At 37.4% G+C, this 72,089-nt stretch overlaps 1 protein-coding gene across 1 annotated transcript; it reads left to right on the plus strand.

Moving 5' to 3' along the window:
• The first annotated feature begins 22,952 nt into the window (after positions 1-22,952).
• Positions 22,953-53,884, plus strand: LOC147826787 (uncharacterized). The gene has a single exon (XM_087217255.1). The coding sequence runs from the start codon at positions 22,953-22,955 to the stop codon at positions 23,841-23,843; it is 891 nt and encodes a 296-aa protein (XP_087073381.1). The 3' UTR covers positions 23,844-53,884.
• Positions 53,885-72,089: the final 18,205 nt, after the last annotated feature.

The raw sequence follows: 72,089 nt of genomic DNA on the forward strand, positions 1-72,089 counted from the left end.
CTCAGGGTACAACTCAGTGTGACATTTCTTATGTTCTAAGCTTAGAGTATGAAAGGCTGGGCTATTCAAAAAACCAAAAGTAAGTAGGTCACAATTCTTTATAATACCAAGTGTCATTAAAAAAAACTTTGTCTTTTCAATGTCCAGATGTTATTTGCACATTTTTTAATGGTAGGAAACTTTGCAAAATACATGTACACATAATAGGTTGCCTGAGTAAACTAGGGCATTAAATTTGGGGAATGTGTAAGTCAATTTCAGCATGGAAGAATTAAGTGGCAAAATTAGGCAGATAATATTTTTTGAGTGTTTCCCCATCTGCTAGGTGCTTGTCTAATTGCTTTATTTGTATTAATGTATTTAATCATTATAATAATCCTGTGATACAGGTATAATTATAATGGTTTCTGTTTATTAGAGGAGAAATCTGCGGCCCAAGGAGTAGGTCATGAACCAAAGTCACACACCTGGAAACTGGTGATGTGCGGATATGAACTCAGATAACGTGGATCCAGAGTTTGTGCTCTGGACCAATACACCATATAAACCTCTTTAATAGTTATGCAGAATAACATTATTCTACGTTAAGATAAACTTCCCTTATCTAAAATACTGACTGCACTGAACTATTTAAGATTTGTCCATTTCTAATTGAGAATTCATAATTATTTGAAAAACTTAAGCTGTTAAAACTATCCGTCACTTGCCTTGTAAGCACAAGGTCCCAAGTTTGATTCCCAGTGCCAAAAAAAAAAAAACTATATTAGAGGACTATTTTGTAACTCTACTTTAAGCAGAAAATACTTTTTCTGTTTCATATATCCTCTTAAACCAAAATACTTTCTGTAGTGATATTATTTTTACTATAGCTAAATCTGTCTTAGGGTTTGTTGTCTCAGACCAGCGTTGGTGTGTTCTCCCTCTTGACTTAGGAGTTCACAGTGCATTTGAACTCTTATGTTCTGGACAGTTTCAGGATTGGATCAGTAATTATCCATAAGATACAAACTGTAAAGAAGAAAAGAACAGGATTGCAATTAGAGAAATGATGTTTTAAGAACTTGTTTTAAATTAAATATTTTTATATGGCTGCTTAGGCATTTTGATGATAAATTTTATTTTGATAGGAAAAGCATTACTCAATGAAAAAGCATAACATGATTTTCAGGAAACCAATATGAGGTGGAAGTCTAGCAACTGATACCACAAAAGGTACTTAACATCTTAGCATCTTAGCATCTAGGAGGGGAATAAGTCCCTTCTGGAATATGAGTTTATAAACCTCAAAATCAAGTTAGTGCCAAATTTTGCTTTAATATATCAAAGTCTTTACATAAAATAGATTGCTGGGGGTGAAGTCTTTAAATTTTTTAGTAAACAAATTGTTTTCAAATACCCTTATGCTGGAGAAAAAGCAGCTGCTTACCTACAAAAAGTTGGTTTACTAGTTTTAGGTGATTCTTTTCTAGTCATTAACCAACTCTTATAAGAACATTATTATGATAATTCTTTGGTAGTTTAAATTGTCCAGGGATTTGCAATGGTTTTAAAGATTGCATTTTTCTGAAAATATCCTATAACGTGGCATTTCCATTCTTTTGCTGTTCTTTCCTTGTTTATATCAGGAGATTCTCTGAAGTACTGTTTAATTTACAGGGCTCGTATTTTCTACTCCTATCTGTAATTCTGTGAAAATAAAGCAATTATTCTTTGGGTCATAATATAAATACAAAAATATGTCCCCACTGAAGCATTAACATAATTTAACGTGCATTCAATGAAATTAAATCAAACACTAAGGAGTATAATTTGTATTTACATTTTGAAATGATGGTAACAAAAGGCTTTGTTACCTGTGTAATAAATGCAAGGTCTACATTGAAACTCTTCTAAAATTCTAAGGATTATATAAGTGACTCAATTTTAAGTTCTCATTGCTGAATTCAAGCTCTCATTGCTGAATTTAATCTTCTTTGGTTAAGTGGAGAATAGAAATAAATACCATAAAGAAGGAAATGTAATAATCTCATTTCTTCTGAACAGTCTATAACATGGCAAGGCCATTAATCAATATCAATATATGGCAGAGATATGTATAATGTGTAAGATGTGCATATATCAAGTAAAGAATATAGTAATTTTTATTTTAAATTCAATATATCAATTAAGACTTTCAGTTTTATTATATTCTATTTGTTACTACCACTATGATTCTGCTTATTTTTCCAAAGTTTTTTAAAACATATTTCTCCCTTGAAGAAATGTTGAGAACTGATACTGAGTTAGAGCTTAAATTGTGAGAAATACGCAATTATGGTAAAAGAAATACTTAGAGCTAATACATATTTGCCTTAAATTTTATTAGAATTGTGTGTGAAACTAAGCTAAGTTGTCCACAAAAGAGCTGATGGGTTATGAATTAAATTTTGGGTTGTACTCATCATTTCTTAGAAATCAAATTAAGGCATCTGTTTCTAACAGCATTTTTACATATAACTAAAACACAGCAATATATAATGTTCGGTATAATAAAGATACATGGTTTCTAGTCTCTTGAGACGTGTGTTCTTAAAGAATGAAGAAGTTCCATTTCTACGTGCAAATATGAATAAATGTCATAATAATGACCAGCTATCATTTGTTATATAGTAAACGTATAATTCTTTGACTTTCTTTTGGGATCTGTACAACTACAGATGACGTTTATGAGAAATGAAGTATAGTGAGTTTTCCTTAGAAAGTAGAAGACTCGGTATCTCCATTAACTTGACAAAGTTCATCATTTCAAACTTTCTCTAGACCACCCAGGGATCTTTACTTTCTCTGAACTGTCATGATCTAGGACAGTGATCTGGCAATTCATTGTGAAATGGGTTAATCCATCACCTGTGCATGTTTTAATAGAGAGGTGTTGCTATCCTGGATCCCTGAGAAACATTTTCCATGGCTCTCAGGTTATATGAAGACAGTTTATTGGGGAATGCTTTGGGGAACAATGTGAAGAAAGAAAGAAAGAGCCAGTGCAGAAGGTGAACTATGATGTAGAAATTCAACAGAATCCCTGCCTGTTCCCAAGGGATTGAGCCTGAACTTGGGTGTGGTAGCTCTCTCTTGAGGGCATTTCCCAAGGAAGGACCAAACTCAGGGGTTCAGGTGGAGCTTTGCACCATACACTGCAGGAGGTGCAAGGAGAATTAATAACATAGCCTCACAGGCCAAGAAGCTGGTTGGAAACTTGCTTTGGCTAAGTACTGCTTATGTAACCTTGGTCATGCTTCGTAGCCTTTCTGTTTCTATGCAGACGGGATAAGAATACTGCTCATAGTCTTACTGGGTTATTATGAAAAATGGATGGGTTAACACATGCAAAGTACTGTATACAGCAGTTCTCAGAATGTGGTGAGTATTCTGTTAATTGTCAGCCCTTTTAGTGTTTTCTCTAAAACATCTAATGAAGCTCTTTTGAAAACTAACCTACCTATATGAATACTTTTTCTGTATAATTTATAAAAGGCTGTAACAAATATCTCTCAAATCTCATGTTGCTTAAAGCAACAAGGAATCATTTCTTGGGCATGCTACATACATAGAATGCATTGACTGATGTTTTACTCATTCTAGAGTGCAAGCTGACAGAGCCATCCCTAGTTGGATCATGCTACTGTTGTGGCAGGTGAAAAATGTAGCAATTGAAATCCATGCTGATTCTTAAAAACTTCTACTTTGAAGTGATACATGCCATTTCCATTCCTTTTTTACTGTTCAAAATAAATCATAAGGGTATACTTACCCTACGAGATGGAGAGGGGAAGTAAGTCTCACTCTCTGCTTGGAAATAAAGCCAGAAATACCTCATAAATAGGATTATTTATTAGTATAGTTTAATTTTTAAAAAATTATGTGGGAGGATATATGCTCAATTATGAAAGCTAACTTTTCTCGAGCACTTACCTATGTGCCAAGAAACACATAAAGAACAATATTGTGAAGGCGTACTAATGTTTTAATATTTTACACTTAAAAATCCCTGAGGCTTAGAGAAAATTAACATTATAGATCCAGGTTGTGGTAAACATTGACTCTAATTCAGACTTACCTAGTTGCAAAGCTCAAACTCATTTAATGGAATACTCATTACAATGGAAATGGTATGGTTAGAGTTTCTTTCATTGCTATGTGAGATTTTGTAATCTCCTCTTTAGCATTAATACAGCATGACACAGAGGGAAGTCTGGTAATAAGCAGGAAACAAGGCTGGAGTCTGACCCAGAGGAGGGTTCCATATGCCCCTGGGCCAGTACTGGATATTTCAAGGGCCCATCAGACCACCAGATAAATTTCAAGGTCTATTAAGAGAGCAGTCCTTCCAAACTTATGTTCCAGGTTTTCCCTTGTAAACTATACCTTCACAGGATTTGGAGTGGGGTAGTGTATTTCTGAAATGGAAGGGAATTTTGAAAGCTGTTGGAATTAAATTGGAGACTTAGCCTTCATTATCTCTTTAGAAGCTTCCTCTTTTAGGTTGAGCTGGAGCTGTTGTATTGCCTACTCCTATGATTTATCAGATGGTAAATGACATCTTAAGGTTGGGTTTTGTATCATATCATGATTCAAGTGGGTCTTTTGAACTGGAAGCATGAGGGGTCTGATCTGGTGACATTTTTATTGTAAAATGTTTTAAATGCTTTCACAGGTATGCTGTCTTGATTTTGTCAACTAGAGAGGGTCAGCATCTATGTTCTTACTGTGCTTTATATTTCTAACCTATTCCAGGGCTTTTATTTTTGTTACATGGAACATGTATTCACAATGGCTCTAAATGTTAATAAGGAAAATACTGGCATCACCACTTAGTAGAAGAAAATCCAAGTTGACCAAGCCTATATGGCTTTCCCAGTGTCACATAATTGGCAATAACATGTTCAATTTTAAAGGAAGTTTCCCTGATTTATTTTTCATTGTTCTTTCCACTTAACTATATTACTTATCTCGTTCTTTTGAACATACTTTAGTTGCAAATATTTATATTTTAAGGATAAATTCTAGTCTTAGAAATATCTAGAATAGTTCAATATTAAAGATGTAAAGTTGGTGTCCATGTTAGATGACACTATTTTGGATCTACAAACTAACACTTTTTTGAGGCTCCTAAATGAGCACATAATACATGTTCCTAAAATATTTGTTAGTTTGACTTGAGGAAAATGCACAAATTTTAAAAAATGTGTATCTTGACTATGTAGTCATGTGACTTTTACCTATGTTAAAATCGGAACCAATTTCAAGGAAATTGAAAACAGAAATTAGCTAAAAGCAAAATGTGCAGAGTTTAAACCATGGGCATGTTTAAAAACTGAACTTTTGTTATCAGTGATTTTTTTTTAATGAAGTCTAGTATGCGGAGCTCAATTTGTGATTTGGCCTTTGAGAGGGATTATTTATAAAGGTGAAAGGGAAATGGCAGTTATTCATATCCACTTTGTGTTATGTGATTTATTTCATTTACTTCTCATAACTATCTATGGAACAGACAATATTTCTATTTTTAAAATGAGGGAAAGACTCATGATTTTCAACAATGGATCAAAGGTCACATAGCCAGAGTCACACAGCCACATTAGGAGGCCTAGCTAGAATTAGAATTCAAGTCTGTTTCAAAGCCAAGGTCTTTCTTCTAAAGGACACTGCTTCTTTTCAAAGGGATAAGATAGGATGGAGTTGGAGGTGAAGTAGGTTGAGTGGTGGTTTCATTCATGAATGTTTATTCTGAGGATTCTAGTCATTACATCAAGGTAAAAATAAAAATCATAAAGATTACAAAGAAGGAGTAAAACTGTTCCCTTTCACAGATTCTTCACAGTGGAAATACACAAGATCTCCAAAACAACTTTGAGAACTAATAAGCAAATTTAGCAAGGGCACAGCAAATGAGGTTAATATTTAAAAAGGTCAACTTTTTATTTATATTAAAGCAGCAAACATTGGAAAGTGAATTTTAAAAAAGATTCCATTTATAAGAACACCAAAAATATAAAACGTCTATGAATAAAATTAACAAATTGGGCCCCAAACTAACTATAAAAGCAGCAGAGAGAAAACTAAAGGAGACCTAAGTAAATGTTCAAGGATTAGGAGATCTAATATTGTTAGGATGGCAATATCCTCCAGGTTGGTGGTTGAAGTCAATATGATCCTATCAAAAATTTGAGCAGACATTTTTAAGGAAATGGACATGCTGATTTTAAAATTTATGTGGAACTACATAATTAAATAAATTTTTAAAAGAATGGAATTGAGAGATTTATGTTACCTGATTTCAATATTTACAACAAAACAAAATAAACAAGACAGTGTGGTTTTGGTAAATGATACATGTATAGACTACAGCAGAATAATCCAGGTGTATTTTGTCAGCTGATATTTTATAAAGGTGCTAGGCAAAACAATGGGAAAAATTAGAAGCTTTCAAAAAATTATCTTAGACCAACTAAATATTTGTGAATAGCTACTTTAACCTCATAATACATGCAAAATTAAATTAAAATGGATCATAAACTTAAATGGAATATCTACAACTATAAATCTTCTAGAAGAAAATACAGTATAGGAGAATTTCTTTGCAAACTTGGAATAGGGAAAGTTTTTTTTTTTTTAGAACAACAGATGCATTGAACATAAAAGCAACTGACAAACTGGATTTCATCAAAATTTTAAAAATTGCTTTTTAAAAAAGACATCATTAATAAAATGTGAGATATTATTCACAATATATTTATCAAGAAAATGACAACACATTATATCTAGGCTATGTAAGAAACACTCATGGCTCAATAATTAGACAAATAACTAAATAAGAAAATAGCTAAAACATGTAAATAGACACTTCACCAGAGTGAAGACATGGGTGGCAAATAAGCACTGTAAGAATCATTGAGGGAATACCACTTATAACCACAATGAAATGCTACTATTTAACTATGTATCTAAGTGCCTAGGTACATAAAAAATGACCATGCTAAATGTTGGTGAGGATGTAGAGGTAACTGAACTTTTATACTATTAGTAAGAAGGTGAAATTTTACAACCACATTGGAAAATAGTTCAGCACTTTCTTAAAAGTTTCCCACCTACCATATGACCCAGCCATTTTACTTGTGGGTATTTACTCAAGGGAAGCAGAGACAGTCCTCAAATGTTTATGGAATTTTATGTCTAATATCCTCAAGCTGGAAAAGACCCAAATGTCCATCAACAGATATACAAAATAACCTGTGACATATCCATACAATGGAATACTGTACTACTCAGCAATAAAAAGAATGAACTCCTGGTGCATGAAGCAACAGGTATGAATTTCATAATAATTTTGCTGATTAAGGAAGTAAGAGAAAACCAGGATATATACTGTATTGTTCCATTTTAATATTGTAAAAAATGTAGACTAATATATAGTGACAAAAAGAGCAGTGGTTGCATGGGGGAAGGAATGAAAGAATAAATGATATATGTAGGCACAAAGAAACTTTTAGAGGTGATGAAAATGTTTGCTACTTTTATCACAGTGATGTGTGTGTTTATGTCAAACTGTTACTTTTAAATGTTCAGTTTTGATTACTTCAACCATCCCTCCATAAAGTAGTGTCAGGTCCATAGCTAATTTCCATTCTTAAGAAATCCTAAATTAAACTGCAGATGACTGTGGCATAAATCTGAATTTATTTATACCCAATACCCAAGCAAATCTACATAAAATAGTTTTTTAAAAATTTTAAATCCACAAGAATGAGGAAATGACAATGATAACATTTTGAAAACTAGAAATCAGATGAGCAAGTAGTAGATTACCTGAAAAAAATTTAAGCTGGCTCAGAGTAAACTTAAGAACCAACTCTAATGTAAAAGACTTGGGAATTTTAAATACCAAGAACTTTCAAGAACTGTTTAAAACTGTTTTAGAAGAAAGTTGGATGCCTGGTTTCCTCTCATTGGCGCCTTGATCCTATGTGACTGCTTCTACCCAGACACGACTGAAGTTTCATCCATAGAGAGGGTAAGACAGAGGGTCTTCGGACTGAGGGTATCTGACATAATTGAGAATAGAGGCACATTTGAGAATTGGAAATAGGGTCTCAAGGCCTCTATGCACAATGAAGGCTGAGGCTGCTGGGCTATTTCCCTTAAGGGCTCAAGAGACAATGGTAGTCAGTCCTTTATCTTCCAGAATCAAAACAGGAAGAATCTTCTCCATGAAATCTGATCAACCCAAGAGTAAAAGATCTAAAAAGACTGATACTGATGGTTTGGAATAAACAGCCCATTCAGTTCTCTCAGTTGTGAAACTCTTGGTATAAAAGTTCTGCCCTTTGGCATGCAGGTTCTATCACTTTTTTAGCTCCTTATCCTATATATGAGTAGACAACTAAGCATTACCAGATAACTGGGGACAGTTTTTAAATAAAAGATAATAAAGAGAAAAATGCAATTTGGTGAAAAAGACATTAAAAAATTATTAATATCTCCAGAAAGAAAACTGTTTAGCGATATATAATGACGAGAATGCTTTGAAATGAATATTCACAAACAGAAATTTTAAAAAGAAACAGTAAAAAATAAGATTTGATAAAATTAAAGACATTCTTTCCTATAAATACTGTAAAACAAAAACTCAAACAAATAACCAACCAACCAAACAAACAAAACCAGAAATGGACCAAAAGAGGAAAAAATAAAAAAGAAATCAGAAGATCAATCCAAAATCAAGGAATTTTAGAGAGAGATACCAGAGAAGTGCAGGAGAGGAATAATTCAAGGGTTGCCTTTAAACTGCTTAAAACAGAAGGATTTTTCTAGAATGAAAGAATGCTACAAAGTCACTGAAAATTTATCCACATCAAGGCCCATTATAATATTTCAGAACATTGGGGATAAAGAGAAGATCCTATAAGCTTCCAGAGTGGATAAACTAAGTTACATAAAAAAGGAAAAGCCATTAGAATGGTTTCAGATTTCATAAAAGCAATACTAAAAACCATACAAAAATACAGTAGCATCATCTACATTCTAACAGAAAATAATTTCCAACCTAGAAATCTATATACAAATTTTCAATGAAGTATAACAATAGTTCAAAATATTTATTCTCTCAATGCAAATGAAAACAATGCTGAGATTCCACCTCACTCCAGAAAGAATGGCTGCTATCATGAAATCAACCAATAACAAATGCTGGCGGGGCTGTGGGGAAAGAGGAACCCTGCTCCACTGCTAGTGGGAGTGTCCACTGGTGCAACCACTATGGAAATCAGTATGGAGATACCTCAAAGAACTAGGACTGGAAGTCCTATTTGACCTAGCTATTCCCCTGCTGAGTATCTTCCCCAAAGAATTAAAAGAATCATACCACAGCGATATATGTGCACCTATGTTCATAGCAGCACAATTTGTAATAGTTAAAACTTGGAAACAGCCCAAATGCTCATCAACTGGAGACTGGATAAAGAAAATGTGTTTTTTTTATATAAAATGGAGTACTACTCAGCCATAAAAAATGAGAAATTAGAGGCATTTATAGCTAAGTGGATGCACATTGAGGTGATACTCTTAAGTGAAATAAATAGGACACACATGTGTAAATACCAAATAGTTTCTCTAGCGTGAGAAACCAAAAGTGTAAATAAGGACTAAAAGGCATAATAGATAATGTGAAATAGGAAGAAAAGGTGCAAAGGGGAACGGAAAGTGGGAGGGACAGGGGAAAGGAAAGAAAGGAAAGGAAAAATAATGAGAAATGGAAAAAATGGAAACAAAGTCTTTGTAAATAGGGAAGGGTGGAGGGCGTGAAGGGAGGGCTGGGAATGGGGAAAAATTAAGAACCAAGATATATTATGTAAAGGTCCAAGTTCCCAGTGAGAAATGTGAATGTATTGTATACCTAAAAGGTACCAAGGAAAGAATTAAAAAAAATATTTACTCTCTCATATCCTTTCTTGGGAAGCTACTGGATATTAAAGGATTGTAAAAACAGTATTAAACTCCTTATAATAAGATTGTAAACCAAGACAAAGGGAGATACTGCATGTAGGAAATATGAATTCTACTTGAGGAGATGAGTAAGCTCCCCTGTTTGACAGCGAAAGGAAATCTCAATGAGAAAGATTAGGTAGAAAAGATTTTCACTGGAGATTAAAGCAGTTCACAATTTTACAGAGAGATGACTTCAAGATGAAGTTGATAGAAGAGCTAGCTAAGGTAGGGAGATTTATTGAGAAGCTACTTAACCAAGTAGGGAAGGATTTGAAGTTGATTTAGGGATAGGTACATAGAAAGTTAAAGAAATTTTAAAAAACAAAGCAACTATTAGGTCCAGTATAAGTAAAATATTGGAAAAGGAATTTTAATCATAGTTTATTGTGTGTGTCTCATTTTTGAATTACATTCTGAATTATGATAATATAAAAGTGGAATAATCTAAATTTTGGTTCATCTCTCCTGGGAAGGAATGGGGCATGAAGTATTGTATATACATATATTTTGGGGTTCAGAAGGAGAAAAGAGCTAATCTGTACCTTCCCTAGTTAAAAGATAATGCCAAGGGCAGGGATTTAGCTCAGTGGTTCCACTACCTGCCTCGCAAGTGCAAGGACCCGAGTTTGATCTCCGGTACCACACACACACAAAAAAAGATAATGCCTAGAACAATAACAACAAAAATCTAGTAACAGCAATGCAAACATAGGAAGTGTGATAAAAAATAAAGAGAATATTTTTTTAAACTTTAAAAAAATTATTACAGTTAAACACATATTGCCATTAAACTCCCTCAAAGTATTTCCTCTTGCTTTGAACTCATCCCATTTTCTTGCCTCTTTATAAAGCAATACTGAAAGTCCTCTTTTGTAGTTGTGCTGTCATTAGAGGTTCCTCAATATCCTGAATCAATTAAAAACATTTATCTTCTATGATCATTTTGACTTTGGAAAAGAGCCAGAAGTTGCACAGTGCTACATAGAGTGAATACCATGGACAAGGAAACACCATAATGTCTTACAAGCCTGTGTTTCTGTTGGATGACTCTCAACAGTAGCATTCACTGCATTTTTTAAAATCATATCTCATAAAGAAGTGACTGGGTCATGAGGGCAGAGTATGATTAGTGCCTGCTTTAATCTGTTTTTCTATTGCTTAACAAAGCAACTTTATAAAGATTTATTTAGCTCACAGTTCTGGAGGTTAAAGAGCATGGTGCTGGCATCTCTTCAGCTCTGAAAAAGACCTGCCAGCTAAATCACAATGTAGCATGCAGCATTATAAGGTTGGGAGCATATGCAAGAGAGAGAGATCACATAACCAGATAGCAAACAAGAGAGTTTTAAGGGTCAGGTCACTCTCTTTTAATAACACCCTGCTCTCATAGGAACTAACTCGCGTCCCATGAGAACTACATTAATCTCTTCCCAAAGGGATCTAATTATCTCCCACTAAGCCCCACCTGTTAGAAGTCTCAACACCTATCAACATTGCTACACTGGGGACCAAGCTTTCAGCATGTGAACATTTAGGGGACATATACTATATCCAGATTACAGCAGTGCTCTTATGGAACCTGTTTTCCCTGCTTTGTCATATGAGCATACAGGGAAGGTGCTACCTATGAAGCAGAGAGCCCTCACCAGGTGCCGTATTTGCTGGTGTCTCGATCTTGAAGTTCTCAGTTTCTGGAATTGTGCGAAATAAATTTCTGTTGTTTATAAATTACCCAGTGTATGGCATTTTGTTATAGTACCCTGAATGTGCTAATACAGTGGTGATAGTAAAGATGTTAAAAACAGATATGTGCAGAGCAGCTCCATTTATCAGATCAAGAAGGAAAGTGAAAAATCTTATTCTTTGTTTTGACTATAAATGAATTTCAAGGGAAAGTTTTAATTTTATATAAAATGGTAAGTTCTGAGGCACTTATGGCAATACTATTAATTTGAAAGAGTTGAACTTTATAAGGAGATTTTTCTTCTTTGGTCTGTTATCTGAAAAGAACTGAGGATATCTCTAACTCCATATTTCTTGTTCATTGTTTGAAATTCTGGACACAATTTCTTGTAGAAACATTTACAGGTGGTTGGATCTACAATATCAACCCTCTAATGAATTTTACCTCTGGTTGTTACAACAGTACAAGGAAAAATAAACAGTATTTCCACAGAAAAATTTAAATATGTATTCATGTTGAGCAGCCAGAAATACTCGCAACAACATATATGTAATGAACAACAAAATAGAGTGATAAGAATGTGAAATCAGGACTAGAGATACTCATTTAAGAGCAGAAGAGTATCACTGTTGGGAAATAACACATAATAGCAATTACCTCTTCTTTTAATACTGCAATGCAGAAAAAATTAAAATATTTAGAACGCATCCTAGATCTGATTTGATCTAGTTCCTAGGTTAGAAGAAAATAATGATGAAGTTAAGAGAATTTCTAGGGAGTCTAAAGAAACAGAGATGGTGGACTTCAAAGAAGGAAGTATGAAGAAATAAGAGTTTTTGGTCTCATGATATGAGGCTCAGGAAACTACTGTGTGTGCATGTGTGTGCGTGCATGTGTGTGCACACATGTGGGATGTGTGGAGGTTGTATAAATAAGAAACTGCTTGTATATCATTTTTATATCTGTCAATCTAATAAAAACTATCATCAGTGAATGTCTTAAAATTTTACAATTAATTATAAAATAACAAACTTTAAAGGGTAAAAATATAAACTCTAAATTAAAAATTTTAATAATTAAGAACTTTTGCCTTGGGGCAAATGAGGAGACAAAGGAATTGTATATGAATTTAATTTAATTTCATGAAGAGAAAAATAACTATTTTCTAAAATTCTAGAACTAGTAGCGCACGTAATTGATTGATCATAATAACATAGCAAAGGACACTCAGTCTATCAAACCCAATTTTAATCATTTGTGCATTGCAACTGCATTTTTAATATCAAAATAAAATAATCCTCTGATACTTTCCCAAATATTTGTTATTGGTAGATCAAATTTTTTCATGAAAAAGTGAGATGCATAGACATTTTCATTTTTGTTTTGTTTTGTTTTTTTGATTGTCATATAATAGTTATGCATATCTATGATTATAATGTGATGTTTTCATTCATGTGCACATTGTGTAAAGATAAAATACACGATTAACATATCTGTTACCTTAAATGTTTATCATTTTTTTGTGGTAAGAATATTCAACTTGTCTCTTCTAGCTACTTTGAAATATACGATGCTGACTGTTAACTACAAAGTCATCCTGTACAATGTAATGCCAGAACTTATTTCTTTTATCTAACATGCAACTTTGTACCTAATGAACATCCTCACAGTATTAGTCACTTTCCCATCACTGGAACACAATATCTGATACCTAAAGGAAGAGAAATTTATTTTGGCTCATGTTTTCAGAGGGTTTAGTCCATGGATGGCTGGTAGCAAGGCAAATAGAGCATGGTAGAAGGGCAGGAAAGAGGAAAGCTTCTCAACCCATGGACTCAAGCCAGAAAGTAGAGGAAGGAGTAATCAGAGATAAGAGTATATTCTTCCAGGTCATGCCTCCTAATGAGTGACCCAGATTTTCTACCTGAGCCTCATCTCCTAGCAGCACATTCAGTTATGCACTCATCAGTGGATCAGTCAATTGATTCACAATGCTCCATGATCCAGTCACCTTCAGAAAACTCCACCTCTGAATACATGAGACTTTGCAGGGACATTTTAGAGATGAACAATAACACTCCATCCTTCACCCTACTCTCCAAAGCCTCTGGAACCAATATTCTGTTCTCAATTTCTATGAGCGCAAGTCTTCTAGGTTCCATGTAAGAGTAAAATCATAAGATATTTGTCTTTCTGTGTCTGGTTTAATTAACTTAACACATGCCTTCCAGTCTCAAACATGTAAATAACAGGATTTTATCCTTTTTGTGGCTGAAATAGTCTTCCACTATACTATGTACCACATTTTCTTTTGTACTCATCATCTGTTGATTGACATTTAGGTTGATTCCATGTCTTGGCTATTGTGAATAGCTAGTAAACAAGGGAGTACAGATATCTCTGACAATTATCAAAAAGACAAAAAGAAAAAAAAGAACAAAAAGCAGCAAATGCTGTTGAGGATTTAAGAAAGGGAAACTCTTATGCATTTTAGTGGGAGGAGTAAGAACCATCATTTTGGAAAACATTATGAAGCATCCTCAAAAAATTAAAACTAGAATTACTATACAATCCAACAGTCTTGTTCTTGGGTCCAGACATTTTTAATTCTACTTGCCAGAATGACTTTTTGGTTCATTTTCATAGGTTTTGCTGACTTTTGTAAAGGATTGCCCTCCTCCTCTTTTACTTTATAGAATATTTCAAATAGTTTCCCTTTGGTTTTAAGATATTACTCAAATTCTATGTCTAACACAAAGAAGCAGTTAGGTGATTTGTGAGCTTACTAATATGTGGCAAGGTTCATCTGGGTAGGTTAATTACTTGCACTCTCTCCAGAGGGGAATATAGGACACAGAAGAGGCAAGGATGCTTAGAAGTAATGAGCTGCTTGCTTACTGGGGAAAACTGTGGCACTTTTCCTTTCCATTCAAGTAACAGAATGAGGCTTCCTCATTTAAGCCAAGTGAAGGAGCTGTGAGTAAATTATAAAAAGGCAGCAAGGGTACTTAAAAGTAAGAGGAAACTGGCATTTCTATCCTCATCTAGAGATCTGCTGAAGTATAAATATCTTTATGCCTTCCCTGGGGCTGCCAGAGGAGTAGAGAATGGTGAGAAAGACTGTGTCTGTGTGTGTGTGTGTGTGTACACAAGTGCTCCTTGATGTTTGAGAAGATGAACCTGAATATGGGGACTAGGGCTTACTTCTATGTGGAATTATGAAGGCAGCTAGAATAGCCATAATGACAGAGCAACATGAAGGAGCACCAGGGAGCAGCCTGCCTTTCCACCATGTGGCATGGAAAGGATGTTTGAGCTTTCTGTGGCTTGAGAGGATGCTGTGAAAGGTAGACACCTTCAAAGTGTCTTGTCCCTGATGTGGCTTGGTGAGGCAAGAGAACACCATGGTAACAGGTCAGGATGGAAGAAGATCTACTAGTTGGGATAGTACAAGGCTGAATTTTAAAAGATAATCCAAGAACTGAGTCACCTTTGTGTGGGTATTGTGTAGTGTGGAGTACTTACAAAACTCCCAAGGAAACTTCTTGTATATCTCAAAGTTGCAAGTATTTGAAAGTTTGATGAACAGAAATCGCTGTTGGTCAGCCATTATTAACCAGGAAAAGTTAAAATGCAGAGCAGCTGAAGCCAACAAACACTACACCTATCTTTTAATTTCCTCTTCCTATACCCTTTCTCTGGAAAGTCAGAAGAGGGAGGGGGAAAGACAGAAAGGATGTGAGAAAGGAAAAGGCAATCTCTTCTTCCCATTGAAGGCCTAAGCTGAGGTAGTAGAGGAGAAGCTTGGAAATAGATAGAAGATCAAATAGGTAGATTGAACCAGACCTGTTTAATCCCTGCAGGGAAGTCCTCATTGATGACCTGAGGTTTTCATTAATCTGAAAGAATCTGGAACAAGGTCTGTCTGAAACAAGGGCCAAGAGATGGACATGCAACAGGACGTAATTAAAAGCAGTGATTGAAGAAAAGGAAAGCAATTTCTCACTGTTTAGTAAACTGACAACCCTGAGACAGATTATGCAGTAATTACTGTGCTATTAAAGGAGGTTGGGGAAAGTTGTGCTCTGAGCATGAGGTTAGGGAGTTGGTTCGTTTCATCCTTCATGAATCAGCGTTTGCAGTTCAGCCTGTTGGGGATGACTTCTAATAAATGCTAAAATAAGTGTTTTTAAGTCTTTGATGTGATCTTCATTTGTTGCTCTGTCCCATACACTCAAAAATGTAACTCTAAGACAGTTGTTTCTGTGCTCAAAGATAAGAATCAAATTGATAATTTATGTACTATCTACTAAGTGCCAGATTCTTCTCTTAAATGCTCTATCCACTTTAATCTAATCTAATTTTTTTTTTTTTTTGGTGTTGGGGATTGAACCTGGGTCCTTGTGATTGCACAGCAGGCAGCAAAACCACTGAGCTAAATCCCCAGCCCAATCTAATCTAATTTTTTAATCCACAAAAGTAGTTACTGTTATTATTATTTTGTAGGTAAGGAAATGGAGGCAAGATGAGGCTCAGTAAGTTTCCTAAGGTTATATAGCGAGTGAGACTTGAGGCTGATTTCGAATCCAGGAAAGTTGGCTGGAGATGCAAGTCTAATTCTATACTGTCACACATGATATAAGCTATTTCCTCTAATACAGATTCTAATGTAGACTATTACTAAATCTAAAGACAGCATTAGAGAGAGAGAAGGATAAGTGTGGCCTGAGAAGGCTTCAGAATCACAGGTTCCGGTGCCACTGGCAAGCACTGGCCATAAACAGCAGTCCTATCTTTAGGACATGCAATGGAGGGACACATTCATCTCATCTCAGGGATTCAACATTTTGTAATATCCATTATGGTATCTTCTTTGGTTTTATCACCCAGAGACATACACTTTACAATCAAACAGATACCTTGATAGATTTTTTAAATTTTTTATTTGGGAAAAAACATCATAATTTCATTTAGATCTTAAGCCTTAGGAAATATTTATGTCTGTATCTAAATCATCTATATCTATGTACATTTGTATCTAATAATCTTGGTGGGTCATTGTGGAGTTGTCCTTGAACCATAGAGCAAATCTCTTCTTCTGCATTCTAGAAAAGGGTGATGCAAAAGCCTTTAACTCTTTAGTGCCCTAATTTGGACCTAGGAAAGATCAAGGCTATGGGAATGTGACACGCCCAGTGAACAGGAACAACAAGAAATCTGTTGCTTGTGTTTTGGGAACAGTGAAAAGTTGGAGCGAAGAGTGAAAGCTAGTTTTATGGTCAACACCTCTTACCTCAGAAGGATTTTTTGTAATGGAGAAGTTAGCTGTCTATTTACTAAGAACGCCACACTTTTGAGGTGCTATGTATCCTATAACTTCCAGAAATGTTTCTTTAAATCACTGTCTACGGTAACAGCTTTTTAAATACTCTTAAGACAGGATTTTTAAATTAATCTATAGTGGCTCACTGGCAAAGCATAGAATTGGGAGAGTTGGACCCTGAATTTTAAACAGAATCAGGTCCATGGCCCTGGGAAAGGCAATCAGCATCTCCAAACTTTTTAAAAATCATTTATAAACTTAAGGATTTCAAGCTAGATATTTACGATCTTTTCCTAATCTAGTATTCCATTTGTATCTCTATAATTAAAAGCATAACCTAATGAGGGACCTTCATGACACCTTAGAGGGTGGAAAATAGTATTTATTTACATCATTTTTTTATAAGCAAACACAGTAAAGACTGATGTGAAACTTAACAGTAGGGTAGGAAAGTGACTGTTCTTGCTTTGATGTCCTTTACTACATATTGTTTTTCTTGCTCTTTGATGTCCTTTACTACATATTATTTTTCTTGCTATTGTTTTCTTACATTTCTGTGTCATCCTTGACCTAAGGAAACTTTCTTCCATACTAGAACTTTGACTGAAAATGTTAGAAGTTCACATAAAGTAATTATGATTTTTATGGAGTTATATTTTTGTTAAGGAGTTCAAAGTGTCTTATCACGTGTGGACCATACTAAGGCAGAATCTTCTATGAAACCAGAGGAAAACAAAACAAATTGGCAGTCTTTTCTTCTCATGGAAACAGAGGAGTGAGATAAGATACATTCCAATTCCACCTGAATTCTAAAAATCTTATTTGTTTTCTCTCTGTGTGACTGAAAGTGTCATTTATCCTACACTTTCAAAGAAGGATGATGTTGAAAGCTTCCACGGAAAAATAATCAGAAAATTGTCAAATTGTCAAAAATCAAGGGTCAGAATTCTACCTTGGAGACTCATGATTCACAATCTACTTTTCTTCCTTTCCTTGGACTTAACAGCAGTGTATATTACTGTAAGGGGTTAGGAAAAAAATTCCACCATAAATATGACCACTTAATTTCTGACAAGATTTTCAAAAGTTTCTCCATAGGTTTTATTTATCCCTAAGGAACATTTCTCAGAAAGTTGTAAGACTACTCAGTGGATCTTTTTGGAGCAACTAGAAAGTAAAAAGTGTTTTACCACTGAGACAGATGACTTAACCAGACAGATGACTTGACTCAGACTTAACCATAACACCCTTTCTTTATCAAATTTGTTATGTTTGTTAATAGCAACAATAAGATCCTTAAGGTTTTCCTAGAAACAAAATCCATACTCGTTACTCCTGAATATCAATGTACAATGAGATTTCCAAGTCAGTTTTTTGGTTGTTGTTGGGTATAGGGGATCAAACTCAGGACCTTGAGCTTGCGAAGCCAGCAGCAAAACCACTGAGCTAAATCTCCAGCCCTCCAAGGCAGTTTTTGAAGGGAAATGTGTTTCTTAAGTGTAATGATTTAGGATCTTAATTAACATGTTTCTGTTGGGTGGCTTATATTTTATTTACTGATAGTGCTTTACTATTGAGACATAAGCAAAAGGGAAAAAAGGATTTGTATTCAAGGAATTGATAAAAAATACTGCTTGATTTTAACAACAGGCTTTGATAATCTGTAAAACAATAATACTTTCTCTACTTCATGGTATTATGTTAGTTAATATTAATATTTATAACAACATTAATATTCATCATTTCAACATCTCCAAGAGAGTATGAAGTAAGTTATATTATCATTTGTCCCTATATTTTCTGTCTCATTATCTTACATCGTGAGGTGTAACTGCATGGTCTTAGTCTGCATCAGAGCTAGTCTTTCCAGAGACATTCTCCCACATTGCTTCTTCTGGATGGCCTCTATGGTTGTCCATGTTTGCCAAGTTTGTTGTTAAAACACTTTGTCTCAATTGTCCTGGACCTTGTCTGGTCTGAGACACCCTGTTAAGCAAGCAAGGCTTCTTGCAGAGACTGCACAGTCAGGACTCCAGGATCTGTACTGTAGTTGCCTCATGATTTATGGTGATTTATGGTGAAGGTGTGGGTTCCTGTGTGCCACTGGTCAATGATGATAAAGTAGATATCACTGCCTTTGTGGATACCTTTTGCCCCTTCAATAGCTACCATTTAGAAGCATTTAATCAGGTATAAAGTGCTGGGGATGGAAAAATCTTTTCAGCTTACTGTTGCACTGTGGAGGAAATTATAGGCTCCTCTTTGAATTTTCTAAACTAGCAAAAGGTAGTGTTTCAGATTTACCTGCATAATTTTGTCTTTCTGGTCTTTCCCTCCTTGGGCAGATTAAATATTCCCAGGAACATAACGCCAACTGCTTTGATCCCTAGATTTCCTTTTGTTTTTTTCTTTGACCACAGAGGCAAGTGCTAAGGAAGTGCTCATCTTTACTGTCAACAGGTGGTCACACTTGCTTCCTTAATTGGTTGTAATAATTTTGCTAAATAGCATTGTCCCTTAATAATCAAGAAGATACCACAGTAGTATCACCTGGGAAGTTGTTAAAAATGCAAGTTTTTGGGCCCTCACGCTAGACCTACTGAGTACGAACCTCTGGAAGGTTAGCAATCAGTTTATGTGGATACTCAAGCGATTTTGTCATATGCTAAAGTTTCAGAGCGCCTTGCTTTAATATGTTTCCAAGGATAAGCCTTTTTAAAAAATCTTTTCAAAACAGCAACATGGACAAGTTATGTCCCTTTTCTGACAGCACTTAATCATACTAACCTTTTTTTAAAGTGTAAATTAATCAGATTAGTAAATTAAAGCATAAATTAATTAGATTTCAAAGGAAAATGGGTATCATTTCTCTAGCATGATAGCCCTGCTAGATGAGGTTTCCAATATAAGAACTGAAATGAAACGTGTGCAAACAATTCTAAGTACTGAGCTGTTCCTGCCTTTGGACCAGAAAATATCCATAGGAATATCACTTACCACCACTTAGCAGAGATAGGGGAAAATGTGGCAGTAGGGCAGAGGCACTTTTAAAAGTACCTTTTCAGAGAGGAGGGTTATATTGGATCATAGATAAAATGCTTTGCAAAGTACTAAGAAGGAATGTCTATGCATTTAATGACTCTGTAAGCCAGTCCTTTAACATTTTGTTTTTATTGCCTGGAATTTCATCTCTCTGTGACAATGTTGGAGTAATTGCAGTAAGCAAATTACCATATCAGCCCATGATTAATTAGCTGACACTGAGTGCTTAGTATGTGCCCATATATGAGTTAAAATTGGAATACTGAAACATGACCCCTGCTTTCTAACAACATTACAATCTCTTTGGGCTATTGGGTCTAACACTTGTGAAATTTGAGCTCAGAAAAATAGCATAGTCAAAAGCAAAGAACCAAGATCCAGGTGGTGAAAGTGGATGGAGAACTGATCACCCAGGGGAATGATATAAAAGCAAGTTTCGAGGGGAAGGTAGATCTCAAAAGATGCTTAAGATCAGTGGTAGATTGTCTGCAGAAATGCTCTAAATTCTTCTGTTTCCTGTATCTCTGCCCTTTAACAATGCAACTTTTAAGTTCCTCATAGGAAAAGGAAGAATCTGCTCTTTCACTCCTCGAATCTAAGCGGGCCTTGGAATGGTGACAGTGGAGAGGTGCTAATTTTGAGCCTAGGTTTCAGGAAACTTTATGTGCTTTGGAGTACTCTCTTAGAACATGTTCAGCTGCTACAAACAAGCCCAGGCTCTGTGTGCTGATGGAAGAGACTAGATACATTACGAAATGAGCTGTCTCAGCTGAGGCCATTGGAGATAGTCTGCCCTCAGCAGAAGCCCCTGGCGGAGTCCAGGCCTAATTGCCAACCACCATAATCCTGGGCTAAGTGAATGGATAGTTTTAGGCCAACAGACTTGGAAGTGGCTTATCATGCAGTGAGAGATAATTGATACAAGGTCTGAAAGGTGAGGAGGAAGGGCAAAAATGTTCTAGGCTAGAGTTGCCCGGGCAAAAATAAGTCAAAACATGTGCGGTCAGGCTGCAGAGAGATAGACCAGTGGGACTGAGTATCTGAACCACTTTCAATAGGTAGGTAGGAGCCCAGGGTTTAAGAGAACTCATACTGGAGGCCGCTATATGGTGATCTTTCTTGAAGCATCCACTAGTGTGAGAGAAATAAGATTCCTTACTTGTTGGAACGGAGAGAGCATCCAGACTCTGTTCTTCCAAGCTACAGTTTGAGAGAATGAAATATTGCTTTTTAGGTAAGTATAAAATGCCAAGAACAAAAAATCTTTGTGGTTTATAATCTCCTTTTATTTTTATATACAACTATGAAAACTTATATACCATCATTTCACGGAGCAGCAACTTGTAGGATGCCAGAGTAAAGATATTAAGAAGTTAGAGTGCTTTTTAAATGTTCAATTTTTACAATGTGAAGCCATTGCCTATTGAAAAACAACTTTAACTCGGTTTTATTGGGTCATTAAATATATTTTTCACCATAAAAGAGCATAAGAAATATTTGCCTTGAAATGATAAAATGTGTCCTATCTTTCTCTTAAAGGGTACTGCTTGAAAAACAAAATGTCCTTGGGATGTGGAAATTTGTTTGAAAAGTAGCTCCTTACATTTGCAGGGCAGATGGACAGCAGGGATAAGTAGGAGTGGGGGCAAGGGGTGTGCCTGTCAGGTGGAACAATATCTAACCTACAGCTTCTTATGTCTGGGATATTTTGTTCCACTTGCCACAGAAACGCCTTTAAAAAAATCAGATTGCTGACAAAGTGCCTTAAACTTTACACAAAATGGCCTTACTGAGCAAGTATTTTACCCAAATTGTGGTTCTACCAGCAATCTCACACATGTCTCTGAATCACGGCGAGGCAGGAATGTCACCAGAAGGCAGGGGCAGGAAGATCGCAGTGTTACCCACAATGGAGTCACTGAGGCTTCACACCTGAAGTGCACGCTGCATGTGCGCTGGAAAGTCACAAAGTTATTTTAATTGCTGCTCTTGTCTCCTGTGAACATGTTGCTCCCTTTCCACTGTCAAGTAACCAGTTCACCCTAAACTTCTCTGCACCGAGGACCCGCACGTCCTGCCTCCTAGGCTCTCCCCCCGCCCGCCTCCCACCCGCGACCGGGCATCCTGCACCGGCTAACAGGTCCCTGCTCAGCGAAGCGTCACCTCTGGCTGCCCAGCCGTCTCCGCAGCCCACTCGGACTGCAGCCTATTTGCCGTCCGCCGTCCTCCCATTGCAGCAGTCCGGACCGAGAGGCAGGAGGCGCGCGGGGTAGGGGAGGCCCAGGAGGACCCACTGGCGGGCCAGGCTCCGGAAGCAGCATGGGGAAGGGAAGCGCGGGGCGAGTTCGCACCACAGGTAAACAGGCTGGCAAGGCGCAGGGCGCTGTCGCCGCCACGGCCACCGAGCGACTTCCAGGCACGCAACTCCGCCTCCAGGGCTCTCTCCGCTGCGCTCTCGCCCCGCCGCCCGCTCGCAGCCCCACCAGCCGCCGCAGCAGCATCACTTCACACAAAGGACTGTTACCCGCTGAGCAGCTCCCCCTCCTCCTCCGGTGACAGCAGCCCGGCAGCAGGGCTTGGGCGCGGCGCGGCGCGGGGGACCTGTCACTCCCAGACACCGAGGCAGCGGCAGCGGCTTTTTTTTCCCTCTTCGCTTTTGCTTTAAAATTTCCCCCCTTATACCTCTTCGCCTTTCTGTGGTTCCACCCACCTCTTCACCCCTCCTCCTCCCACAAACAACTCTTCTCCCCCCAATAAATAAATAAAAGGAGGAGGGTAAAGAAGGGGGAGGAGTGGTGCTGAGGGGAGGCAAAGGGAGCAGCGCGGCGCAGCGAGGCAGAGTCCGAACCGACAGCCCGGAGCCCGCACGCACCTCGCACCATGAGATGGCGACGCGCCCCGCGCTCCGGCCCCGCTGCCCGCTCGCCGCCGCTGCTGCTGCCGCTGCTTCTGCTGGGGACCGCGGCCCTGGCGCCGGGGGCGGCGGCCGGCAACCAGGCGGCCCCCGCGGGGGCCTCGGTGTGCTACTCGTCCCCGCCCAGCGTGGGCTCGGTGCAGGAGCTGGCTCAGCGCGCCGCGGTGGTGATCGAGGGAAAGGTGCACCCGCCGCGGCGGCAGCAGGGGGCACTCGACAGGAAGGCGGCGGCGGCGGCAGGGGCGAGGGGCGGCGAGCGGCAGCGGCCAGGAGCGGCCCCCGCCGAGCACCCGCCGCCCACCGCCAACGGGACGGCGGCCCCCTGGTCCGCGGGCCCCGCGCCCAGCGCCGGTCAGCCCGGGGAGGAGGCGCCCTATCTGGTGAAGGTGCACCAGGTGTGGGCAGTGAAAGCGGGCGGACTGAAGAAGGACTCGCTGCTCGCCGTGCGCCTGGGCTCCTGGGGCCACCCGGCGTTCCCCTCCTGCGGGAGGCTCAAGGAGGACAGCAGGTACATCTTCTTCATGGAGCCCGATGCCAACAGCAGCAGCCTCGCGCCGGCCGCCTTCCGAGCATCTTTCCCTCCCCTGGAGACGGGTCGGAACCTCAAGAAGGAGGTCAGCCGGGTGCTGTGCAAGCGGTGCGGTAAGTTCCTCGCCCCCAGGGCGGCGTGCGCCGGCGGGGCGCGGGCCAGGCGCGCGGGACACGGGTGCAACGGTGGCGGGCAGAGACCCTCCCCGGAGTCGCGAGGAGACAGGCAGGGTTCGCAGGCTCCACAGGCAGCGCCTTCTCCTCCTTCCTGTGTCCTAGGTGTACCAGTTGGCGAAGTCCAAGTTTGGTTCTCCGTTGGGCCTGCCTGAAACTTTTTAATCCTTTGCGGTTTGGTTCACCAAGTAGAATGAAAATGTGCCTGCTGCTTTCTTGAGTGGGTCCTTGAACTTGGCTTTGGTTAGAGCCATTAATTACGGATTCCCCCATGTGGGGCTTTTCCTCAGGATTTTAACACCTTCCCTTTACTTTTGAGTCCTGAGTGTGAAGATGTGGTCAGGGATTGCTAGTGTCTGTTGACAGCTGGACAAGGAAAGGACAGTGCGCTGAAATCCAACTACAGATGTGGCAGAGTTTGCGGTGGTGAAGTAATGTCCAGCTGATCGGTGCAGTCTGTACCTTGTGAATATGCGTATGGTGAGCAATGTAAAGTGACTTTTTCAGGCGAAATCATCTGAAGGGCTGTTTTCACAGTATTTTGGTTTTGAGTATGTTTTGGCACTTCACTGAATCAGAGCAGATGAACATAATTATGGATCTTCTCGCGTAGGCCCTGAAGAATAATTTCAGAAGAGAAGTTTAGCAGTCGATTTCCCAGAGCTTTCCTAGTTTTAACTCTGAAAAGTGTTCTTCCCATGTCTGCATCATATTACCAGGTTTAAGAAATTACCTAATAATCTAATTGTATTTCTGAGGTAGCTTGCGTTTATGCCATTCATAAAATAATTTCTAGGATCTAAATATCTGTATCATTTCCTGATTACCATATAATCACTAATACATAGCAGGGTTTCTTCTCAAACCATAAATTAGCATGATTACACATTACAAATTCTAACATGCATAATAGCTAGCTTTTTCTTCTTGGTCTTTATATACAATATCTGTCTAATATATGGTTGGATTAATTGAATTTTCACAAAACTCAGCATTATTCCATGCTTAGTCTGCCTGTGATGCAAAGTGTGTCAGTTCCTTTACATTTGTATCTGATGTTGGCCAATTATTTAAATTTCTGGTTCACATTTGTGGTGCTTGTGTCCTGCAGTTAATTAATACCTGGTTTAATGACAGGAAAATGCAGTGTTCACCCACCATTCCCTTATGTTAACAATGTACTTCAAGTGCCAGAGACCTGTTAAAATTGCACCACTCTGTGGATGGAAGCTGTTCAGGGTGGTGCTGGAGACAGCTGAGTGACGCTGGGATTCCCCGAGACTGGCTGATAGATGTCACTGTAAAACATGGGAAATGCTCTGCTGGGAGCTGTCTTATTAGCAAACACAAAAGCTCAATACCATGTACTGAACTTATCTTATTCAGTTATAGAATCTGAAACAAAACCTTTGAGTCATACCATGGCCCAATTTTCACATATTTTATTATGTGTAACTCTGGAAGGATTTTGACTTTACCCCAAACCATATGAATTTCAAATCATTTGCTATCTTTGTGAGAACTTAATATAAAGTAAGTGGATTGTAGTTAGTAGTGATGCCTAAGACGAGGGTACATTACTAAATTAGCAATGGTGTTAGTTACGCCTTTTGACTGGAAACAAATGTCACACTTGAGGGATAAAATTCTTACAAGTATCCAGGTGGTGTTTGGACATGGAAAAATCTGTGTTGTCTGGAGAATTAATGTTGTATTTTGTGCTTCTAAGGGGAAAAAAAACCCACTTTGCTAAAGGTAAGGTAGTCTTGCTTTTTTTGTCAGTCAAAGGAAATACACAGCTGTGAATCATGATGTTTTTTAAAAAGTGAGGTTTTTAATGAACTGGAAACCTCCCTACATATAATTGAGTAGACTAAGAAATCACAAAGTTACTGCTTTGGGCTTGTGTAATTATTGAGTTTGGTAATTTTAGTGTTATGTAATTTAAAGTAGAATATTACAAGCAACCTCAAATAATGGTTTAGCCAAGGATTAAGTGAAATCATGCTGAAAGTTTCTTTTGCATTTTTACCCACATAGTGGTCACTGCAATATTGGAGGATTAAAAAATAAATAGTATAAGTGATTGTCAGTCAATCCATAGTGGGAATATGGGCTGTAAAAATGTGTGTATGTGTGAAAGCTTGTGAATTCACCCAGTTGTATGGTCTCAGTTAACAATGTCATTCAGAATCTAGCAGGCAAAGGAACACAGACAACTAGAAAAAATATACACAGAGAGAAAAGGGCTGATTTGTTCTGGTTGAGCTGCTTCTGTGTGGTTCTGGCTAGAAGATTTCACGGAGAGAGATGGTGCAGAGGGTTCTTACCTAGGGCCATGAAGCTGCCCCCCTGGGTGTGAGGATTGTGTGTAGGCATGATACAAGGCTGGAGAAGGAATATAGCAAAGTCATTTTGTGAGATCATACCCAGGGGAACTGTTGCCAGGTCTTGTGCTCTCAGCGGCAGTTGTTGCCTATACATTTCTTACTAGTGTAGAAACTACACACGCAACAGTTTAGCCTTAGGGTTGAGCTAATAGAGAGCTTCCTGGAACCACCCCCCCAAATATACACTACTAAGTAGTGTTGGACCCTTTGAAACAAACTGTTAGTGTGTTTTACAAGACAACATGTGATTTCATAGCTTGTCTGTTATATAGTTGAAGTTTGTATAAATTACACTTGCTTACAGTTGTTTAAATTCTTCCCAGTCTTTGGTTTTTCTCTTGCTCACTGAATGACCCAAGAAATATTCCTTGGTTTTGTGTTCATCGGAATGCAAAATAATTTGTTCTTCAATTTCTGTTATTCAAATACGTCATTGTTTGTGCTATACTTTTAGTTTTGAAAGCATTGTGGTTATAGTAGGCAGAAACTGATTTACAAAAAGCAATAACAAGGATGTTGAATAACATCCATGCAAATGGGCCGTGCCAGGTTTGCACATTGATTATGTCTGCCCAGGCCAACCTATATATTCTGTATGTAACGTGATATCAGAATGAATATGTAGGCATATATTGATAAAATAATCATGTTTATTCAGTATGATAAATGGTACTCACTTTTTGTAACATCCTCAATCACTGTTTATAATAAACTTTGCTGACCTTATGGTGTTATAAAAATGAGAAAACTGCTGCAGGGATTTTCCAGTCAGCATTGAAGAAAATTATTCTTCATATTAGCTTTATATTAAGGAAGTAGCAGTAGTAACAGATATGGCTTAACTGATTATATTTCATAAATACATACACATGTAAATTTAATTTCCCAAGTGTTTGTGACTACTCTTTAAATCATATAGATCTTACTGTCAAAAATCTATACCAGATTTAACTTCTGTTGAGAGAAACTGTGTATGTACTTATTTATATTTATATTTAAAATGAAACCAAGATAAGTCATTTGGGAAAACAACTCTTTCAAGTAAAAATATTTTAAAGAGTGAATTTAAATATTTGAGTTAGAATATTTTTCTAGCACTGGGGGATCATTCTCATCAGCTGTGGGAGATCTATAAATCCTCTGGATGTAGGGAAAGTTTTGCCATATGTCTTAATGCATTAGCTAAAACTGGGAAAGCTTGAATAACTCTGAGGATCAAAACAGTGAGCTGTACTTCCCCTGGCCTGGATATTTACAGCAAATGAGAGCAAAAGACTAACTGGGCAGGTTACTGCCCTTGTCAAATATGATCTATTCATTGTTCAGGAAATCTCCTTTGCTTCAGTACTCATTTTCTTCCCTTATTATTTCTTAATTATAAAAATAACATTTAAAAATCTATTTTTACATTTCATTGACAATTTATAAACTGGCCAGATGTCCAGAGATTAAGTGCTCATCTGCCCTTAGCAATACTTGGGGTTTTATGGTTTGTTTTTAATGGGCTTAAATGATATGAACAAAATAACCTCTCTAGACAGCTCTTATGGAATGAGTATTTTGGTTAGCCTTATGTAAATAAATGATAAAAATGAAAAGAAGTATGCAATTAGAGTTTTTCTGCGTCAAGCAATTTGTTACCAATAAAAGTAACATGCCTTAGTCAAAGTTTTCATAAGAAAATGAAAAATAATTTTTATCAATTTTATTTCTAAGTGACAGGCATTGTGAATAGTTTTCAGTGCCCTAAATTTTTGCATGCTCTTTGCTCTTCTATTATCATAAAAATTTAAGTTAAAATTACAGTAGCATGAAAAAATCTATAACTTAGCTAGTTTACTCCCATAATCACTGAAATACTAATCAATTTATAATACTTGATTGATTCCTTAGTGATACATTGTGTTTAAATGTAAAGTTCAAATGAATTCCTTGTGGATGTATAGAAGATGGCTGAGTCTTTCTGAATTGAGGAATTGCTCTAGTTGAGAGGCTGTGTTTTCAATATTGCCTGAATTGTTTAGTGCTATAATGCACTTGAGGCAAACCTGTTTGTGAAGATTTGCTTCCTAGATTTCCATCCCCAAATGATCCATTCTGGTTGAGTGAGATAAAATAAGAGATTTTGCTGAAGTTGAGAGCTAAAGATGGGTTCATTTGCTGCTTGAGATAGATCCAGTTTTTAGAAAAACAATCCCCCTGTATTGACTAGCCATCCAGCAACTCTCAAGAGAAATAAGTAAGTGGTAATTTACATTATTGTTTGATCTTCTTTAAGAGAACTAGGATATTTTTCCCTATGAAAAATTGTTTCCTAAGAAACTTGTTTCCTAACCTTGATTCACCTTATTAGGATTTAGTAAAATATATACTTTATTTTTCATAATAATTGAAGAAAAAACAAAAAGAAGAAACTTTCCCTACAGTTTGGCATGTGGCAGTGTCTTTGCACTTGCTCACTCAGGCTTCTTATGTGTTTTCCCTTCATCTCTATTTCCCTTGTCATGACACCACAAAGTAAATGATGGGGCCACAAGAGGATTGAAATTGTGAGATAGGATTACTGTTCATCATCACATTGACTAGCCTTCTCCTGACATCTTGGAATTCAGTTGCCTGGGTCCAAGTACTGTATGTTAGAAAACAGAGATCTAGAACATAAGACTGAATACAAAAGGTCTTGCTGTTCCTGATAGGCTCTTTGTCCATCCCATGAGGACACAGATGGTAATCTGCATTGCATCTCTAGTTCAGAGGCTTTCCCCACATAAGGTCAAAGCTCCATATTTGGATGTCTGCCCTAGCATGCTGGGAAATGTAAGAAAGCAGCTCAAAGTGGTGTATGATTCTGGAGCCAATGGTCAGATTTAGGAGCTAACAATGAGCCAAGAGAGCCTAGAGGAGAAAATTCATTTTTGTTCCTCTGTGCCAGAATATGTGAGCAGAACAGAGTCCAGCACAAGGGAACATGCCTGGTGAGGGCACTAGAGTCTTGATTATGGGTGCATCTAGGAGCCCTGGATGTGGAGGGAGAAAACTAAGAAGACATGAAGCCTATTTGCTGTGTTCAATTTAGAAAGCCCTCCACAGTGTACTGTTGTCTTAAATGTTTGCTTCTAACTTGGAAGTTGCTATTAAGGCAAAGGAGCTAACAAATTGAGGGGTTAACTAAAACCATATGATTATAACTACTGTACCTCTCACTGAGTTATCTTTTTGCCTGTTTGATAGATATAGCTTGATTTTATATATAGATTAAATACTAATAATTAAGTGACAAGTGACTGAAGCACCTCAGCTGATTTTATAGTGGCAATCACCAATGTAGGCTCAATTTAGGAAAGGAATCCTCATTTTCTTCAGTTCACTAATGTGGTGAGATGAGTACCAGCAGGAAGTAGCATAGGGAGCCACATCCTACCAAGACATCCTTGCCTCTGTTTTCTCCTAGAGCCTCACCTTTGTATTGACCTTTGGGCTTCAGTGAAAAGTTATTAAATTTCCCCAAACTTCATCTTCTTCAATTATTTTTGGATAATATTTATTTCATATAGTTTATGCCTCAGCAGGGGGAAATTCCCCCAGTTGTAAATAACAGTACTCACAATTTTGAGTGGTTACTGAATCCTTACCACTGTTTTGAGCTGACCATTCCCATGTCATTCCAGTTCATTTTGAGCTTTTGATTTAATTATTCAGAAGTGTTATGTTCTGTCTTGCTCTCCCCTCACAGATATTTAGCCATTGCAGTCATACAAGTTGTACTTTATGTCAGAGTTCAGATCTTAAAATTGAAGATGGAAAAGCACCATTTGTATTCCTGAGAAGTAGTAAAAAAGATGATTTTTGGACAAGTTGCTTTTCTTTTTCTTTGGTACGGGGGATTGAACTTGGGACCTTGCACTTGTGAGGCAGGCAGCGGAACCACCGAGCTAAATCCCTGGCCCTGGTTTTCTTATTTTTAACATATCAGCTCTTGGTGACACTGCAGGTGGGATGCATGTGGCATTTGGGCTTGGATGAATAATGAGGTCCTTTTCCTTCAGTGTCTTGGTTGGTCCTGGAGGCATCATGGGAGATGAGGTGTTGCCGTGAAGCAGCATTTTTTTTGTGCTGCAGGAAACATCCTGGCTGCACCTCTATATAGAATATGGCACCTGTCCACTGAGAAGGAAATGGATGACTGTTTCCTTCACATGTGTCATTAAGCTTTGCCCTTGGGTGGTGATCCTGGCCTGGCCATTGGACTCCTTTGGTAACTCCCACTGTGAAGAGGGCTGGCTTAGAATGGGTGTTTTCATTTTTCTGTCATCAGCATACCATACTGCAGCAATGAGATTGCCCAAGCCTTCTCTTTCTTTGCAAGTCCAAAATACCTCTGGGATACTTCTTTCTTCCATTGTCTTCTTTGTCTCTATAAATATGACTACTCCAGGTACCTCATATGAGTGGAGTTGTACAGTATTCTTTTGTGGCTGGCTCATTTAACTGAGTATGGTCTTCACATTTAATCCATGTTTTAGTAGCCTGTGTCAGAATTTTCTTTTTAAAAGTTGAAAAGTGTGTGCATACCTGGCATTTTGTTTATCCATTCATCGATCAGCAGACACTTTGGTTACTTTCAACTTTTGGCTATTGTGAAGAATGCTACTATGAACATAGGCCTTCAAATACAATGGACCCTTGATTGAGGAACTTGATCGGTTCCCGGGGGCTGGTTGTAACTCAAGTTGCCTGTAAGTCAATGCAGCTGGATGTTTACGTGGATACACACTATAGATGACAAAAGGCAGATGAATCTTTCATTAACTCAATTAACCCAAGTTGTTTGTATGTTACAGCAGTCTAACTTGAGGGCCCACTGTACCTGCTTGAGTTCTTGCTATCACTTTTTTGGGTATATACCCAGAAGTGGAATTGCTGGTAATTCTGTTTACATTTTTGAGGAACTACCACACCATTTTCCATAGCCACTGCACCCTTTTGTGTTATCATAGGCAGTGCAAGTTTCTAATTTCTACATATCCTTTCCAACTCAGGTTATTTTCTGTTGTTTTGGTAGCAGCTGTTTTCATAGATGTGAAGTGGTGGCAATCAGTTTTTATATTGTTCTTTGAACAAAGTTAGTTTGTCTAATTACACTGTCATTAATAAGAAACAAAATTTTTCAGAAAACAGGAGTGTTCCTCTAATCAACTCAATTCACACAGCACTTAGAAGCCTAAAGCTGAAGCCATCAAATAACAAAATTACAACAGATAATAGTTTAATAAAAACAATGAAATATCTAAAGAATACATTTGACCTTGAAAAATCTAGAAAGTAGTCTTTAACACTATCACAAAATATATTTCTCTTTGTACTGCTATCTGCTTACTTCAGAAAGGTACCTTACTATATGTAGAATAGAATCAGAATCTTTTAATCTGTAACGTTTATTTACCTAATTTTTTCTCTTAATTTACTTGTCCGTATTCCTGTATGTTGCTCCAATCTCTTTATATTAAGTACAGCACTGAAGTCTATGTAATTCTAAATACTGCTGTTACTAGGCCTGTCTGCTCAGAAATGTTCAGTGGATGCTCTGTGGTTAACTATCGATCTGACACTCAGGGTTCTGCTCAGTCCATATGAGTCTTTTTCATCTGTGTTATATGAATGCTATAATCTAGTCTATGAATAGGCCATATGCTTTCCTGACTCTCCTGTTTTCACATAGGATATTTCTTCTGCCAGTATCTTCTTCGGCCTCATTTCTGCCCATGAAAATTCAGCCCTTCCTTTGAGGGACAGTTCCAATCCCACTGTTTCCATGACAGTCCAAGTAATTATTTCTGCCAGAAATACTGTAGATTTTGAGCACAGAGTGCCTCTTTACTGTATACTTTATTTATGGTACTGTACTATTTCAGATATTTCCCTTATCTCATCTGGTGGGGTTTCTTTTTGTTGTTTTGTTGTTTTGGGGGTTTATTTATTTTTTACAACTTACTGTCTTCTTTTTCTGTTGTTTTGGAGCTGGGGATCAAATCCAGGGCCTTGAGCATGCTAGGCAAGCAAGTGCTGTACCACTGAGTTATAACCTTAGCCCTACAACCTATGTATTTAAAAATTTTTCCCTGTGGCTATCTTCCTTCATCCAGCAATCCACACTATTCTTGTGGACAGATGCTTTGGCATATTCTGAAGAGAAAAGTGCCTTAACCTCATAGTGAGGAGAATCCCATCCACTTCCAGCTTTGTGACTTAGTACCTGTGTGGTTTTGGACAATTGACTTTGTCAGTTATTTGATGTCCAAAATGAGAAGGTGGAACCAAGATGCTCTTTGAGGTTTATTCAAACCATATCTAGTCCTTTTTTTCAGAAATGACCCAAAATATATGAGTCACTTCTGCTCCTGTCCTGGAACTCTTCTCCTTCTCTCCTCTCATCTCAGTGGTGTTCTGCAGACAATAATTCTGATTAAACAACTGTAGACAATCTGAGAGAGGAGAAAGAGAGCTGGAAGAGAAGAACCCTTCAAGGGGAACATGTCCGCTTTTTCCTCTAAATCCTCGTACCTCTATTGCCTTATTGTGACATTGTGCTAAGCAGTCTGAAACACTAACAGCTACTTGCATTCCCCAGAACCATCTTTTCACAAAGCCCACTATCTGCAAGCCTGTCTTTGAAATGATCAGGCATGACTAATACATTATTCCACAGCTGTAAAGTTTTAGAACTAGAAAGTCCTGTCATTTATTGCAATAAAATGAAAAAAAACCCACAAACTTTTTTAGGAAGTTGTTTGGATTCCACGAACCCAACACTGTTTTAGCTTCTAGTAAATAATACTGTTGCTGAAATGGATGAGGCCAGCACAGGGAACAGGAAAATTTTGGCGTTCAGCAGGATGGCACCAGGTTTGATAATTCCAGGGTGGGACTTCCTGCTATGATACAGAGCCTGAGTTAAGAGACCTCCTTTCTTAACTTGTGATTATTGTGTTTTGGGCAAGAAGAGGATACAGAAGTCCTTTTCATGGGTATAAAGAACAGTGCAGAAACAAGTTGGCAAGTGAGGAGTAATTTGATGTGACTTTTAAAATTACTTCCTGTGGAGGCATTGGCTACTTCAGAGCACTGGGGCAAACCAGGCAGCGCTTAGCTACTCTAGGTCTATTTTTTCCCTTCCTTCAGTGCAGTCTCCCTGAGCCCCTGGTGGGTGCATACACTGGAGAAGAGTCAGTGCTGTTTTATAAATCATAGCTCTTCAATATATATCACAAGCCCTGGCTTTTCTTTCCAGCTCTAGAGCCATATTTCTAACTACTTACCAGATAACCCGATGTCCTCCGGGTACATTATATTAAAAGTTAAGCAACATCTCATTTCCCCTGCCAGTCCATCTGCACATCTGTATACTAATAACAAAACTATCATGACTGTTATTACAACCACTACTATTACTCCCAGGGGATTCCTTGATCAACATTTATTCTGTGCCAGATAGAGTAGTAGATGCTGATATAAATTCATTTAACTCTTACTATTAGATCGTATTAATGTTTCCATTATTACTCGAAACCAGAAAGCTGTCCTTCTGCCCATCCATGTCAGTTTGGTGACCAGATCCCATTGATGCTATTTCCTTAACAAATGTCAGATTCTTCCCTTTAATTCCAGCGTCTCTATAAAAATTCTCAGTCTTATTGGAACAATAACAGGTTTCTTTTTGCTGTTGGATCCTCCTGCTCTTAGGATGCTCTCTCCACTTTTGTAAAACAGAAAAAAAAATCATAGTACCTCCTTAGTTGAAGTGCTTGAGTTGCCATCAGGATATAGTCCAGACTCCTTCCAGTGGGACACAGAGCCTTTCGTCTTTTGTCCCATGTGTTCATAAAAAGAAATAAGCTACAGATTCATATAGAAAAATGTTAACAGGGACAGGGATTTAGCTCAGTGGTTCTGCCGCCTGCCTTGCAAGTGCAAGATCCTGAGTTTGATGTCCAGTACCAAAAAAAAAAAAAAAAAAGTCAACAGTGTTTATCTCTGAGTTATTGGGATTATTGATATTCATTTTATTTAATTGTATTTTCTGAAGTTTCTATAAGAAATATACATTACTTTTTAACAAGAGAAAGCAGCAAATGGTATTTAGTGGCAAGGACTGTATCTTCATTCCTTTAAAATATTTTCTTTCTCATAATATCAAGGTAGGGTGAGCTAACTGCTGAATCAAATAGGATTTGCTCAGATATGATAGATTTTTTCTGCCCAGTGAATGGACAGAATGCAAGATGTTCTACTTCCTTCTTTCCTCTAAGAATTGTGCTAACATCTGGACCATTGCTGAACCTCACCTTAGACCCAATTGCTTGAAAAAGGCAGGATTCCAATTTATGACAGTCATTTTATTTTTAATGGCATAGCTAGCTTCTGAAAAGTAGACAAATCTTTACTCTGCTGCCTCATTGTAATGGGAGAGCCTGATATGTACACAACAGATCGTTAAAGGTATCTATATTTTCTGTAGATAAATAGCATATTAACTACATGGTCTTCTTTATGCTCAACTTAGCATTTTATGGTTGAGTTTGTAATAAATCTTTGAGGTTTACTGCTCTCTCTGTCTGGTTTTGTTTGATATTGTTGAAAATGCAGAGGGTCAGGCCACATTTACTGTTTCTTTGACTGGCATGTTAGGGTGCCTTTTACTACTCCATGTTTAATAAATCATTTTGATATAGGGACTGTGAAGAAATACTCTCAGGCTTTATCACTTCTGACTTAATTGAGTTTCATGATGCACATTTTTTCTTAGTGGGATAAATTAAAAATGGCCGATAAAGCTGCCTGTAAAACCAAAATAGGTTAAACCTGCCTAGCATATTAAATGTATTGATAAGTAATCTGTCCACTGTTTTTAATCATGTTTATTAACTCTCTGGTAGTTTTATTTCCAGTAACTTGCTAAATAACTGTCATTATGTACTCTGTAATATTTCTCTTTAAAATATTATTGAAAGTCCATGAAAATAATTAAAGTGTCAATATCATCCACCTACTTCCTGTTAGCAAGAATTGCTGGTGATTTTATGATTAGCTGGGTATATGGTTGTGCTTACTTTGTGGAACTCAGGAGGAAAGGAAACCAATTCATAACAGGTGAATAGAGACAACGAATGGTTTTGAAGCTGTGTAAAATAATTAGACTTTGTACATTTACATCATACATGCTATTGATATAAATGCCTTTAAACATTCTATTGTTGAGAAGATAAAGGACATATATATATGTGTGAATATATGCATTATGTTATGTAAATGGTATAAACAATAGTAATATATTTGTTGTGCTCTTCAGTCCTGTCTTTGTCACAGGGTATTTGGCTTTGTAAAATTCTTGAATTCTATTGACTAGAAAACAGCTAATGAAAGTCTTCCTGAAAGTAAGTGACATATCTATACATCAAAATGGAATAAAAATTGTCATTCATTTACCCCTTATCTTTTTATAATCAGTTTGATGGGACCCCAGATCCTGTTTCTCTGCTCTGAGATTTAGGCAATCCCACATTAGAGAGAAATTATGTGTGTCATTTATGAGAATGTTTCCTAAATAAATTATGAGAATCATGAGATTGCTAAGCAAATATAGGTAACTAATACAAAAAGAAGCAGGGGATATATTTTATTAATTTACATATTCAAATATTGATTTCTGGGATGACAATGATAAAGAAATTAGATATGGCTTTTTATGATCTAATTGAAAAGAAAGATGAAATAGTCACCCAAACATGATATAGGTACAAATGTGCTGCACTTTATAAGGGAAAAACACAAGGTCCTGTCAGAACATACACAGAAAAATCTATCTTGGCATTAAAGATACAAGAAAGTTTCCTTGAGAAACCAGGAGGGAATAAGAGTAGTCATCTCAGCCTTGAGGCAGGGGTGAGGAGCAGCAGAGAGAAGAGTCAGTGCAGAGGAGGCCAGAATGAGGTCTTGGAAAGGAAAGGAAGGAGGTAAGAAAAATATCAGAGCATTCTAAACTTTTGAGGATTCTGGACATTGTCCTTAAAACATGGGAAACCATGGAAGCGTTTTTAAGCACCAGATTACAAGGTTTCCGTTTTCCAGACATCACAACTGGTTGCGTGGACAGTGGACTGGAAGGGACTTAGAACGAACACAGGAACTTCAGGTAAGGCTCACGGTAAGGCTGTGCTGAGCTCAGACTAGAGTGGGAGCTGGAGAGAGGAAGAGAATCTAAGGATTTGAGATTATTTCAGAACCATCGTTTAGTCTTGGCTCTGAGAAAGGAATGCTTTCAGAGGGAGGTGGGAAGGATTGATTTCAGGGTTCTGGCATGGACAAATTATGTGCCTGGTGGGGAAGAGGAGGAGTTACGTTAGTGTAATTTTGATATATTTAAATGGAAATATGAAGTAAACCCTTGAATGTGCAGAGCTAGAGATGGAAGAGAAATCAAGGTTGGGTTATAAGTGCATCAGTTTTGGCAAAAGGATGTTATATTTTCATCTCCATGGAGTAGTTAAGATTGTATGGGGAAGGAGGGTCAAGAGTGAGCAACAGGGAGGAGAGAATGAAGTGTGAGGAACAGCAACCTTTAAACACATTCACGGTGGAGTCACAATTAGTGTGTTTCACTGCCAGGTGGTTTGAACCACTGGTAGCACATGCACAGCTGTCCTATCCGGCAGCTTTTTATTAATTTTATTAGTAAAATGACTGATACAAGTGATTAGATTCTTTGGTACCACCAGTGGTACAAGCCAGCAGAGGGAGCTATCATGCATGTACCACACAGGTGATTCAAACTGGCAGGAACAGGCAAAAGCTGGGACAAGAGAAGAGGACAGGGTGACAAGAAAGGAGCATCAGAGAAGAGAGATGAAGATACAGAAGGATTCAGGAGGGAAGGAGCTGTCAGCTTACCTTGAGTTCTTATGACACTGCTAATGGAGGATGGGGAAGGAAGAGCTCAACCGAGCATTTTTGGTGTGGTAACTACTGTCAGCGCTGTGAATTGAAAAGTACACCTTGTAGTTAGCGACAGGGAGAACTTACAAATCTGTTTTGGCCCAGCACCAGGGCTGAAGCCCAGACAGGAATGGGTTGAAGACTTAAACCAACCTCTGGATTATTAAAATTGAGTTTTAGTGATATTTTTATTTATTTGAACATAAGTAGTGGGAAGCCATTTTAAGTATTATGAAGCTTTTCTGGGGCGAGATGGAGTTGAAAAGAATGACTGTAATTGAGAGGTCTAATAAATAGTTTGTATAAAGATGGGATTTTTAAAAAAATCTTCAAAATTAAGTTATATATGGTATTACTATGGTATTGCTGAAGCTCACCCTTTTACTTGTATATTTATTTCCCTGTAGCTAAGAATTCTTTCTTAGGTACCATGTAAGCCCATTCATGAAAAATTATTTTTCAAATTTTTCTTGACACAGTGACTTGGAAACTAACTACTGTCTCTAGAGTTGGAACTCAGGTTGTAGGAAAATATAATGCAGTGTCACATAAGTACTTGGGAAGTGACACCTATCAATCTAATTTAAAAGAATATTTGAATCAAAAAGTCTTTGAACCATGTGTTAGGTTGACAAAGGAACTACCTTTATCTGAAGCTATGACTGAGCATTGTAATGAGCAGCAGTCAAAAAATTCAAAGTTATTATTTTGACAGTAACTGAATGCATTTTTCTTGCCTGTCTAGATGCAGCCTTTTATTGCCAAGTAAGCTGCTGAACTGGTGGATTCATAGCTATTATTTGCATAAGAAGTTTGAACCACCATGGGAAAAATGATTTTGAATTTCTTGCTTCCATTTGTTTACTTTCTGCACAATATTAGTGTTTTCATGGGAGGAATTTTTGTTGCATTGGGTTTTCCTAATTTTAATACAGTGTAAATAAACTAGGAAATATATTTTGGACAACTGTACACATAAGTCAAAGGAGATAAATATGGAAGAGGATGGAAAGAAAGTCTCAAAATAGGAAGAAAAGCTCTGAAACCTCTGACCTTATCTCCAGTTGAACCTAGAGAACCATAGATGGGATATTGGGCAAGATAGTCTGATCTTGGGCAGAGCACTGGTTTGCAAAATGGTTTGCATGTTACAATATGCAAATTCGTGGACCTGACTTTTGGATATAACAATCCACTTAGTCCAGGGTTTGTCCAGAGAATCTTATTTTTTTTATAAAGTGCTCTATGTGATTTTTGATATACAGTTAGGTTTGTGAGCCTTTGGCTAATAAAATTGAAACTCTCTGAAAAAGAAACAAAACAGGTAAGAAAATTAGAATTTATGGAGATTCTATTATGAGCTGAACAATTTTACATATTTTATCTCATTTATTCCTTAACACCATCTTGTAAGGTATATCATTTTATTCCACTTTTAACCCAAGATTAAAAAAGGTTTACAGAACTTGAAAGGTCATGCAGCTACTGGGAGACAGAACCTTTATTTGCATTCAGGTCATTTGATATGCTCTGTTAGAATCTTGTGAGAGTCTGAAAAATGCAATATGATGGAATTCTCGTTGCACCATCATCTTGTCTCTTCTTGCCATGTACCTATTGTCAGAGGTGAGCTTTCTTATTTGTCTTTAAAGAATATACATGTGGTAGCTGAATGGAGAGGACTGATGTTTTGAGAGAACTGAAGTCAGATGCACTTGGATCAACTTATGTCTTCAAAGGTCTACAGTGAACATGGCATGTTGTGACCAGAGTTGCATCTCTCAAAGGTCTATGCTAACAAGTTCATTGTTCACTGAATGAAAAGATACCATTCACTGCACGTAAAGAAATAAGACCTGGTGGGGCCCCACAAAGAAAAGGCCAGAGTCTTGAGTGGACATAACATGCTTCTTAAGGGTGAGGGCTGGGTTGCTATCTATTTCTGTCACTTGTGACCCTGGGAGCATTGCCTGATGTTTCTAAACTTTATTTTCATTTTCCTGTTTGTAAATTGAAAGTACTAAGTCTGCCCTTGAGACAAGTGCATGCCAGCTGAGATAATGTATGTAGAACACCTCAGTCAGAGTAAGGGCCCTAATATTATTATTAGGGAGAGGCAGGGGTAGCTATAGGAGAGGCCAAACCCTAGCAGCCAGGGTACAGTGGGGCTAGGTGTATGGAAAAATTTATCATCAGAGGCAGAAACAAAGATAGACCTCACTCTTTGATGGCTTTGCTTGCTGAGGAACCAGGGGGTTCTCCTAATCGTTGTGTGCCTGAGGTCCTCCTCTGAGTGTGGTTTGCAGAGCTTTAGCACTGTATGGACTTGGTGCTCATCAAGGCTGCAAATTCCTGAGTCCTCTTCAGACCCAGACCCAGGGATTTCCAGGCATTTCTAGTGTTCCCTGAAGTTTGAGAAGTGGTAATAGGTTGGTTTCCTTGGTGTGGATCACTTTGGGAGAAGATGCCTGGTCTGAGAGGAGCGTTTGTCCAGGCTCAGCCATGCGGATCCTTTCTTCAGAGCACAGTCTAGCAGCAGCAGTTGAAAAGATACTGAGAAGAGAGAGAGGAGAGGGAGAGGGAAAGAGAGAATCTTTGCTAAAAATGTTAACATGCCCTTTCCCAATGGGTTCTGGAACATGAATGAACAATAATGAAGCACCCAGCAAGAATTTTCCTCAAACGAGCATCAGCCTGAGAGGGACTGTGATGCTGGGAAGGGTTTGAGGGAATGTGGACTGAAGCCCCCACAGGGAGGACAGAGGAGCTGAGCCTCAGTAGCAGCAGACCAGGGCAGGTACCCTTGCGGAGGAAAGTCAGAATAGACCTGGTCCAGGGTGATCTCAAGGGAATCATCCAACATACAGACACAGACTCATACACGAGAAAAACCCAATCTGCTGGGTTTAACTTTTATTTTGGGGGGAGTTCAATGTGTGTTTGTTTGTTTGTTTTACTAGTTGCTCAAACCGTTTGGGGTCAGGGCTATGGGAGGATTTCCCACCTTGCTGTGTTTTCTATGAAACTAGCGTGAAAACAGAGTTTCTGCATTTAGAATATCGTATAGGAATTGAGCAAGATGAAAAGCAACCTTTTTGTAGCTACAAGGAAAAGAAAATGGTATACTGTTGCTTTCTATCTTTTCTGCATTCATGATCTAAGTTTATTTAGTATACTTGCTCTTTGCTAGGCCCTGTATCTGTTATCTTGCTAAATCCTGATAATAAACAAGAGTTTGTCATGCTTATACCCACTTAGAGATTGAAACTCTTCCAGAAAAGTTGTGGAATTTTCCTAAGACACACAGCTCAGTGAATAGTGAAGCTGAGATTCAGAACCAAATTAGGCTTGTTACAAAGTAGGAACAAGGTACCCCTATGTACCAAATGCAGGTTCTCTCTACCTGATTCCTAGAAAAAAAAATGCAACACATATGATAACCATTTGAATGCAATAATAAAAGTAACAGTGTTTCCTCCTTGCCCTTCTTAATTCAGTAAGTACTATTTACTGTTCCTGTTATGCTATAGTTGGTTGATGTTTTATGAGATATGGAGAAGTATGATTAATTTACAATCCTTTTGTAAAGGATTTTGGAGAGAAGAATAGAATTCTTGGGCAGAGTGAAACCACCACATCCCACAGGTGTTTAAAGGAGATAGCAATTCTGCCTGGCACACCAGGGGTGTCTCTAGGGGGAGTGGAATTTGAGACAACACTTTTGGAATAGGACTGTCTTTCATTTTATGTTTGCAGAATGTGTTAAAACTATTTGCAAAAGTGTGTTGTGAGTTGGAAAAATAATTACAACAAAGAGAGTCTTATTAATACTAGATATTTGTCCCTTCTTTGTATAACTTATCCTAACATAAGCTCGCCTACCACTAGAGATACAAAAACTCTCACAAAGAAACCCCACCAAATGGAGGGGATTATTTATTACTGAATTTTTTCTGGAGAGAGAAATTTATATCAACCATTTTTCTTAGAAAAATGGAATTTGTTTTAGTGAGAGAAAATAACACCTTGACTTAAATTCTGTTAATAGAAGCATCCTCTTGTTTTTATCTTGAGGGAAGTTTTTGTTTTTTTCTATTACTGCAATGACATAGTCATTTTCTATGATGTTATTTGGCCATCATTTATTCTTTTAAAATCATATTTCTGGTCTCATTTATAAATGTGCTTGCATTTTTATTATTAACATTTAATAGTGGCCACCCATTAAAACTGTTGCAGTCCCTAAGTATATTATAAATTTAACTGACATGTTATTGCTTTTGGATTAGAAGCTGAAAAGTAATTAAAATTCTTGTTATTGTTGTAATGCTATTATTATGATGATGCAGTATTTCCCCAAATAGTTTATATAATTTGATCCTTTTCTTCATTTGTATGTCTCTTTATTTACTGGACAGGATTTTTAATAGTCATATTTAAAAGAAATAAACTCTTAGGGCTGTTGAGAAATCCTTTTACAATGCCATATTAATCTATTTAGCTCTCAGGCGTTTATTAGCAGATCAAAGGAATTTCCTGGCCACTCCCACAGGTCTGACTGACTTTTATCTGTTTTAATGAAGATTCCTCAGCTTACCAGGGGCTGGTCCAGGCCCTGAGTAGATTAGTCCCCAATCAAATCTCGGCAGAGAAGAACCAACAAACTACACATATTTTTAAATCTTTAATTTTATATGTTAGTAAGTACCTGTTAAAGTAGTTCTTGCAATGTGAGGAGAAACTTAGGTCTGTATAGCCTACATGATGTTTGTTCTGATGCTGATGTCATTCATTTCAAATGGATCTACAACACTTTGTGGATGTATAGGAATGAAGCAAATTAATCTCTAACCAATAATCCCAACAAGCAATACATTCACTTTATCATTGATTTCCACTGATAGTTTTATAGCATGCGGCTTTATAAAAAGTCATTAAATGGTATGTCTTGACCTTTTCTACTCAATGTCTTACGGATGGCCATGATTTAAAATTCTCAACAACAAAATGTTAAAGGTCAGTGAAACAAGTCTTTGGCATAGTACAACTTTCTATCTTTATATTCACAGTCATTTATGGAATAAATATGCTTTGAGCACATATTATGAGCCAAACCCTGTGCTAGACCTACGGATATGGTTCTGAACAGGGAACTTGCCCTTATAGTGCATATTCACATTATAATCTGTCAGCCTGTCAGGCTCTTAACACTTTCACCATGGGGGCATAATTCATATGTCTTGCTGCCAGGTGGCTTGAACCACCCATAGTACTTGCTTGATATCCCATGCATGATTGTACCACTTGTTCCACTGCTATCACCAGTGGTACAAGCCACTCAATGAGACAATCACACATGTACCGCTGGTGGTACAAGCCGGCGGGAATGTGATAAAGGCCTTCTTTTTAAATTTAATCTGAGTTCCTGTCTTTTCCAACTACACAATGAGAATTGGGGAAGATAAAGAACAATAAAAGCATACCTTACTACAGCAAAATGATTTTCCATTGCAGCACATTGGTTGGCATTTCCAAGATAAATAGATCCATAAAGTTAAGTTGTGAAGTTAGTGGATAGGAGCAGGTAACTTGTGCAGGTAGGGAGGGTTTCAGATTTCAGAGCATTGAGTGATCAAGGATACTAAGTAATATTTAAATACTTTTCTCCACAAATTTTAAATTTAAAAAATCCATATAAGTTTTTAATATACAGTTAACTGAAAATAAACTGTCCTTTAAAAAATATCATTTGTCTTCATGAAGGAAGGACTACTGAAAATGAAATGAGAAAGCTATCTAGCTTTAACCCTTGTAGTTTCTACCACTGTTTTGAAAAGATGAAAAAAACATTGATAACTTTGTATTTTCAGTGCCTACCAGTTCCACATAGTTCTACTGCATTTCTGAGTTTTGCTTTCGTCAATTTCCAGCTCTAAGTTGGTCTAAAAACGTCTGAGTGCCTCCCATGTTTCAAAGCTGGTGCATGTGAGATAGATGCAGTAGTCCTATCAATTTTGTTTTAGGTGCTAATAAAGCCTCATATGTGTCTCATGGTATAGGATAAATGTGGGCAAAAATCTTCCATGGTTACATTTCATCATCACCACTGAGATGGAATGGATTTGTGAGTGTTAGAAGTATTTATAGATCTGATAGGCAAAACGTATCAGAAATGTATTGGGATATGGGAGTAGTAAATACAAGAATTCTTTGGATTCTGCTTCTCTTTATCTTCCTCACATGTTCCTCCCCATGATAGGAGAGTTGGTCACATGATTGATATAGCTCACTGAGCCTTCTTTCCCTGCCTGTGGCCAAGCATGGAAGGGCTTGTGTTCCCAGGGATGGGTGGACATACTCTCTGCCCACTGTGCACAGCAGGCTCTTTTGTCTTCCCTTCTTCCTGTATAGATAGGACTCCCAGGCAATACTTAGGAGACTGTGTGTGCTCCCTGTGCCAGCGCCATTAAACTGGCTTGGTGGAAGGATTGTTGGTCTGTTCAGAGAACCAGAATAAATTGAATTGGAAAAGTAGGAAACCTCATTTATTGCTTGTAGCTAAACATTATGTTTGAAAATTGCCAGATATTCAGAGCTTCTTCACCTACTTATGGGAATAATGCCGGTTGTTTTTCTCAGGTATTTCAGCTTGTGTCTAGATGTCCTCCCAAAGCCTCATTTGGTCATAGGTGGGGCTTTTTCAGAGGTGGCTAGATCTAGAGCATGTCAACCTGGGATTAAGGGTGTGTGGTTACTAAATTAGTCCACTGATTGATTTGGCATAGTTCTAGGTAGCATTAAGGGTACCCCACACTGGGTGTGAGTGCCTCTTGCCCTAAGGGTAGGTAGCCTGAATAAGCTATAAGGGACAGAAGGAGGGTCCTTGCTTGTTGTTCATTATTTGTCTCTTACTTGCTCCCTTATGCCTACCATGAACTATTTCTCCTCTATGATGCCCCTCTGCAATGCCATCCTCCCTTGGAGCCAGTCAACTATGAACTGAAGCTTCTACAAACTGTGAGCCAAATAAGCCTTTCCTCCTTTAACTTTGAGTGTCTGGTGTTCTGTATCAGCAACAAGATAAGTAACTAAGACAGCAGGGAACCACAGAGAGGAATGGAGGTGAAAAAGAGAGAGAAAGAGAGGGAGAGAGACAGAGACAAAGACAGAGGCACAGAGAGCAAGAGAGAAGAATCTCATACCGCCAGACCTCCTGTACTGTCCATGGAGGATCTAGAATTCTTATCTTCAGTGTTTGTTGGGTACCCATGATGCATTTACCTGGGGATGATGGCGTCTATGTACTTTACTTTCCTACTTAGGTTATGAGTAGGTGATGAAAGTCATCCTTCTGTGGGCAATGCATACCACCTAAAAGTATTTGAGGGCTGAGGATGTAGCTTAGTGGTAGAGTACTTGCTTCCCCCATGTGAGGCCCTGGTTCAATCCCCCAGCACTGAAAAACATTTACATAAAGCATGACTTACTGCACTTGTATTCTTTTTCACATGTGAAAGTCTTTTATATAACATTATGCAGAATTAGGAATGAGGCTTTAGTGGAGCACAGGGTAGAATTATATGCAGTCAAAAGGCAGGTGTGTAGGTTATACCAGGATTTTGAGTAGGTAAGGGACTCTCCCAAGAATTAGTTGCTTCCCTCTCATTCTTCAATTTCTTTCCATTTCTTAGAGTTGAAAATTAGAAAGAGGGTGCTGCAGGTTGAGATTATGAGGGAAAAAATGGGAAAGTAAAAACAGTAGATAAATATACTTAGTTTTATTTCATCCACACTTCAAGCTCTGATTAGGAGAGTACAGCTTTGCCCTATCAATGATTAGTAGGATTCTTCGGCTAATTAGCTAGCAGAAGAGAGACAAAGAGAATACTCTTTTTTCTGTATTGCAGACATTTATCATTTTGTTTGTCTAGTTACTACTATCTCACTCTCTATATTCCAGCTTCATAGTACCCTTTTTTCTTTAGGAGAGACTGGCAGGCACCAGTAAGTTTCCTTAGAGTCAAGACATCTCACAACTGAGGATTCTTAGTAAAGGAATAAGCCATCAATCAACTACTTATACCTTTCCAATCCAAAATTTGTTGCATTTCTTTAAAGACAGAATGACTTAGATGAGTTTTGTAGGGATTAACTGGGTAGAAGAAAGCAGGAAGTACCCAGTACTGAGTGAAATAAAGTACTGAGTGAAATAAAAAGGTTGAAGACGTGAGAGGGAGATATATCAAGACTTCTGAGAAGTTGCCTGGGAACTTATTCAGGGTCCAGGGGAGGGATTATTCTACTAGGTCACTCAGAGTTCTTGCAACAGTCTTCATTATCTGGTTCTGTAATTTTTCTTTAACCTCCTGAAAGAGTAGTTACTAAATCTTATACTTTAATCCTAGGTAACATTATAATGAGAAAAACAAAACACCTGTTTTTCTAGATTTTTTTTTTTGTATCAAGTGGTAAAACCTCAAAGGAGGCTGGAATGGTGTGAGAAGGGTATGTTGGTTGATATTCAAAACCAGGTTTCACAGTCACTTTTTTTTTCCAGAGGAAGAAAGAACAAGGCACAACCAAGTGGCAGAACTCATTTAGATTATGAGTTAATTGAGGTCATGGGTTCTGTGCTTGGCAATATGTTGGGTACAGTGACATAAAAAACATGGTTGGTAGCCAATCAGTTAGAGTCTAGGTGAGGAAGTGTCTGGGTCTGGGAAGGAACTACAGCTCAGTATTAATTTTGGCAAAATATCAGGTGACCAGGTGATAGATAAACCATTGAAGTATTCAGAGGAAATAGAGCTCAGTAACACCTGGAAAGGTCAAAAAAGTTTTTTAGGGGGCTGAGATTTGAGATGGACCTTAAGGGCTAAATGGGGCAGATGTACATAAACAGATGTGAGTGTGGCACACTGTGTTGGGTGCATTAATGTCTACAGTGGTTCTGACTCTCAAATTATGGAAGAAAGCTCTATTATCTTAATTTTATAATAAAAAGCCCCACAGGCTCAGAAAAAATAAATATAGGATCCCAAATCTCTCACCATTCGTAGTAAAGGTGAGAGGTGGATTTTATTTTTTTATTATTTTTTTTGACAAATTTAATTAAAGATACACCTTCAGTGATCAAAACTAAACAATAAAAATTTTTAATGTTCGTTTCAGATTAAATTTTGAGGGCTGGGGATTTACCACAGTGGTTCCAGCACCTGCCTCACAAGCGCAAGGTCCTGTGTTAGATCCCCAGTACCAGAAAAAAAGAAAGAAAGAAAGAAAGAAAGAAAGAAAGAAAGAAAGAAAGAAAAATACTATCAGATTAAATTTTGAAGTGGATTCTGAGATATTCTAAGGGAGTGGAGTGGAATGAAAGGTCAATAGGATGAGCACAAATATCAACTTTAGATACCATGCAAAAGATAAACTGCTGAAATTCTTTATAAAATTAATAGCTTTTTAAAATAAAGAATAAAGGTCTACATACATACTGTCTATGAAATACGGAGCAGAATAAAATCTTGAAGATGTTAAAAGCAACATATTCCATATAATAATTTAGGGAAGTTATTTTTTCTGTTAAAATATTTTTTCAATTTTGACTTGCCAAATTTTAAATTCTTTTCCTAAAAACAAAGATGAATTTATGAAAGTGAATTTTCCCAGTTTCATCTCCAACATACATACCCTAGTGGTGGTAGATACAGGGCACAGAAATAAAAGGCAGAGTCATGAAGGACACCAGTAAGTCTGTATTTATAATACAGGGGAATAAAGACAAAGATATGTAGAGCATAACTGCCTCACTGGGTATGAAGGATCTTCAAAGAGGGACAATCATGTTAAAGTGAATTATAATCAAATCAAATGAAATTTGGTTGTACATGGAAGTTGCCAATATCTTTAAAGGAAATATGAAAATCATGCTGCAGTATACTAGACTAGGTGTCCGAGGTGCCGCGGGCCCCAGTGTCCTACTGTTTGCAGGGCAAAAGAGTTAAGAGCAACCAAAAGCAGAGAAAGGCTTCAGATGGCCATGAAAGAGACATAGTTCTCAAGGATTTGGGGACTAAAGTTTGAGGAAGAACTCAATGATTTAGAAAAAACCCTTTTAGTAATTTGTACCATGGGTATTGGCTAAGAAAATAAGATGCTAGTAGTGAAAATTAGGTGATATGTTAACTAATGTTTACCAATATTACTAGCATGTAATACACACATAAAATAGTTACTTGGAAGCTACTTTTTATTTTTCTGCAACAGAACAATATTTTGCTGTAAAACATGTCAGCTACACATAGGAATTTTATTGTACTAGAAAATAACTCCTTTTGGTTAACTTTATTCTTGGCCTCAGAGCTTTTTGTTTTGATTTAATTCATAATTTGACAAAATTATTTTGGGTGCTATGATAGTGGCTAGTTTCACTGACCTAAACAGAATTTAGAGAAAAGAGAGTCAAACCTGTCATTTATTTTGGTTCAATTCAAAATAGCTCTATATAGAGGGGTGGATTTTAAACCTAGGCCTTCTACCTCCAGATCCATCTTCTTGCTTGCTGTATGGTACCCTGTGCAAGGAAGTGGTCTTGGAGCAAGAAAACAAACATTTTGCACTCAAGATGGAAACCAGATCATTTTGGTGAGGTACAGGTCATTTGGGAAAAAAATGGGTAATGAATTTGGAATGGCATCCAGAGCAAGAGCAGAGAATAAAGGGGCCGTTAAGGGAATTCTAGGCAGAGTGGGCTCTACCAAACCATTTTAGGTCCTGCCCAGATGGAAGAACTATGGAAGGGATGATCTTATAAACATGGCAGAAAGGGTTACTTAACTTGTAGGTTTTTCTACTTGATTACCTGCATCTGAAAATCAATAATGAGTATAGTCTGCTTTATTGAATTTTTCTTTTAACCATAGGCTTTCTTTGTTAACCTTTTTAATTCTTATGGTTTTGTTTTGTTACATTGGGTTCATCCTGGATGCTGTATCAATGAGGTGGTGTGATATGACCCAGGGCACCCATCTGTTTAATTTTGCTAATTTTCTTCATTTTCAAATGAATTTTCTTTGCTGCAGAAGTAGCACCAGAGCATGAATACCACTGAAAGGAATTTCATTTACACCTCTAGTGCTATCTTTGGGGCCCCCTGGATAATTTTCTTATCGTCTTGTTGCCATTTGTGAATGCAGCCATGTTGTTTGCAATTGAAATATAGTTTTTAAATGTGCCTCCTACTGTGGTTTTATAGAAGGAGTGCCTCTTCTCCTGGAAAATAAAACACCATTGATTGAACCAAGGGCCCTTCCAAAGGACTTTAATTACTGAATTAATTGCAAACTTCAGGACAAATCAAGGTCCAGTAGCAACAAACTGTTGAACAAGTGCCTGCATTGTTGTAAAGACAGTGGTAAAGCCTTTTGGATGTAAGTGGCTGGAATTGAGAGGAGTGGGTTTGGGGGAGACATCACCTTCTTGAGGCTGCAGGCTTTGCATTAAAGAGAAATCCATTTACCTTTTTGTTTGTGGTTTCTGGGAAACCTCTAAGAACTACTCCTTGAAGGCCTCCCAGTTTCTTAGAGGAGAGTTGGAAGGTGGTCTAAGTGTTGTAGATTAGAACTTTTCTGGGAAATAGATGGCTGGAGATAAACAAATGTTCTTGGTATAGTCCTTCAATAGGTTGATCTTTAAAATGCTGAATTTTAATTAGGAAGGAAGGACAGAAAGAGGAGAAAGTTGAGTGTTTCTCTTCTCTGGCAGAAAACTCACTGAAATGTTTTCTTCTCACTCACTCACTTTGGTGGTTATCTATTGGGTAAATTACCCCAGTGTTAGTAAAGGTCTGGGAAGTACTAGAAGTTTCTTTTCCAGGGAAAATAACTCCTTAAGTATTGAGGAGACTAGATGGAATGAGTTCTCCATTCAGAATGGTGTTTTCTATCTCACAACCTTTAATAGGACATTACCACGTGTCATTTTTGGCGGGACTAAGGGTAGATTTCAGATGCTAATATGAAACTGGTGGTCACACGTGTTTTCCTGATTTATGGTATTTTAGAATTTATTATGTTCCGAACAGTGTTCTGCAACTTTAGGCTTAGCAGCTCACTTAGTTCTCACAATAATCTTTAGGAGGTAGGGGATTCTGTAAGCCTATTTGACAGATGAGAAAAACTGGGCCCGACAGAGTCCATGGTAGACAGAGTAGGTTGTTTGGCTCCATTGTCTATGTAGTATAACTGAGTACTCTAGAAGACAGACATTCATCTCATTTAATATCACCTTGTATATTTATTGAAAGTGATGATTATTCTCATCTCCCACCAAAGATGAATCTCTTGTTCTATCCTATCCAATCCATCCATATGTCCATCTACCTATCTATCTATCAAAGAAATGTGGATTTAATGAACTTCTAGGTACAAGATTAGGCATTAGATATGAGAAAAGACCCTGTATCTATATTTGAGAATTTTTTCAATCTAGTATAAAGACAGGTAAGCAAATAGGGTAGCAGAGGGCAGAGCATTTAGCCCAGACTTGGGAGGACTCATTTATCAATTCATCACTTTAAAAAGGATAGTGGCATCAGTATATGCTAGGCCCTGTAGACAACTAGGCAGTGCCTCCCATCCTCCCATCCTTATAGTCTGGTTAGGGGCGATGGATAAATAAGGAATATGTTGGCTTTTAGAGTGTTAATTGCCATGATTATGTTCAAGCATCAGCAGGGGTTTAGCATTTGTAAATGCAAGGTACAAGGTAGGTTGTGAAGATCCCAGGAGAGGTAATGACTGTTCAGGGAACTTCCTAAAGATTTAGCGTAGCTGAAGAGTCCAGGGTAAGCAGATCAGAGATAAGTGGTGAGGGTTGGAGGGGTCATTTTAGGGACCTTAGAGACACTGAAGAATGATTCTTTTTACCCAGAATGAAGGGTTCTGTTTCCTCTAAACTCTCAGGTTACTTTAATTGAAAAGTAGAAAAGGAGGACTGAAAAGTAACAGCAGTGATAGATAAGATTTTGCAGAATTCAAAATAGTGGAAATCACCGCTTTAATTTTTAGCCAGTAGCTACTGGCTTTCTTACTAGAGGCAGGCTGAAGAAGAGAGATCAGTCTCTGTGAGTATTTCTGTGTGTTAGTTTAGCAACAAAGGTGTTTTTAGAAAGGAAAGAGTGGAGTTAAAATTGATGTCCCTCAAGTTAATTTCTTATTTTTCTATTGGGAGATCACATTTCAAATTTATAATATAGAACAATGAGTCTTAGAGGAATTGTGAGTGGATATTTTAGATTTCTCTATATGTGAGCGATAAGAAATTACAAAACTACCAGATTTTATCCTTTTTAGAAGTAAAAAGAGTGTGGAGGAATTGGATAATGGGTTGTGAAATCTCTTATTCTTGCATCATTGGTTTAGACAGATCCCAGATTTGCAGTAAGCAAAATTTATTTCAATTTTGTGATTTTGTGTCTGCTCAGTGGCTAAAATGAAGTGAGTTAATAGATGCAGTTTTGCTTTTCCTGAAGGAGTGTCTTAGTCCTTAATCCCTAAAACTGACTTTTCTTAGATCTCCCCAGATATCTTTCCAGTATGGATAGCCTAAGAGAGAGAGATACTGTCTCAGACTTTCTTGTTACTGTGTCAGAATGGACAGTGTACCAAGAATACTATTTAGATGTATGAATCTGATTCAAGCATATTGTGAAATTCAGTGAATAGGAAAGTACTGTATCTCCAATCAAAAACAGCTGATTAGAGAATCTTAAACTGGCTATTTGGAACTGCCTAAGTGCTGGAGGAAGGTATGGGGAGAGGTGAGGCCTGCCTTTCTGGCATACATCTCTGAAGTCCTTTCTGTGTTTTGTTTTGTGCTTCATATAAATAGTAGGTATAGTCATAGGGTATTGTGAAAAGTATCTGCTTTATACAACTTTATATACCTTTATTAAGCCCCAGGCATAAGATGTTGCACACCACAGGACGTAGTAATTGTTGAAGGACTGAATAATGATATTGGCATTGAACAGTTTGGCTGTTCCCTAGATAACAAATCTATATCGTTAAGGACTATAAAATGTGCATTATAGAAAGGAAATTTTTAGATATCGTATAGGTACAGATATAGAAAAATTCAAGACTCAGACATTTCTATGCATTTAACTCATTTTTTTCTATCACCCTCTCCAGACCAATTTCTAGCCAGCTGTCTGTGTCTCAAATTTTTTTTTGAAGTTTTTAAAAACTCCTTTGTTTTCTTTTCCCTTTTTTAAGATAAGAACTTAGTATGAAACAACCCATCTAGCATTGGGCACTTTTTCACTTTTCATGCTCCTGTGGTCTGCTTCCATTTAGTTTTGTTCATGGGCCCATTCTGTCCAATCCCTGTCCACTGCTAGGATGTAGGCCTTTCTTCTTTTTTTTTTCACTGCCCCGACCAGACTTTATCCCTTCAGTCAAAAAAACCATTAATAAATCTTTCATTGCCCTTAGCTCATTTTAAAATAAGTATCCCATTCCATTGTGTTCTCTATTCAGAAGATAGATATCAGAAGATAGTGACCAGGAAATGAGATCATTGACAGAAAAGTACTACTGAACAAGCTTAGAACTGTCATTCTTTTTTATTTTTATTTTTGTAGAAAATGTACCCTCAGACAGAGATGGGCAGAAAATGAAATCAAGAGTGAGCTTCATATGTGTGTCCACCAAATTTGACCCAGGTGGCATTGTGTCAGTGTATGTCTCTGGTCCTGGTAGTACTTGCTGGTAGAACTTGACCAGGGTGATGTGGGTAAGTGTCACAAAACCCAGAAAGTCTAGGGTCTTAAACTTCTCTTACTTCATCTTGAGTTTTGAAAGGTGTTTCCTACTATAACACTTTCCTTTCAACTTTACATGTGACTTCCTGGGGAAAAGCACATAATGAATCTCACTAACCTGTTCTTCAGTGAGAAAAGATAAGCCACTCAAAAAATATTTAGTTTTACTTGTGCTTAAAATGCCTTTATCCACACGCATTCTATTGTAGAAAAGAATCAGGTGGGTAAAGCAGACTTTCATCTGTCTGTCAGTCTCACTAGGGAGAAGAGAATTTTTATGAACATGCTTATGTTAGCACCTATGTGTTAAAAGGGTAGTTTCTAAAGGATGCACCTGTATTTGGGGGGCTTTACTTTTAGATTCAGTCTTATTAATTTGCTTGCTAACCCTCTTCCTGAAAAACAGAAGCAAACACAAGTCAAGGTTTTGTTCTAATTAGTAATCTTAGAAATAATGACATTTTGATAACTTAATTGAGAAGTCTTATGCATAACATTAAAGGAGGAAAGGAAACATTCTTGTGGAAGAGAAGTAAGAATTTCATGAATGGAGGAGTTTGTAGCCAACTATTCATTTTATAAGGATGAAAAACATTGTCAGTAGGAAAAAAAGATATGTACAGGAAGATGGCCTCTTTTTTTGTGGACTACACTAAGTAGCAGAAAAATAGCATTGTTCGCAAGACATATACTGGGTCTCTTACAATCTATCAGAAACAAACAAACAGATACCAGTATAAAGATGAAAGACAGAGAAAAAAGATTGAGGTTGTCAGTGTTGCGTACAAGGATGTATTGAATGTCTCTATTATAAGAAATCTCACTGTAATTACATTTCCTATCTATTAAAATTGCTCATCTTAAATTCTTTCCAGTTGTCAGGAAATTGTTTTCCATCAAGATATTTCCCTTTCCTATTAAATATCAGCACAGCAAAACTTACCAAAATTGGGTAGTGGTGTACAGATAATAATTCCTGCCTCAACAATACAATTATATCACTGCTTGGGAGCAGATTTTCTTTTTTCTCTTTCCACCATAAGAAAGTGTCAGATACCAGCCTGGTAGTAGATGAGCCATTAGATATAATATTCCAAGAAATGGGAAGTTCTGCTATCAGCATGAATTATTTATCTCATTTTTAAAAATGACATATTCATTCAACAAAGATGGAATGTAGATAATTTCCCTGAGGCTGTAAGTATGGTTCAGGCTGTAGACAAATGATTTATGTTAGGTAACAATCTGGACTGGTTTGAGCATTATGATTGTTATTCGGGTTGTGTTCAAGAGCTATACCCACTGGCTCATGTTTTGGGACCCATGTGTGAGAGAGTTGAGGCTGGATTACCATAAAAACATGACTGGTAGCACTGGAGATTTGTGTCTTCAGAGCAGATGATGACTTAATGCTCAGTGATTTCTAAGAATGCTGATTTTTTTTTTTGTCAAATAATTTAGTTGTTTTCTTGAAGAAAGTTTGTGGGGGAAAAGAGCAATAATTATACTGGACATAGCAACAAGGAAAAATAATTTAACTATTATGATGACTCAGTTGGCATCCTTAGGCATTTCGGTGCCCTGGATTAATTTTCCCAGGAGCAGAAAAAAATTCCTTTAAATGATTAAGGATTTTATCTTCATCAGTCTTTGAAGAGATATTTCCGAGATATATTGTTCATTCCACTGTGTCAGTAAATATGCTTCCGAATTTATAGGACTTGAGTCAGATTTTTTTTTTAATTTTTGATTTTAAAGAAATATTGAGAGACCTTGGAAAATAATATTACCATATTGGGCTGCAATGTTTTTATCGGCAATATATTAGGTTTACATTGGGACGTCAGCAGGGTCCTGTCTATCACTAATATTCTCCAAGTACAAGACTCAGGGATTTTTTTTTTTGCACCCGAGGCAGGGCTTTATCGGGGATGGAGCTGCCAGGCTGCCTCAAACAATGGCAAGAGAGAGCGAGACTAACTGGGGGGTGAGGGGGGGTGGTGCAGCGGGGCTGGAGGGGTTATCATGAGAGTCGAGCAAGGGATGCCAGGTGATTGGAAGGGGAGGATCACGTGGGTAGCAGGGTGAAGCAACAAGTTAGGTTTTGCTTCTCCAGTGGGGGTGGGTAGGTTTCACTTTTTCCTGAAGGGGCCCATTTCCATGAACCGGAACCATTTTAGGAAAGGAGTTAGTTTAGAATGCAGGACTGTTGTGGCCATTTTGTCTGGTAGAGAACTCTATCATTCCAGACTCTTGTTATTATGGAATAGGGGAGAAGGTCTGTTTCTCTGTAGCTGCTTCCTGCTGTCAAAGGGGTGTTGTTGCGTGGGGGCTTTAGACGGCCAAGGTGCGGTCTCATTAGGTGGAGCCAGCATCAGTAGTAAGGGGCTGGTAGCCAGCCATGAATGTCTGGTAAAGGTCCGCATGCCTTCCTGTGAGAAATTTTGAAAACAGCAAAACGGGGTTCAAAAAGCAGTATTATGCAGAGGATAGTGAGGGGGTCCCAGGAAGGGAAGAAGTCATGGAAGCTATTGGTCAAAGTATCCTGGCAGAGACTGTATCAACCACAAATGTGTTACACATTTTTTTAACCAATATCCACCATCTTAACAAGCGTGCCTTTCCTGTACTCGTTTTCCTAATGGGAGCCGGAGTTCTGGCGGGAATTGGCACTGGGGTGGCAGGAATCTCAACATCAACACACTTCTTTTACTCCCTATCCCACGAGCTAAATAAAGATATGGAAAAGGTAGGTAACTCTCTGGTCACCCTACAGTCCCAAATCAATTTGCTGGCAGCTGTGATACTCCAAAACAGATGATCTCTGGATATAATAACAGCAAAAAGAGAGGGAACATGCCTCCTATTAGGAGAAGAGTGTTGTTACTTTGTAAGCCAATCTGGCATTGTTGGAGACAAAGTAAAGGAGCTCAGGGAGTGCATAGAAAAACATAGAGGAGACCTAGACTGACTACAGTCTCTGCCAGGATACTTTGACCAAGACTCAGGTTTTAAATTTCAGTGGCACAAGAAACCCCAGGATGCTTGTTAAGAGTGTAAACACCCGGGCACTGTTCCCGTGGGTTTTAGCGGGGTATGAGCGAATCAGGAGAATTTCTATCACATATAAGCCCCCTTGGCCATTCCAGTGATCTCATTTTGAGAAGCACTGATTCTCTTCCCACCCTTGTGAAATAGATACTGTTTCCCTTGTTGAGGACAGGGTTCTAGAGAAGGTCATTGTTGCTTGCCCTCAGTGGTGTTAGGTTGTGTGGCTGATCAGACTCTAGCATCTGTGCTGTGATAGTCTCTACTTTGTATCCTTTCTTCAGTCATTTCTCCTGTCACTTTCTTAATATGAGCTGCTGAAGAAAACCAGATCACCAGGTTTATTAAATCAGGTACCCATAGTTGTACATACAATAAGTCAACAAGATCTAATTTCACCTAAGATGTGGGGGGAGGAGTTCCCATTTTCTCCTATAGTCTAAACTGCATACATTTAGCAGTGGCCACTGTAGTCCTAATTTGGAGATGTTTTTACTCTTTTTGTTGTGCTCCTTGTTGTCTTAATAAAATTTTCTAAAAATATAACACTAGGGTACATGCTGTGCTACAAATATCTTAACTTTCACTGGGAGATTTATAGTCAGAGTTGACCATGACTTGAAAAATTTTTTTTAAACATACCAGAAAATTTACCCTTAAAAAGTTACAGTTCAGTTACTTTTAGTGAAATCTGTAAAGTTACAGGGTTGTGTGCAACTATCACCATAATCTAATTTTAAACCATTTCCATAACCACCCAAAAGAAGCCTTGTACCTAATTGTAGAACTTTCATTCCCACCCTCAAACTTATTCAATCAGTAATTTACTTATCACAATAGATTTACCTTCTCTAATAATTTAATATAAATGGAATCATAGGGTATGTGATCTTGTGTATAATTTCTTTCACTTAGCATAATGATTTTTTAAGGGACATTCAGGTTGCATCTGTTATAAGATTGCTAAGGAATATTCTGTGGTGTGGATGTAGAGCATTTTTATTTACTAGTTAATGGATATTTAGATTGTTTCCACTTTTTGGCTATTATGACCAATGTAAGCAACTTTTGTGTGGACATATATTTTAATTTCACTTTAATGTTTACTAAGGAGTAGAATTGCTAGGTCATAGTTAAATCTGCATTTCCTAGTGACAGTTCTAAATGTCACAGTTCCCCCTTGAAATACACAAGTGTGTCAGGTTTTCTACATTCTTGTCAGGTAAAAGGGCTGAAAACCAAGACCAGACCAGGCCACAACAAGCCTTTATTAGGGGAATAGACCTGCCAGGCTGTCTCTGAACAAAGGAGAGACAAAAGCAATATGGCTAGGGCAGGGTGAGTCTTTTATAGAGACTGGGGTGGGGTTTGTAGGGGCTGAGGTGGGATTGAGTGAGGTAGTGACTAGGGAATGGAGGAGCTGGTGATGTCATTAGGTGGTAGGAGGAGAGAGAGTATTAGGTTACTTTCTAGGTGGGAACAGGGGCATGCTGGGAAGAAGGGTTTATTCTTTGGTGGGAGCAACCATCTTGGTGTGATGTCACACAGGGGAGGGGGCAAGGCATGATAGGAAGAGGGCAGCTACTATACATAATAGCTGCTGAGGTAGTGGGAGACCTATCAATTCTTACATTCTTTTTCTACATTTCTACATTCTTTGTAGAAAGCTTACATAAGCTTTCAACAAATATTATGGTAGGCCACAAACTGGATATATGATTTTCAACTGTCTTCTCTAAGTCTGAGACTTGTCTTTTTACTTCCTTAGTGGTGTCCTTTGAAATACGGTATTCTTTATTTCAATGAAACCAAGTTTATCATTTTTTGTTATTAATGTACTTTTGATGTTCTATGTAAATCATTGTTAAACCAGTGTCCTTTTTTTTTCGGTACCTGTGATCAAACTCAGGACTTTGGTCTTGTGAGGCAGTTGTGGTGCCCCTGAGCTAAATCCTCCGCACTATTTTCTTGAATCTTGGTCTGTGCTATCAGACAGTAAACGGGATTGTAGGTGTTGAATTTACTTTGTTCTGCTTTGAAGTAGCTTGTGCCTCCTCACTCCATTTTCAGAGCCCTGGGTTGTGGGACCCTTATCTGAGGCTTCTACAACTGGAAGCACAATTTTACCTTTTCTCAGATGTCAGGATAACAATTCACCATCAGCTGCATCTTCATAAAAAACAATAAAGTTGCTACCATCATGTTTTGTCATAAGAACATGCTGGTTGCTGTCTCTGCAAGCAGAGATCAGGCTTTACTGAGGCTGATAGACTTGCTACCACTTCTGCCCAACTCTTTTGAGTCTATCCATCTTTGCCTAAATCCTAAGTGGTTTGTATTCTTTCAGTTCTAGATTTTTCCCACTGAATTGACTTGCAAACTGTGATCAGGTTCTCCATTTAGGAATCCCCGGTTGCTGCTTGCAGATTTTGTTCTCTTGAACCTAGAGGACATCTCTTGTTTACAAATAAACACTGGGCATCATCATGCGTACAGTTAGTACCAGGTAAAATGTATTGTTCCTAAAAGTAGTAATAGAACCTTACAATTGAAAAAGTGAGCTATTGTTGACTGAAAATGTTCACAAATTTGATTGCAGTTAATCCTTACATGTCTATGAAGAATTATTCCTCTTTTGTGGAAGCAGAAAATGCCTTGTCACAAGTCATTTATTTCCAAATATAGGACTTATGACACCAAATTTGGCGTCTTTTCTAGAGCACCATGGTTCCTCTCCAAAGAAATAAAACTGAATTTTTGTAATTTTAAGAAAATGAAATATGCCATGTTATATTAGGTCTATGGCTAATCCGCAAGCAGTCATTTGCATTTTTAATAAAATCCATTATCAGTGGATCACTTTCTTAGGTTTATTTTCCTCTCAAGCTTCTATTTCAGACTGTACTGTTAAGTGTTTTGTTTCCTGTGGAAGAAATTCTAGATGTCAGATTGCAGTGGCTAAAATTTGTGGTGAGAACTTAGGGAGTAGACATTCTTTTGCCTCTAACTAGATCTTGTGTTCAAAGCAGGTCTTAAGTGTGTTAAGCTGTTTTATGTGCCTAAGAAGACTGCCTCCCCTTGGAAGAAAAGATACAAAAAGACTTCCATGTGATCATAGTTTGACCTCAGTTAGTTTATTGCTTTTTTTCTTTAACCATTCAACTTCCTTCACCAAGAAGTCCTCCTATCAGGGGCCCAAGAATCATTGTTTGTATGGCCTCTGACTTCCTCATTACATCACCAGTGGCTTAGAACATTTAGTGACCATTACCAGATAGTGAACCACTTAGCAGGCCCCTTGCTTTTTAGAGATGCAAATTTGGTTCCTGGTGCAGACTGCTTATTCAGAAATGCTAGGGGGCCAAGCCCAGAGATCCATGTTTGCTATGCCTTCCCAGGATTTTGATGGATGCCCACATTTACGAACTAGGGGTGCAGTTGCTAAGAGCAAGGATTCTGGGGTTGCCAGTCATGATTCAAATTTTAGTTATGCCATTCAGTAGCTATCATTTGTTGCCACTTGATTACCTAGACGATCTTTTTCAGAAGTTGCTTTCCTCTCTAATTTTTTATTCTGGAAATTTATAGAATAAAATAATTCTGCAGGAAATTGTGAAGAGTAAGGAATGTTCTGTAATAAAGTGCCTGGGGCCATGTCTGGCACCTGGTTGCCATTCCTGAATAGACATGTTCATAACTGATGAAACATTCACATCTTGACTTTACCTGCTCAGTGCTAGATAGCGTATCCTTCTATTGCTTATCCTTCGCAGCTTGGCATTGCACTACTCATTTCTAACCATGAATGTTTGCTGTGTGCTCCATTTTCAAAAGTGTGAAAGTGAGACTGAAATCTCTAGCATAACTGTGTTTAAAATTTTACTTAGGTTTTCCTTATGTTTTCTGCCATCACGCTAGTTTTCTAATTGGGCCAGAGCATCTCTTTTCATAGTAATTGAATATTTAATGCCTTGTTTAAGAATGTTGTGTGCAGGCATGTTGAAATTCTAAATAAACATTTCCTGCCCCCTGTGATTTGAAAGTGTTTCCTACACATTTACTTATTGGAAACTTAATCTCCAAATTTGCATACTGATCTTGTTTGGAAGAGGGATTTTTTGGAAGGTAATTAAAGTTAAATGAGATAATGTGGGTGGGGCCCATGATGAGATTGGTGGCACTGTAAGAAAAGGAAAAGAGATCTGAACTTTCACTCTCTTGCCTTCTCTTGATCAATGCAGCTCATGGTGTCATGATACACAAAAGGCCCTCACCAGATGTTGTTGTATTCCTTTGGAATTCCTGGCCTCCAGAATTATTAATTACCAAGTCTCAGATACTCTGTTGTAGCAACACAAAACAGAATGAGACACTGCCCAAATTTCTTTAGTATTTCAATAAAATTCAGATCTATCTCTCTAGCTATGGAGAGAGAGGGACGAAGAGAGAGGCACCTATGGATATAGAATCTATGGATACCAACATATATGTGGACAGGTTCTACAGTATATCTATGGCCTTTATCCTATAGGATTATGCTTACCTCATTGTCAGTCTAGGAATCCAAAATACAAATAAAGAGCAAAATAAAATATAGATAGTAGGAAGTAGGGAGATCTTTTTCAAATGGGAAGGAGAATAAGAGATGGAGGAAAGGGGGAAGAGAGGTTAAGGGAATGAAAGAAAAAGAACTGAAGGCAAAAAACAAATGGAAATAGAGCTTCTACAAATGGGAAGGAGACCAAGAGTTGGAAGGAGCAGGGAGGGAAAGGAGGAATAGAGAAGGAAAAAGGAATGAAGATGTGTTATGTATATGTACCAAGTCGCCACAATAAATGTAATTACTTACTGCCAACATGTACTAATAAAAAAGGAAATGTGAGGAGTGTACATTATGTTTTCAGCAAATCCATGATGAGTTTTAGGGTTACTGAATCTTTTTCAGCACTGCTGTCAGTCTTTTGACTATTTGACTCTTGATGTAAGTTTGTCTAAGAATTCATAAGTGTCTTCAAGGTCACCTAGAACTCCTGGTTGGGCACCGTCCCAGTCTGGCAATGTATTTCACTTTCATTTATCAGGCAGGCCTGGTACATCCCTTGCATCAGTCTTTCTCAGGCTTCACATATTTGGATTGCTTAGCTCAGAAGAAAATTTGTGTCCAAATATCCTCTTCCATAAATGTGTTAGCATTTTGATTGATTCTCTTTGCTATCTTTTATTTATCCATGTACTCATTTTTCTAAGTCCATCTGATTCTTTGGCTGGCTTTCTGCCAATGATAAATTTTAAAATATTACATTACAAATTTTTAAACTTGTACATTTATTTATATATTTAGCAACCTTTCAACTCTTCAAAATATTTTGACTTTCATGTAACCCTTCTAGCTCTTAGGGCAGCATTTAATAGTGCTTTGTTTTAACCTACTATAAAGGGTTCTATAGTCAAGCTGGCTTAAGAAAGGATATGTATTCTTCATACAAGCTTATTCTATGCTCCTCCTTATGTTACCCCTGAAACGATTTAGTGATTCATAGTTCACAGTAGCATTTGAAATGTCTTTGACATATCCTGTGCAAGGTAACCAGATTAACTTTGTTTAACCTTTTTTTTCCTCCACGTGAACACATTGGTGTTTACTGAATTTAAGAGTTTCCTTATTCTTATTTGACCTGTCTTTACCAGTTTTAGATGTCCTTTCCCACTATTTACCTATTTATTTACATTTTGTTTTTTTATTTATGTTTTTCCCATATTTCTTTTTTGACTGGTCTTTGGGACCCATGTTGAACATTTCTAATGACATTTACTTTGACCAAAAGAAAGACTTGTTTTTTACTTAGGTGCATATACTCTACGTACATCGATGTAGTTATTTTAATATTTTGTCAAGAATACTGCTTTGGAAGTACTAGTGGTTACAATGCCTTCAACTTCTTTTTTTGTTATTCATCTAATAGTTCATGTGAGGTTTTAAAATTTAATTTCTTTTTATAAAAAATAAATAGCTAAAAATGTATAGAGTATTAGCATTTATATTTCCCAGTTAGCCTATTAAGAAATTAGCTTTTTCTTTTAAACTTTCTATCAAAACTTTGTATTGTTCTCAGTCCTTATGGTCTTCACACTTCTCTTTCTTCTTCTTGAAGGCTCCTTTCCCAAGTATCTAGAAGTCTGTTTTCCTCCCCTCCGTCAGGTCTCTTCTCAGATGCTGTCTTCTCAATAAGTCTCATTATTGCTGGTACATTTGATTGTTTTCAGGTGTGTTTCTAAAAATCCTCTAAACATCCAACTACAACACTTCCTGTGCTCTTCTACTTCACTTTTATTTTTTGTGTTCAGCAACATGCAACATATTGTGTAGTTTAGTTTTTCCTTTTGTTTGTTATCCCTTTAATAGAAAGTAAATTGCCCAAGGGCAAGGCCTCTATCTATTTTGTCACTGCTTTATTTCTACTGTGTAGAACACTGTGACAAATTTTAAGTGCTCAATAAATTTTAGATTGAATGACTATGTATAATCTCAGTAAATGTAGAAAATGCATTCTATAAAATTCAAAATTCATTTGATACAAAATCAGCAAACTGCGATTAAAAGGTGTAGTCATTGTACAGTCCTGATACTTAATGGTGAAATATCAAAGCATTGTTTTTAAAGATTAGAAACAAAGTAAGATGCCCTTAGCAAGACAACATTTCTATGTAGCCTTATAAAAAGCTAAAACAATAAGAGAAGAAATAGAAGAATTCTTAGTAATGAAGAAAAAATAATGCTATTAATAGTCATAGCAAATATTTTTGCTCATGTAGAATCCCCTCAAAGTAAAATAAGAAAAAATAAAAGTTAATTGATAAAGTATTAGAATGAATGAAAGAGGTTAGTAAATATGCTTTAAATAAAATCAATATATAAAATCACTTGTATTTCTTTGCTATAAATATTTGGTAAAGGTAATAAAACACTATTTATAGCAATATCCAAAATAAGAATACTATAATAAAATTAGGCAAGACCTCTATGGAGAAAGTGATAAAGCAAGATACTTAAGAAAACTTAAATGAGTGGCAAAATAAATCATATTCATGAATAGAAAATATCAACCCTTAAAAGTTAGAAATTTTAGGGAGCTAACATAAAAGTTCCTTATACCTCTCTCTACCTATAGAATGTGGAAGCAGATGGGAGAGTGGGGACTCTTAGCCTACACTCTATTAAGACTTAATATTACAAACCTTTAAAAGTCAACATATTATGGTACTGCGTAGAAGTAGAAAAATAGATGATTAAAATAGAATATGGAGGCAAAGAATATACATTTGTGGAAATATTCTTTATAAAGACCTGGCTCTGAAGATAGAAAAAAAAAAGACTTCAATAAATGGTATAGTGACAATTGGTTGTTTTTGTGAAAATAAAATATACTACCTCACGTCATGCATAAAAAAATTAATTCAAGTTGTAAGGCAAATCCAAAATACCATTAGAAGAAAGTATATAAGAAAATATTTTTTTGATCTCAGGTAAGAAAATTTTAAAAACAAGAAAAATAAGCATGAACCATACAGGAAAAAAAGGCCAAAAATTAAGATAAAGGATACAATATCATTACTAAAGAAACTTAAACTACTGTGACATAGCATTTTTCAGTCAGCATATTGGAAAAGCTGAAGTCAATAACTGCAATAGCTACAGAAATGGGGAAAAACTCATACACTTATACATGCACTGCTGGAGAAGAAGTAAGTTGATAAAACCAATTTAGAAAACACTTTATCTTGGCAATTTGCAGATATGCATTGGTCAACTATTCCTAGCTGTATACTCTGCAGAAACGTATGATTGTATTAGCCAGCTTTTTGTTGTTGTGGTCAAAATACCTGACCTACACAACTTGAAGTAGAGGAGTTCATTTTGGCTCAAGACTTACACATGAAACATATGGCAGAGGATCATTGCTCACATGCCATCCAGGAAGCAGAACAGCCGGAAAAGCCTGAGAGAAAAAGAGAAGGGCTGGGGGCAGGTGTGTACCCTACCAGGCTGTAACCCTGGTGATCTGTTTCCTCCAACCAGGACCCACTTTATAACAGCATATTCGGCTATGAACTCATCAGCGGACAAATCCCTGATCTAATTACCTTCCTAAAGCCCTACCTCTAAACTTATGAAGATTTTGGGGGAATTTTTTTGATCAGAACTATAGCATGCATCTATACCAGATAACCATAATGTTCACATAATTGTGAAAAGTTTTAATAGACTTTTTGTGAGCAGTTGTAGCCTCACGGCTACACTGAGCAGAAAGCACAGAGTTCCCATTTATGCCCTGCCCTTTCCATGCAGTCTCCTTACTGTTGACATTTTACACCACAGTGGTACATTTATTGCAGACAGTGAACACAGATGCATCACTATTACCCAAAGTTTATAGCTTACATTAGGGTCCACTCTTGCTATTATACTTGCTATGATACTGATGAATGTATAATGATATGTGTGTCATACACAGTATTTCTCTTGCCCTAAATATTTGATTCACTGTGCTTATTTGTCCCTCCCACCTTCTCTTCCCACTGTGTCAGTCAGTTTTACATCATTGTGGCCAAATATCTGAGAAAAACAACTTAAAGAAAGAAAGGTTTATTTTGGCTAATGTTTTCAGCTCATAGTCGGTTGGTTCCTCTTGCATTTCCTTTTTCCTGAGGTGAGGTCAACATCACGGTGAAAGGGTGTTTTGGACTAAAACTGCATCATCTCCTGGCGACCAGGAAGTAGAAAGAAAGAGCCAAAGAAAAAGGGACCAGAATCAGATATTAGTCCCCAAGGTCCTACCCCCATGACCCACTCCCTTCAATTAGGCTCCACTTCCTGTTTGTGTCACAGAATTATGATACACTGATGAAGTTAAATTCTTGATGATTCAGCCACCTCTCTACGTCCCACTTCTAAATATTGTTGCATCGGGAATTAAGCCCTCAATATGTAAATCTTTGGGAGATACTTCATATTTAAACCATAGCACAGCTAAACTCTGGCAACACTACTAATCATGGGTCCATACCTTGCTTTTGCCAGGATGTCCTATAGTTTTCATAGAGTGTGTAGTTTTTTTCAGACTGGCTTCTTTCATTTAGTAATATGCTCTTAAGGTCAGTAATATGCTTTTAAGCAATGAATGAGAGTTTCTGTATTCCTTATCCTCATCAATATTTGGTAATGTCAGTGTACTGATTTTTGTCTAATAGGTGGAATTATTGCTACTCAGAGGAAATACAACAAATAAATGAAATAACTTCAGATGTTTATTAACAGAATGATTTTTAAATTTAAGAGTTTCACATAGAGCAGAATGGAATAGGAACTATATATACACATTATAACAAAGTCAATTTGCTGCTTTTGATTTTATGCTATGATTAGGTAAGATAAAACCAACAAGAAAACTGGGTGAAGCATACACTGGATGTCTCTGTACTATTTCCACGAGTTTCTGTATACCTGTAATATTTTCAAACTGAGAAGTTACAAAAACAAATTGAGTGTTGTTTTCTCATAGATGAAGTACTATTGGGCTACGAAAGCAGAGAGTCATTTATAAAAATCACAGGGCCACATCTTAAAATCATCAAATGGAATAAAAAAAGAAATTATGTAAAAACAGGCTCACCCTAAACTTACCCAAAACACACAATCTAAATAGTATGTTGATTTCAGATAAAGGTGTTATAAAACCATAGAAAAGGAAGTGAATTTTAGAAATAAAATTGAAGATAATACCTTTCTAGGGGTGAGGGGACTTTGCTTCCAGGAGCTTTTCTAGATCCTTGTAGTGAATGTTGAAGAACTTGTTCATGCTTATCACAGGGGGAAAAGACCATTATAAAATATGCCAGAGCTTTCTGTTCTTAACTAGATCTGTCCTCAAGAGAAGGTACAGTGGTACCTTGGTTCATGGACTTAATTCTTTCCTTGATTCTGGTTGCAAACCAAATTGGATGAGAATCAAATCAAATTTCTCCATAAGGTCAACATTGAACCTAATCATTGAATTTGATTAAGTTCTCATCCAATACAGTTTGGGACCAGAATCATGGAAAGAATTAAGTTCATGAACCGAGGGACCACTATATTTTACCAGAGCCTAGCCTGTTGGGGTTTTATTAGAGCCTAACATTTTTTATTAGCTCATATTAATTTTACTGAGTAATGGGTTTCATTGTGACATTTTCATACATGCATATAACATACTTTGATCATATTTCTCTGTTTTGGGTTTAGAGGGAGAGATTTCTTAATATTCTTAGCATGCAATTCTGCAGGTGCCCTCTTTAGTATTCACGTAAATGAGCTGAAAAAACTTACGTCTAAGTGAAATTCTTGCACTTGGATGTTTATAGCATCTTTATTTGTAATTGCACAAACTTGGAGGCAACCAAGATATCCTTCAGCAAGTGAATGGATACACTGTGGTACATCCAAAAAGTGCAATACTATTCAGTGCTAGAAAGAAATGGGCCCTTGAGCCATGAAAACCTATAGAAAAACCTTAACATATTCCCACCAGCTTGAACCATTGGTGGTACATGCATGACCTTCCCATTCAGTGGCTTGTACCATCCAGTGGGACTTTCCCATGCTGCCTGATGGGACAGCCATGCATGTACCACCAATGGTTCAGAGCTGCTTGGCAGTGAGACATACAAATTAGTCTCATTGTGAAATACATATGACTAAGTGACAGAAGACAATCTGAGCAGTACATACCAAATGATTCCCAACTATATGACATTCTGGAAAAGACAGAACTGTGGCATTATTAAAAAGATTAGTGATTTTTCAGGCTTGGTGGGGAGGCAGAGATGAATAGGTAGAGCCTACAGGATCTTTAGGGCAGTGAAACTGTATTCTACAGATTCTAAAATAATGGATACATATCATTAAACATTTGTCAGTACCTATAGAATGTACAGCAGCAAAAGTGGATCTTAGTATAAACTATGGCTTTTGGGTGGTAGCGATGTATCAGTGTAAGCCCGCTGATTCAGCCAATGCACCATCGAGTTAGGAGTGCCAGGGGGCATGGATGTGTGGGAGCAGGGGTGTGTGGGTATTTCTGCTCAATGTTGCTCTTAACCTAAAGCTGTTTTAAAGTATAAAGATTACTAGTTAAGCAAAAACATGATCTTTATTGAAAAGAATAAATGAAAGTTAGAGTTCATAGAATTAAGCAGTTTTTGATAGAGCATGTAAGTAGAGCATCTAAGAGGAAGTTGGTTCTAGTTTAAGTTCTGATCTGTCTCTAACTTTGGATAAATGAGCCATGAACTTCTGGCAGGGTGGTCCCTGACTCATCAGCATCAGGGCTGTGGAGATAGTTGTAAGAAATGTAAGTTTTCAGACCTTTCTCTAGTCTAGACCTACTGAAATCCTGACAGAGGGGTTGCTGTGGTTTTAATATTCACATCCCCTTCAAATTTTGTGCTGAATTCTACCTCTCCACGGAACAATATTTATTAAGAAGTGGGGGCCTTCAGGAGATGATTAGGCCATGAGGGGCTGCGTCCTCGTGGACTGGATTAGCACTTTGTGAAAGGAGGGAACGAGTTTGGCTACTTCTTGCCCTGCCATCTCTTCTGCCTGATGAAGACACAATACCAAGGCACCATCTTGGAATCTGAGAGCTGCCCTCAGCTCACAGTCATCCTGCTGGCAGCTCAACCTTTAAACTCCTCAGCCTCCAGAACTGTGAAGAATGTATTTCTGATTTTGCAAATTGCTCTGTCTCTGGTATTTTGGTATAGCAGCAGGGACAGACTGAGATAGAGTCCTAACAATTTGTATTTTAACACAAGCTGTCCAGGTGATTTTGATGTGCACACACACGAGAGCCATTATAAAATCCAACTTTCTCTTTTTTTTTTTTTTTGGTACCGGGGATCGAACTCGTCCTTGTGCTTGCGCAGCAGGCGGCAAAACCGCTGAGCTAAATCCCTGGGCAACTTTCTCATTTTTAAAATTAGTACCTAAAACTAGGTTGTTTTTTTCCCCCTACATATGGTATATAAATTACTGGTCATGTCCAAGATGTTTTTAGGTGATATAAATAAGCACACTTTAAGTTTCACTATTTTAAAGTTTGTTAGGAAAATATATATAGCTTATCAATTACCTTTAAATTGCCTTACATTATTGCTTTATATGTGGCTAAATTAAAAATAAGAGAATTAATTTAAACTTGATATGAAATAAGCCAAAATGATAAGTTGAGAATATGAAATATCATAAGATTCATGGAATCAGTTCTCAAATGTTGAAGTTTCAGTTACCCTGACATGGATGAATCTCTAAAATGTTTTTTAGTCAAAAAGTATAAAACTTCACATGCTTGTTTTTCGTACAGATTTGGCTTCGTAAATTTATTTTAAAAACTCAAACTGAAATGTTAAGAAATTCAGTCCATGACTTTCTGTGCTTGAAGTTGACATGGTCTATTAATGTGCCTTTTTTATTGGGGGATACTTATCAGAGATTCAAATTTAACCAGGGCTAATAGACAGTGTGGATAATTCACATGCAAATTATCAAAATTAAACACAGAGAAATCTGTTTTCAAAACAACCTTTAATTTTAGAAACATTTTCTTCCTTTCACTATTTGTAATATTTATAGTGCAATAGGCAGATGTTTTTATAAAAGGAACTGAAATGACATTTGGGGACAGTAATAAACCTATTTGGTAACTAGGGATTTATGTTTTATAAAAGTTTATGTGCTATAAATAGCTACAAAACAGCTGGCCTTTTAAACTGATGTTTTAAATAGCTTTATCAAGTTATAATTTACATATCATGAAGTCCACCCACTTAAAATGTGTAATTCAATGCTTTTGCATATTGACAGAGTTGTGCAACCACCACCGTGAGCAAGTTTAGAACATTTTCATTATTCCAGAAAGAAACCTCATATCCATTATCAACTCTCTATGCTTTCCCTCCATGCCTCCAACCTCCTACAACTACTTGCTTATTTTTATTGTTTTTGGCTGCATGGATTTGGCTATTCTGGATATTTTATAAACATAGAGTAATATAGTATGTGGCCTTTTGTGACTTAGCTTCTTTGATTTAGTATATTTTTAGAATTCATCAGTATTGAAGCATGTATCATTTTATTTGTGTCCTTTGCACTTTTTTACTGTGTAAATAATGGCACTATGAATACTCATACATTATGTGAACATATGTTTTTATTTCTCTTGGTTATATATCTAGGAGTGGAACTATTTTAAAAATTTGAGGAACTGGTTGAATATAAAACACTTATTCAATATAAAATTATGATTTTATTTAAAACTAACTGCATTTCTATTTTAACTTTTTATAAGGTTCCAATTTTGTTTATCAAGAGTTTTACATAAAATACCTCCCTAAAATGATGTTTGGCAAAAGTCATTAGTAAAATAAATGTTTTTGAACACAGCTGCTTACTAACTGCTATTCTACATCACAGTTTATCATCATTTATCAAAATTGTCCTATTCTTCTGTGACATATTTCTTTTTCTGAATATTTTATTGCTGCCTGTGTCATTTAGCATTTGGAAAAAAAGTGGCTTAGAATCTGCTTCCCGAGCTGATGAAATTCATGTGCTGTTTATTGACTTTTACAAATTATATGTTGTTAAGAGACTGATGGTAGTTTTCTTATTCGTTTAAATTTCTCATTTCAACAATAATAAAGCATATTTCTAAAATAAAAAATAACATTTAGTTGTCTGCACTTAGTTGTCTCGACACTTTGTACTTTGCTGTGATATTTTATTTATTAATAATTTGAAGTTTTAGGAAGGGATACTTTTTATAAAGTATTTATGTTCAATATATTATCAATATTTGACTTTGTCTTACTTTGTCACAATGCTTCTTAAAAGCTTTTGTGTCAAATTGGCTACCTTTAAATTCCTTCTTGGGAAAGGTCTTTACCTGTTCCCTTTTTTACATCTACTTAACAAAATTAGGTTGTAGGACTTTGTTGTCAGAAAGAATTGTTCCTGAATAAAAGGAAACAAGTAAATGCAGTGAATAGCTGGGATAATACAAAAAAGTGACAGGGTAGAAAAAAGATGCTCCTCAGGCAGGAGAAAGAAAAAAAACCAATTGAGATTTGAATGGATTAGATTCCTTTATTGACAGAGAAAATTAAGCCTTTCATTGCTACACTAAAGAAAAATAAAAACAACAGTAAGACCACAGAAGGCATTCAGTGTCCTTACAAACAAAACAAATCATGTCCTTAATCTCTGAATATAGAGCTGTATGTTCCTATAGTTAGATCAGCTCAGATCATCTCCTGATTGTATTTCTGGTAGAGTGAACATGTCCTATATATAACATAATAGAGTAACGGGTGTTTATAATGAAGATGCAAAGCTTCATGGTTCAGTCATGTGGGAAGATAATCTCTGAGAAAGGGTATAGTATATAGAATGTTATGGGTACCTTACGTTACAAGACAGATAGGGCCAGGTATTTAGCTCAGTGGCACTGCTCCTGCCTCACAAGCGCAAGGTCCTGAGTTCGATACCTGGTACCACAAAAAAAAAAAAAAAAAAAAAAAAAAAAGGAAGAGGGGCAGAGGAATCAGGATTAGACAGAGGGACCTCAGGGTGTCACTGTGATCAACCATATAGGGAGCTTTAGAGACAAAGTGATTTATCAATATAGTCCCTTGTTGGGTCAAGATGGCACGGTATTTCTATTCCACTTCCATCAGTCAACAGATGAGGCTGCCCTTTCCCAGTCTTGGCTCCAGCACGCCTTGTGGCTCCAGCAGTTCAATTCCAAGAGGGGCCATATCTAAGACTGTCCTCTGACAACAACAGTAGGGTAAAGAAATTCTTCCTTAGAGATTTATCCCAGGGGTGCTTCTTGAATGTGCACTGTACTACATATCTGTCCTCTTAACTTTACAGAAGCTTTTAAAAATAGTTTTTGCTTATAAAAGTGATACAATTAAATAACAATGTGCATTCAATATAGAAATGGTTAAATATTCATTTTACAGCTTTACAATTAGATACTACAAGGAATGAAAAATGTAGTAAATGATTAAATTATAAAAACTTATTACAGTAAAAGATATATTACCATTTATTCAGCTCAAAATACTCCCCTCTCTTCAAACACACCTATCCCATCATTCTTCTTCTTTTTTTTTTCCCTTAGTACCAGGGATTAAACTCAGAACCTTGTGCTTGCAAGGCAGGCACAGTGCCACTGAGCTAAGTCCTCAGCCCTTATCTCATCATTCTTGTCACTTTCTGAAGCATTGATGGAAATCCTTGTTTGTGTCTTTATGAGATGTGATAAAAAATATGGGGGATGTTGAAGCTGAGTACCATTCAGTGGAAAGGCAGACTAGTGAAAACATGATATGTCCTCATCCACCTTTTTCACGGGATCTGGCACCATCTGACTTCTGACTCTTCTCCAAAGTCAAAATAGTCACAAAAGGTAAACATTTTGAATCAACTCTGGACATTATGACATCCAGGATAGAGAAACCAAAGACACTAGTGAAAAAATATTTCCAGAACTGCTTCAGAAAATGGCAAAAATGATAGGACAAATGTGTTTGAAGTGAAGGAGAGTACTTTGAAGGGGACTGATGGCAATGTGTATTTTACTGTAATAAATTTTTATTTAAACATATTTTTTATCATACCTCATGTGTGTGCCATGGTTTAAATGCTTGTGTAATACCAAAAAATTCATATGAAAAACTAGTCCCCAAGGTGATATAACAGATTACCACAAATTTGGTTTAAAATAACACAATGCCTATGAGGTTCCAGGAGGTCAGAATTCTGAAATGCTTCTTACTGAGATAAAGTAAAGATATCACCAGCACTGTCTCCTTTTCCTGGGCTCCTGGGGAAGAATGTGTTTTTTCCTTTTTAAGCCTCTCTAGAAGGCACCTGCATTCCCCTCCTCTACTTTCAAAACACAGAGTAGCCCCTCTTCCTCTCTCTTCTGCCTCCATTCTTCCACATATAGGGATCTTTGTGATTGCACTGGGCTCACCCAGATAATCCAGGATAATTTCTTTGATTTGCTATCAAGCGATTAGCAATCATAATTCCATCTGTAGCCTTACTTCCCATTGTCATATGACAGAATGATTAGGACTGAGCATTTTTGGTCACTTTGTTCTGCCTGTGACAAGTGGTTTGCTAGCAGTATTCAGATAATACCAGGTGAATGAGAAAACAGGAAAACCAATGGGTAAACATTTCAATTTAGATCGTTATTGTTCTTTTATTTCAATTTATATTAATATTGTTTAATAAGAATTTATACAAGCACCTTGTTTAGAAAAAAAGTGTCAGGGAAATTGTAGACCTTAGTGTGGAAATGTGATCATTGCTTTCTTTCTCTCATTTTTCTCTTGGAGATCCTTGAAGGTGGGGGCTATATTCTTTACTTTTGTTTACTAACTCATTCAATGAATATTTATTAAGCATCTATTATATGCCAGTTATTTTTCAGAGTGTTTGTGACATAGTAGTCAAAAAGAAATAAAAACTTTCAATATTTAGTGGGGGGAAATATTCTATATAGAGAATATGATGAGTCGAAAAAACTAGAACAAATCAAGAAGTTTCAGGAGTGCCAAAGACAGGGATTGTTTGCAATTTTAAGTAGAGTATCCGAGTAGGACTCATTAGGAGGATGATATTTGTGTAAAGACTTGGAAGAATTTAAGGAGTTATTCATGGGTGTCACTGTAGGCTTTATTAGGAGAATGATATTTGAATAAAGACTTGGAGGACCTTAAGGAGTTAGTCATGTGAGTAACTGGGGAAATTGTCTTGAAGACAGAGGGAACATCCAGTAAATATTAAGACTATTCAGGGTACGGCAGAATGCCGTTGGCTATGAAGTTGAATATAGACTGGAGGGAGATGAGGGTTGGAGTAGGGAGATCATCCTTTTGAAGCAATCCTAGAGAGAAAGATGATGTGGCATTGACTAGGGCAGTGATGGTGAACCTTTTAAAGATGAATGCCCAAACTGTAACCCAAAACTCGCTTATCACAGAGTGCCAACTCTGCAATTAAACCTGAATACTGAGGTTTTAGTTTAGAAAAA

The sequence above is a fragment of the Heterocephalus glaber genome, unplaced genomic scaffold (assembly GCF_053883595.1).
Source record: "Heterocephalus glaber isolate CG9 unplaced genomic scaffold, H.glaber_assembly_v1.0 deba00001461, whole genome shotgun sequence".
Lineage (NCBI taxonomy): Eukaryota > Metazoa > Chordata > Mammalia > Rodentia > Bathyergidae > Heterocephalus > Heterocephalus glaber.

Coding starts and splice junctions, on each gene's coding strand:
- LOC147826787 (XM_087217255.1), top strand. CDS start 22,953: ATGAGATGGCGACGCGCCCCGCGCTCCGGCCCCGCTGCCCGCTCGCCG.